The sequence below is a fragment of the Hyla sarda genome, chromosome 1 (genome assembly GCF_029499605.1).
Source record: "Hyla sarda isolate aHylSar1 chromosome 1, aHylSar1.hap1, whole genome shotgun sequence".
NCBI lineage: Eukaryota > Metazoa > Chordata > Amphibia > Anura > Hylidae > Hyla > Hyla sarda.
Genome location: NC_079189.1, coordinates 601,178,528 through 601,250,616, shown reverse-complemented (window position 1 = coordinate 601,250,616; position 72,089 = coordinate 601,178,528). Strand labels below are relative to the sequence as shown.

General features: G+C 43.5%; 2 protein-coding genes across 8 annotated transcripts in view; one reads left to right on the top strand and one right to left on the bottom strand.

Moving 5' to 3' along the window:
• Positions 1 to 24,193: 24,193 nt before the first annotated feature.
• LOC130296720 (zinc finger protein 436-like) lies at positions 24,194 to 59,262 on the bottom strand. 5 transcript variants are annotated; one of them, XM_056548602.1, is made up of 10 exons: positions 34,042 to 34,119; positions 31,972 to 32,074; positions 31,583 to 31,756; positions 28,993 to 29,082; positions 28,896 to 28,932; positions 28,688 to 28,779; positions 28,430 to 28,538; positions 28,109 to 28,221; positions 27,849 to 27,957; positions 24,194 to 26,001 (listed from the first exon to the last, which is right to left on the bottom strand). In XM_056548602.1, exons 2-10 carry the CDS (start codon positions 32,056 to 32,058, stop codon positions 24,854 to 24,856), a joined length of 1,959 nt encoding a protein of 652 aa, XP_056404577.1. In that variant the 5' UTR covers positions 32,059 to 32,074; positions 34,042 to 34,119; the 3' UTR covers positions 24,194 to 24,853. The 5 variants fall into 5 exon arrangements, with proteins under 5 accessions (XP_056404577.1, XP_056404573.1, XP_056404566.1 ...); XM_056548598.1 differs by lacking the exon at positions 34,042 to 34,119 and adding an exon at positions 59,012 to 59,262 and having other exon boundaries at positions 28,896 to 29,082; XM_056548591.1 differs by lacking the exon at positions 34,042 to 34,119 and adding an exon at positions 54,107 to 54,127 and having other exon boundaries at positions 28,896 to 29,082.
• Positions 59,263 to 61,123: 1,861 nt separating this feature from the next.
• The window catches only part of LOC130296518 (oocyte zinc finger protein XlCOF6-like), a 208,051-nt gene continuing 197,085 nt past the window's right edge, over positions 61,124 to 72,089 (top strand). Inside the window, exons 1-3 of one of the 3 annotated variants that reach the window (XM_056548136.1) lie at positions 61,124 to 61,528; positions 69,900 to 70,013; positions 70,358 to 70,498. In XM_056548136.1, the coding sequence (XP_056404111.1) occupies positions 69,936 to 70,013; positions 70,358 to 70,498 (219 nt within the window). In that variant the 5' untranslated portion in view covers positions 61,124 to 61,528; positions 69,900 to 69,935. Of the gene's footprint in view, positions 61,529 to 61,568; positions 61,801 to 69,899; positions 70,014 to 70,357; positions 70,499 to 72,089 lie in introns of those variants that run through there. The other 2 variants (XM_056548164.1, XM_056548154.1) reach the window with 2 other exon arrangements.

Here is a 72,089-nt window from a genome sequence, read left to right as displayed (position 1 = left end):
CACTTATGGGATATACTGTATATATAATGTGAGGGGTGGACTCACTTATGGGAGATACTGTATATAATGTGAGGGGTGGAGTCACTTATGGGAGATACTGTATATAATGTGAGGGGTGGACTCACTTATGGGATATACTGTATATATAATGTGAGGGGTGGACTCACTTATGGGAGATACTGTATATAATGTGAGGGGTGGAGTCACTTATGGGATATACTGTATATAATGTGAGGGGTGGAGTCACTTATGGGATATACTGTATATATAATGTGAGGGGTGGACTCACTTATGGGAGATACTGTATATAATGTGAGGGGTGGAGTCACTTATGGGATATACTGTATATAATGTGAGGGGTGGACTCACTTATGGGATATACTGTATATATAATGTGAGGGGTGGTCTCACTTATGGGATATACTGTATATATAATGTGAGGGGTGGACTCACTTATGGGATATACTGTATATAATGTGAGGAGTGGAGTCACTTATGGGATATACTGTATATAATGTGAGGGGTGGAGTCACTTATGGGAGATACTGTATATATAATGTGAGGGGTGGACTCACTTATGGGATATACTGTATATATAATGTGAGGGGTGGACTCATTTATAGGAGATACTGTATATATAATGTGAGGGGTGGAGTCACTTATGGGAGATACTGTATATAATGTGAGGTGTGGACTCATTTATAGGAGATACTGTATATATAATGTGAGGGGTGGACTCACTTATGGGAGATACTGTATATATAATGTGAGGGGTGGAGTCACTTATGGGAGATACTGTATATATAATGTGAGGGGTGGAGTCACTTATGGGAGATACTGTATATAATGTGAGGGGTGGACTCACTTATGGGAGATACTGTATATATAATGTGAGGGGTGGAGTCACTTATGGGAGATACTGTATATATAATGTGAGGGGTGGAGTCACTTATGGGAGATACTGTATATATAATGTGAGGGGTGGAGTCACTTATGGGAGATACTGTATATATAATGTGAGGGGTGGAGTCACTTATGGGAGATACTGTATATAATGTGAGGGGTGGACTCACTTATGGGATATACTGTATATATAATGTGAGGGGTGGAGTCACTTATGGGATATACTGTATATATAATGTGAGGGGTGGAGTCACTTATGGGAGATACTGTATATATAATGTGAGGGGTGGACTCACTTATGGGATATACTGTATATATAATGTGAGGGGTGGAGTCACTTATGGGATATACTGTATATATAATGTGAGAGGTGGACTCACTTATGGGAGATACTGTATATAATGTGAGGGGTGGACTCACTTATGGGATATACTGTGTATATAATGTGAGGGGTGGACTCGCTTATGGGATATACTGTGTATATAATGTGAGGGGTGGACTCACTTATGGGAGATACCATATATATATAATGTGAGGGGTGGACTCACTTATGGGATATACTGTATATATAATGTGAGGGGTGGAGTCACTTATGGTATATACTGTATATATAATGTGAGGGGTGGAGTCACTTATGGGATATACTGTATATAATGTGAGGGGTGGACTCACTTATGGGATATACTGTATATATAATGTGAGGGGTGGACTCACTTATGGGATATACTGTATATATAATGTGAGGGGTGGACTCACTTATGGGATATACTGTATATAATGTGAGGAGTGGACTCACTTATGGGATATACTGTATATAATGTGAGGGGTGGACTCTCTTATGGGAGATACTGTATATATAATGTGAGGGGTGGAGTCACTTATGGGATATACTGTATATATAATGTGAGGGGTGGACTCATTTATAGGAGATACTGTATATATAATGTGAGGGGTGGACTCATTTATAGGAGATACTGTATATATAATGTGAGGGGTGAAGTCACTTATGGGATATACTGTATATAATGTGAGGGGTGGAGTCACTTATGGGAGATACTGTATATATAATGTGAGGGGTGGAGTCACTTATGGGAGATACTGTATATAATGTGAGGGGTGGACTCACTTATGGTAGATACTGTATATATAATGTGAGGGGTGGAGTCACTTATGGGATATACTGTATATATAATGTGAGGGGTGGACTCTCTTATGGGAGATACTGTATATATAATGTGAGGGATGGACTCACTTATGGGATATACTGTATATATAATGTGAGGGGTGGACTCACTTATGGGATATACTGTATATATAATGTGAGGGGTGGAGTCACTTATGGGAGATACTGTAAATATAATGTGAGGGGTGGACTCACTTATGGGAGATACTGTATATATAATGTGAGGGGTGGACTCACTTATGGGATATACTGTATATATAATGTGAGGGGTGGAGTCACTTATGGGAGATACTGTATATATAATGTGAGGGGTGGAGTCACTTATGGGATATACTATATATATAATGTAAGGGGTGGACTCACTTATGGGATATACTATATATATAATGTGAGGGGTGGACTCACTTATGGGATATACTATATATATAATGTGAGGGGTGGAGTCACTTATGGGATATACTGTATATATAATGTGAGGAGTGGACTTACTTATGGGAGATACTGTATATATAATGTGAGGGGTGGAGTCACTTATGGGATATACTGTATATAATATGAGGGGTGGACTCACTTATGGGATATACTGTATATAATGTGAGGAGTGGACTCACTTATGGGAGATACTGTATATATAATGTGAGGGGTGGACTCACTTATGGGATATACTGTATATAATGTGAGGAGTGGACTCACTTATGGGAGATACTGTATATAATGTGAGGGGTGGAGTCACTTATGGGATATACTGTATATATAGTGTGAGGGGTGGACTCACTTATGGGAGATACTGTATATATAATGTGAGGGGTGGACTCACTTATGGAATATACTGTATATAATGTGAGGGGTGGACTCACTTATGGGAGATACTGTATATATAATGTGAGGGGTGGACTCACTTATGGGAGATACTGTATATAATGTGAGGAGTGGACTCACTTATGGGAGATACTGTATATATAATGTGAGGGGTGGACTCACTTATGGGATATACTGTATATATAATGTGAGGGGTGGAGTCACTTATGGGATATACTGTATATATAATGTGAGGGGTGGAGTCACTTATGGGATATACTGTATATAATGTGAGGGGTGGACTCACTTATGGGATATACTGTATATATAATGTGAGGGGTGGACTCACTTATGGGAGATACTGTATATATAATGTGAGGGGTGGACTCACTTATGGGAGATACTGTATATATAATGTGAGGGGTGGACTCACTTATGGGAGATACTGTATATATAATGTGAGGGGTGGAGTCACTTATGGGATATACTGTATATAATGTGAGGGGTGGACTCACTTATGGGATATACTGTATATATAATGTGAGGGGTGGACTCACTTATGGGAGATACTGTATATAATGTGAGGGGTGGACTCACTTATGGGAGATACTGTATATATAATGTGAGGGGTGGAGTCACTTATGGGAGATACTGTATATAATGTGAGGGGTGGACTCACTTATGGGAGATACTGTATATATAATGTGAGGGGTGGAGTCACTTATGGGAGATACTGTATATAATGTGAGGGGTTGACTCACTTATGGGAGATACTGTATATAATGTGGGGGTGGAGTCACTTATGGGAGATACTGTATATAATGTGAGGGGTGGACTCACTTATGGGAGATAATGTATATATTGTGAGGGGTGGACTCACTTATGGGATATACTGTATATAATGTGAGGGGTGGACTCACTTATGGGAGATACTGTATATATAATGTGAGGGGTGGAGTCACTTATAGGATATACTGTATATATAATGTGAGGGGTGGAGTCACTTATAGGATATACTGTATATAATGTGAGGGGTGGACTCACTTATGGGATATACTGTATATAATGTGAGGGGTGGACTCACTTATGGGAGATACTGTATATAATGTGAGGGGTGGACTCACTTATGGGAGATACTGTATATATAATGTGAGGGGTGGAGTCACTTATGGGATATACTGTATATATAATGTGAGGGGTGGACTCACTTATGGGAGATACTGTATATATAATGTGAGGGGTGGAGTCACTTATGGGATATACTGTATATATAATGTGAGGGGTGGAGTCACTTATGGGATATACTGTATATAATGTGAGGGGTGGACTCACTTATGGGAGATACTGTATATATAATGTGAGGGGTGGAGTCACTTATGGGATATACTGTATATAATGTGAGGGGTGGACTCACTTATGGGATATACTGTATATATAATGTGAGGGGTGGACTCACTTATGGGAGATACTGTATATATAATGTGAGGGGTGGAGTCACTTATGGGAGATACTGTATATATAATGTGAGGGGTGGACTCACTTATGGGAGATACTGTATATAATGTGGGGGTGGAGTCACTTATGGGAGATACTGTATATAATGTGAGGGGTGGAGTCACTTATGGGAGATACTGTTTATATATACAGTATATCCCATAAGTGACTCCACCCCTCACATTATATATACAGTATCTCCCATAAGTGAGTCCACCCCTCACATTATATATACAGTATCTCCCATAAGTGATTCCACCCCTCACATTATATATACAGTATCTCCCATAAGTGAGTCCACCCCTCACATTATATATACAGTATCTCCCATAAGTGAGTCCACCCCTCACACTATATATACAGTATATCCCATAAGTGACTCCACCCCTCAAATTATATATACAGTATATCCCATAAGTGAGTCCACCCCTCACATTATATACAGTATCTCCCATAAGTGACTCCACCCCTCACATTATATACAGTATCTCCCATAATTGACTCCACCCCTCAAATTATATATACAGTATATCCCATAAGAGAGTCCACCCCTCACATTATATATACAGTATATCCCATAAGTGAGTCCACCCCTCACATTATATATACAGTATCTCCCATAAGTGACTCCACCCCTCACATTATATATACAGTATATCCCATAAGTGACTCCACCCCTCACATTATATATACAGTATCTCCCATAAGTGACTCCACCCCTCACATTATATATACAGTATCTCCCATAAGTGAGTCCTCCCCTCACATTATATACAGTATATTCCATAAGTGAGTCCACCCCTCACATTATATACAGTATCTCCCATAAGTGAGTCCACCCCTCACATTATATATACAGTATATCCCATAAGTGATTCCACTCCTCACATTATATATACAGTATCTCCCATAAGTGAGTCCACCCCTCACATTATATATACAGTATCTCCCATAAGTGACTCCACCCCTCACATTATATATACAGTATATCCCATAAGTGAGTCCTCCCCTCACATTATATATACAGTATATCCCATAAGTGACTCCACCCCTCACATTATATATACAGTATCTCCCATAAGTGACTCCACCCCTCACATTATATATACAGTATATTCCATAAGTGACTCCACCCCTCACATTATATATACAGTATCTCCCATAAGTGACTCCACCCCTCACATTATATACAGTATATCCCATAAGTGAGTCCACCCCTCACATTATATATACAGTATCCCCCATAAGAGAGTCCACCCCTCACATTATATACAGTATCTCCCATAAGTGACTCCACCCCTTACATTATATATACAGTATGTCCCATAAGAGACTCCACCCCTCACATTATATATACAGTATATTCCATAAGTGAGTCCACCCCTCTCATTATATACAGTATCTCCCATAAGTGACTCCACCCCTCACATTATATATACAGTATATCCCATAAGTGACTCCACCCCTCACATTATATATACAGTATATCCCATAAGTGACTCCACCCCTCACATTATATACAGTATCTCCCATAAGTGAGTCCACCCCTCACATTATATATACAGTATCTCCCATAAGTGACTCCACCCCTCACATTATATATACAGTATCTCCCATAAGTGAGTCCACTCCTCACATTATATATACAGTATATCCCATAAGTGAGTCCACTCCTCACATTATATATACAGTATATCCCATAAGTGAGTCCACCCCTCACATTATATATACAGTATCCCCCATAAGAGAGTCCACCCCTCACATTATATACAGTATCTCCCATAAGTGACTCCACCCCTTACATTATATATACAGTATGTCCCATAAGAGACTCCACCCCTCACATTATATATACAGTATATCCCATAAGTGAGTCCACCCCTCACGTTATATACAGTATCTCTTATAAGAGAGTCCACCCCTCACATTATATATACAGTATCTCCCATAAGTGAGTCCACCCCTCACATTATATATACAGTATCTCCCATAAGTGAGTCCACCCCTCACATTATATATACAGTATCTCCCATAAGTGAGTCCACCCCTCACATTATATATACAGTATATCCCATAAGTGAGTCCACCCCTCACATTATATATACAGTATATCCCATAAGTGAGTCCACCCCTCACATTATATATACAGTATCTCCCATAAGTGACTCCACCCCTCACATTATATATACAGTATATCCCATAAGTGAGTCCACCCATCACATTAAATATACAGTATCTCCCATAAGTGAGTCCATCCCTCACATTATATATACAGTATATCCCATAAGTGAGTCCACCCCTCACATTATATATACAGTATCCCCCATAAGAGAGTCCACCCCTCACATTATATACAGTATCTCCCATAAGTGACTCCACCCCTTACATTATATACAGTATATCCCATAAGTGAGTCCACCCCTCACATTATATACAGTATCTCCCATAAGTGACTCCACCCCTTACATTATATATACAGTATGTCCCATAAGAGACTCCACCCCTCACATTATATATACAGTATATCCCATAAGTGAATCCACCCCTCACATTATATACAGTATCTCCCATAAGTGACTCCACCCCTTACATTATATATACAGTATGTCCCATAAGAGACTCCACCCCTCACATTATATATACAGTATATCCCATAAGTGACTCCACCCCTCACATTATATATACAGTATATCCCATAAGTGAGTCCACCCCCCACATTATATACAGTATCTCCCATAAGTGACTCCACCCCTCACATTATATATACAGTATCTCCCATAAGTGAGTCCACCCCTCACATTATATATACAGTATCTCCCATAAGTGAGTCCACCCCTCACATTATATATACAGTATCTCCCATAAGTGAGTCCACCCCTCACATTATATATACAGTATATCCCATAAGTGAGTCCACCCCTCACATTATATATACAGTATATCCCATAAGTGACTCCACCCCTCACATTATATATACAGTATATCCATAAGTGACTCCACCCCTCACATTATATACAGTATCTCCCATAAGTGAGTCCACCCCTCACATTATATATACAGTATCTCCCATAAGTGAGTCCACCCCTCACATTATATATACAGTATTTCCCATAAGTGAGTCCACCCCTCACATTATACATACAGTATATCCCATAATTGACTCCACCCCTCACATTATATATACAGTATATCCCATAAGTGACTCCACCCCTCACATTATATATACAGTATATCCCATAAGTGAGTCCACCCCTCACATTATATATACAGTATATCCCATAAGTGAGTCCACTCCTCACATTGTATACAGTATCTCCCATAAGTGAGCCCACCCCTAACATTATATACAGTATCTCCCATAAGTGAGTCCACCCCTCACATTATATATACAGTATCTCCCATAAGTGAGTCCACCCCTCACATTATATATACAGTATATCTCATAAGTGAGTCCACCCCTCACATTATATATACAGTATCTCCCATAAGTGAGTCCACCCCTCACATTATATATACAGTATACACCATAAGTGAGTCCACCCCTCACATTATATATACAGTACCTCCATAAGTGACTCCACCCCTCACATTATATATACAGTATATCCCATAAGTGACTCCACCCCTCACATTATATATACAGTATCTCCCATAAGTGAGTCCACCCCTCACATTATATATACAGTATATCCCATAAGTGACTCCACCCCTCACATTATATATACGGTATCTCCCATAAGTGACTCCACCACTCACATTATATACAGTATATCCCATAAGTGACTCCACCCCTCACATTATATATACAGTATCTCCCATAAGTGAGTCCACCCCTCACATTATATATACAGTATCTCCCATAAGTGAGTCCACCCCTCACATTATATACAGTATCTCCCATAAGTGAGTCCACCCCTCACATTATATATACAGTATATCCCATAAGTGAGTCCACTCCTCACATTATATACAGTATCTCCCATAAGTGAGTCCACCCCTCACATTATATACAGTATCTCCCATAAGTGAGTCCACCCCTCACATTATATATACAGTATCTCCCCTAAGAGAGTCCACCCCTCACATTATATACAGTATCTCCCATAAGTGACTCCACCCGTTACATTATATATACAGTATCTCCCATAAGAGAGTCCACCCCTCACATTATATACAGTATCTCCCATAAGTGAGTCCACCCCTCACATTATATATACAGTATATCCCATAAGTGAGTCCACCCCTCACATTATATACAGTATCTCCCATAAGTGAGTCCACCCCTCACATTATATACAGTATCTCCCATAAGTGAGTCCACCCCTTACATTATATATACAGTATCTCCCATAAGTGAGTCCACCCCTCACATTATATACAGTATCTCCCATAAGTGAGTCCACCCCTCACATTATATATACAGTATCTCCCATAAGTGAGTCCACCCCTCACATTATATATATACAGTATATCCCATAAGAGAGTCCACCCCTCACATTATATACAGTATTTCCCATAAGTGACTCCACCCCTCACATTATATATACAGTATATCCCATAAGAGAGTCCACCCCTCACATTATATATACAGTATATCCCATAAGTGAGTCCACCCCCCACATTATATACAGTATCTCCCATAAGTGACTCCACCCCTCACCTTATATATACAGTATCTCCCATAAGTGACTCCACCCCTCACATCATATACAGTATATCCCATAAGTGAGTCTACCCCTCACATTATATATACAGTATATCCCATAAGAGAGTCCACCCCTCACATTATATATACAGTATATCCCATAAGTGAGTCCACCCCCCACATTATATACAGTATCTCCCATAAGTGACTCCACCCCTCACATTATATATACAGTATCTCCCATAAGTGAGTCCACCCCTCACATCATATACAGTATCTCCCATAAGTGAGTCCACCCCTCACATTATATATACAGTATATCCCATAAGTGAGTCCACCCCTCACATTATATATATACAGTATCTCTCATAAGTGAGTCCACCCCTCACATTATATATACAGTATATCCCATAAGTGAGTCCACCCCTCACATTATATACAGTATCTCCCATAAGTGAGTCCACCCCTTACATTATATATACAGTATCTCCCATAAGTGAGTCCACCCCTCACATTATATATACAGTATATCCCATAAGTGAGTCCACCCCTCACATTATATACAGTATCTCCCATAAGTGAGTCCACCCCTCACATTATATATACAGAATCTCCCATAAGTGAGTCCACCCATCACATTATATATACACTATCTCCCATAAGTGAGTCCACCCCTCACATTATATATATAGTATATCCCATAAGTGAGTCCACCCCTCACATTATATACAGTATATCCCATAAGTGACTCCACCCCTCACATTATATATACAGTATCTCCCATAAGTGACTCCACCCCTCACATTATATATAGTATCTCCCATAAGTGAGTCCACCCCTCACATTATATACAGTATATCCCATAAGTGAGTCCACCCCTCACATTATATACACAGTATATCCCATAAGTGAGTCCACCCCTCACATTATATATACAGTATATCCCATAAGTGACTCCACCCCTCACATTATATACAGTATATCCCATAAGTGAGTCCACCCCTCACATTATATATACAGTATCTCCCATAAGTGAGTCCACCCCTCACATTATATATACAGTATATCCCATAAGTGAGTCCACCCCTCACATTATATATACAGTATATCCCATAAGTGAGTCCACCCCTCACATTATATACAGTATCTCCCATAAGAGAGTCCACCCCTCACATTATATATACAGTATCTCCCATAAGTGAGTCCACCCCTCACATTATATATACAGTATATCCCATAAGTGAGTCCACCCCTCACATTATATACAGTATCTCCCATAAGTGAGTCCACCCCTCACATTATATATACAGAATCTCCCATAAGTGAGTCCACCCATCACATTATATATACACTATCTCCCATAAGTGAGTCCACCCCTCACATTATATATATAGTATATCCCATAAGTGAGTCCACCCCTCACATTATATACAGTATATCCCATAAGTGACTCCACCCCTCACATTATATACAGTATCTCCCATAAGTGAGTCCACCCCTCACATTATATATAGTATCTCCCATAAGTGAGTCCACCCCTCACATTATATACAGTATATCCCATAAGTGAGTCCACCCCTCACATTATATACACAGTATATCCCATAAGTGAGTCCACCCCTCACATTATATACACAGTATATCCCATAAGTGAGTCCACCCCTCACATTATATATACACAGTATATCCCATAAGTGAGTCCACCCCTCACATTATATACACAGTATATCCCATAAGTGAGTCCACCCCTCACATTATATATATACAGTATATCCCATAAGTGAGTCCACCCCTCACATTATATACACAGTATATCCCATAAGTGAGTCCACCCCTCACATTATATACACAGTATATCCCATAAGTGAGTCCACCCCTCACATTATATATACAGTATCTCCCATAAGTGAGTCCACCCCTCACATTATATACAGTATCTCCCATAAGTGACTCCACCCCTCACATTATATATACAGTATATCCCATAAGTGACTCCACCCCTCACATTATATACAGTATATCCCATAAGTGAGTCCACCCCTCACATTATATATACAGTATCTCCCATAAGTGAGTCCACCCCTCACATTATATATACAGTATCTCCCATAAGTGAGTCCACCCCTCACATTATATATACAGTATATCCCATAAGTGAGTCCACCCCTCACATTATATATACAGTATATCTCATAAGTGAGTCCACTCCTCACATTATATATACAGTATCTCCCATAAGTGACTCCACCCCTCACATTATATACAGTATCTCCCATAAGAGAGTCCACCCCTCACATTATATATACAGTATCTCCCATAAGTGAGTCCACCCCTCACATCATATACAGTATATCCCATAAGTGAGTCCACCCCTCACATTATATATACAGTATCTCCCATAAGAGAGTCCACCCCTCACATTATATATACAGTATCTCCCATAAGTGAGTCCACCCCTCACATTATATATACAGTATCTCCCATAAGTGAGTCCACCCCTCACATTATATACAGTATCTCCCATAAGTGAGTCCACCCCTCACATTATATATACAGTATATCCCATAAGTGAGTCCACCCCTCACATTATATACAGTATATCCCATAAGTGACTCCACCCCTCACATTATATATACAGTATCTCCCATAAGTGAGTCCACCCCTCACATTATATACAGTATCTCCCATAAGTGAGTCCACCCCTCACATTATATATACAGTATATCCCATAAGTGAGTCCACCCCTCACATTATATACAGTATATCCCATAAGTGACTCCACCCCTCACATTATATATACAGTAACTCCCATAAGTGAGTCCACCCCTCACATTATATACAGTATATCCCATAAGTGACTCCACCCCTCACATTATATATACAGTATTTCCCATAAGTGAGTCCACCCCTCACATTATATACAGTATATCCCATAAGTGAGTCCACCCCTCACTTATGGGAGATACTGTATATAATGTGAGGGGTGGACTCACTTATGGGATATACTGTATATAATGTGAGGGGTGGACTCACTTATGGGATATACTGTATATATAATGTGAGGGGTGGACTCACTTATGGGAGATACTGTATATAATGTGAGGGGTGGACTCACTTATGGGAGATACTGTATATATAATGTGAGGGGTGGACTCTCTTATGGGAGATACTGTATATATAACGTGAGGGGTGGACTCACTTATGGGATATACTGTATATAATGTGAGGGGTGGAGTCACTTATGGGAGATACTGTATATATAATGTGAGGGGTGGACTCACTTATGGGAGATACTGTATATATAATGTGAGGGGTGGACTCACTTATGGGATATACTGTATATAATGTGAGGGGTGGACTCACTTATGGGAGATACTGTATATATAATGTGAGGGGTGGACTCACTTATGGGAGATACTGTATATAATGTGAGTCCACCCCTCACATTATATATACAGTATCTCCCATAAGTGAGTCCACCCCTCACATTATATATACAGTATCTCCCATAAGTGACTCCACCCCTCACATTATATACAGTATATCCCATAAGTGACTCCACCCCTCACATTATATATACAGTATCTTCCATAAGTGAGTCCACCCCTCACATTATATATACAGTATATCCCATAAGTGACTCCACCCCTCACATTATATATACAGTATCTCCCATAAGTGACTCCACCCCTCACATTATATATACACTATCTCCCATAAGTGAGTCCACCCCTCACATTATATATACAGTATCTCCCATAAGTGAGTCCACCCCTCACATTATATACAGTATGTCCCATAAGTGAGTCCACCCCTCAAATTATATATACAGTATATCCCATAAGAGAGTCCACCCCTCACATTATATATACAGTATATCCCATAAGTGAGTCCACCCCTCACATTATATACAGTATCTCCCATAAGTGAGTCCGCCCCTCACATTATATACAGTATCTCCCATAAATGAGTCCACCCCTCACATTATATATACAGTATCTCCCATAAGTGACTCCACCCCTCACATTATATATACAGTATCTCCCATAAGTGAGTCCACCCCTCACATTATATATACAGTATCTCCCATATGTGAGTCCACCCCCCACATTATATATACAGTATCTCCCATAAGTGACTCCACCCCTCACATTATATATACAGTATCTCCCATAAGTGAGTCCACCCCTCACATTATATACAGTATCTCCCATAAGTGACTCCACCCCTCACATTATATATACAGTATCTCCCATAAGTGACTCCACCCCTCACATTATATATACAGTATCTCCCATAAGTGACTCCACCCCTCACATTATATATACAGTATATCCCATAAGTGACTCCACCCCTCACATTATATATACAGTATCTCCCATAAGTGAGTCCACCCCTCACATTATATATACAGTATTTCCCATAAGTGACTCCACCCCTCACATTATATACAATATCTCCTATAAGTGAGTCCACCCCTCACATTATATATACAGTATCTCCCATAAGTGACTCCACCCCTCACATTATATACAATATCTCCTATAAGTGAGTCCACCTCTCACATTATATATACAGTATCTCCCATAATTGAGTCCACCTCCCACATTATATACAGTATATCCCATAAGTGAGTCCACCCCCCACATTATATACAGTATCTCCCATAAGTGAGTCCACCCCCCACATTATATACTGTATCTCCCATAAGTGAGTCCACCCCTCACATTATATATACAGTATCTCCCATAAGAGAGTCCACCCCTCACATTATATATACAGTATCTCCCATAAGAGAGTCCACCCCTCACATTATATATACAGTATCTCCCATAATTGAGTCCACCCCTCACATTATATACAGTATCTCCCATAAGTGAGTCCTCCCCTCACATTATATACACAGTATCTCCCATAAGTGAGTCCACCCCTCACATTATATACAGTATCTCTTATAAGAGAGTCCACCCCCACATTATATACAGTATCTCCCATAAGTGAGTCCACCCCTCACATTATATACACAGTATCTCCCATAAGTGAGTCCACCCCTCACATTATATACAGTATCTCCCATAAGTGAGTCCTCCCCTCACATTATATACAGTATCTCCCATAAGTGAGTCCACCCCTCACATTATATATACAGTATCTCCCATAAGTGACTCCACCCCTCACATTATATACAGTATATCCCATAAGTGACTCCACCCCTCACATTATATATACAGTATCTCCCATAAGTGAGCCCACCCCTCACATTATATATACAGTATCTCTTATAAGAGAGTCCACCCCTCACATTATATATACAGTATCTCCCATAAGTGAGTCCACCCCTCACATTATATAATGTGAGGGGTGGACTCACTTATGGGAGATACTGTATATATAATGTGAGGGGTGGACTCACTTATGGGATATACTGTATATAATGTGAGGGGTGGAGTCACTTATGGTATATACTGTATATATAATGTGAGGGGTGGACTCACTTATGGGAGATACTGTATATATAATGTGAGGGGTGGAGTCACTTATGGGAGATACTGTATATATAATGTGAGGGGTGGACTCTCTTATGGGAGATACTGTATATATGTGAGGGGTGGACTCACTTATGGGAGATACTGTATATAATGTGAGGGGTGGAGTCACTTATGGGAGATACTGTATATAATGTGAGGGGTGGACTCACTTATGGGAGATACTGTGTATATAATGTGAGGGGTGGACTCACTTATGGGATATACTGTATATATAATGTGAGGGGTGGACTCACTTATGGGATATACTGTATATATAATGTGAGGGGTGGACTCACTTATGGGATATACTGTATATAATGTGAGGGGTGGAGTCACTTATGGGATATACTGTATATATAATGTGAGGGGTGGACTCACTTATGGGAGATACTGTATATATAATGTGAGGGGTGGAGTCACTTATGGGATATACTGTATATATAATGTGAGGGGTGGACTCACTTATGGTATATACTGTATATATAATGTGAGGGGTGGAGTCACTTATGGGAGATTCTGTATATATAATGTGAGGGGTGGACTCGCTTATGGGAGATACTGTATATAATGTGAGGGGTGGACTCACTTATGGGAGATACTGTATATAATGTGAGGGGTGGAGTCACTTATGGGAGATACTGTATATATAATGTGAGAGGTGGAGTCACTTATGGGAGATACTGTATATATAATTTGAGGGGTGGAGTCACTTATGGGAGATACTGTATATATAATGTGAGGGGTGGACTCACTTATGGGATATACTGTATATATAATGTGAGGGGTGGACTCACTTACGGGATATACTGTATATATAATGTGAGGGGTGGACTCACTTATGGGATATACTGTATATATAATGTGAGGGGTGGAGTCACTTATGGGAGATACTGTATATAATGTGAGGGGTGGACTCACTTATGGGATATACTGTATATATAATGTGAGGGGTGGAATCACTTATGGGAGATACTGTATATAATGTGAGGGGTGGACTCACTTATGGGAGATACTGTATATATAATGTGAGGGGTGGAGTCACTTATGGGAGATACTGTATATATAATGTGAGGGGTGGAGTCACTTATGGGATATACTGTATATAATGTGAGGGGTGGACTCACTTATGGGAGATACTGTATATATAATGTGATGGGTGGACTCACTTATGGGAGATACTGTATATATAATGTGAGGAGTGGAGTCACTTATGGGAGATACTGTATATATAATGTGAGGGGTGGAGTCACTTATGGGAGATACTGTATATAATGTGAGGGGTGGAGTCACTTATGGGAGATACTGTATATATAATGTGATGGGTGGACTCACTTATGGGAGATACTGTATATAATGTGAGGGGTGGACTCTATTATGGGAGATACTGTATATATAATGTGAGGGGTGGACTCACTTATGGGAGATACTGTATATATAATGTGAGGGGTGGAGTCACTTATGGGATATACTGTATATATAATGTGAGGGGAGGACTCACTTATGGGAGATACTGTATATATAATGTGAGGGGTGGACTCACTTATGGGATATACTGTATATATAATGTGAGGGGTGGACTCACTTATGGGATATACTGTATATATAATGTGAGGGGTGGACTCACTTATGGGATATACTGTATATATAATGTGAGGGGTGGAGTCACTTATGGGAGATACTGTATATAATGTGAGGGGTGGACTCACTTATGGGATATACTGTATATATAATGTGAGGGGTGGAATCACTTATGGGAGATACTGTATATAATGTGAGGGGTGGACTCACTTATGGGAGATACTGTATATATAATGTGAGGGGTGGAGTCACTTATGGGAGATACTGTATATATAATGTGAGGGGTGGAGTCACTTATGGGATATACTGTATATAATGTGAGGGGTGGACTCACTTATGGGAGATACTGTATATAATGTGAGGAGTGGAGTCACTTATGGGAGATACTGTATATATAATGTGAGGGGTGGAGTCACTTATGGGATATACTGTATATATAATGTGAGGGGTGGAGTCACTTATGGGAGATACTGTATATATAATGTGAGGAGTGGACTCACTTATGAGATATACTGTATATATAATGTGAGGGGTGGACTCACTTATGAGATATACTGTATATATAATGTGAGGAGTGGACTCACTTATGGGATATACTGTATGTATAATGTGAGGGGTGGAGTCACTTATGGGAGATACTGTATATATAATGTGAGGGGTGGAGTCACTTATGGGAGATACTGTATATATAATGTGAGGGGTGGACTCACTTATGGGAGATACTGTATATAATGTGAGGGGTGGACTCTATTATGGGAGATACTGTATATATAATGTGAGGGGTGGACTCACTTATGGGAGATACTGTATATATAATGTGAGGTGTGGAGTCACTTATGGGATATACTGTATATATAATGTGAGGGGAGGACTCACTTATGGGAGATACTGTATATATAATGTGAGGGGTGGAGTCACTTATGGGATATACTGTATATATAATGTGAGGGGAGGACTCACTTATGGGAGATACTGTATATATAATGTGAGGGGTGGACTCACTTATGGGAGATACTGTATATATAATGTGAGGGGTGGACTCACTTATGGGAGATACTGTATATATAATGTGAGGGGTGGAGTCACTTATGGGAGATACTGTATATATAATGTGAGGGGTGGAGTCACTTATAGGAGAAATGATCCTGCCAGCTCAGTCGGGGTGACCGGGACCAATGTGGGGAAATCGCAGATGCAAGGAAGGTCCCTATCTTCTTCCTTGGCGTCCGATTGCCGTTTGATTCCTCCATGCCTGAAATCCAGGCTGGAGCAATTGAGCGCCGATCACACTGATCATTGCAATGCTATGGCATAACATTGATCAGTGTCTGCAATCAGACTATTACATGTTATAGTCTCCTATGGGGGCTATAACAATGTTAAAAAAAAGTTAATAAATGTGATTTAACCCTTTCCCTAATTAAATTTTTAATCACCCCCCTTTTCCCAAACTATGTAAATAAAAATAAATATAAACATATGTGGTATCGCCACGTGTGTAAATGTCCAAACTATAAAAATATATCGGTAATTAAACCGCACGGTCAATGGCGTACACATAAAAAAATGTCAAAGTCCAAAATAGCGTATTTTTGGTCACATTTTATACCATAAAAAAATGAATAAAAAGCGATCGAAAAGTCCGATCAAAACAAAAATCGTACCGCTAAAAACTTCAGATCACGGCGCAAAAAAATGAGCCCTCAAACCGCCCCTTATGCAGAAAAATTTAAAAGTTATAGGGATCAGAAGATGACAATTTTAAACATATTAATTTTCCTGCATGTAGTTATGATAGTTACCAGAAGTAAAACGAAATCAAACCTATATAAGTAGGGGATCATTGTAACCGTATGGACCTACAGAATAAAGAGAAGGTTTCATTTTACCGAAAAATGCGCTGCGTAGAAACGGAAGCCCCCAATAGTTGCAAAATGAATTTTTTTTCAATTTTCTCCCACAAAATTTTTTTTTTCAGTTTCGGCATAGATTTTGGGGTAAAATGATTTGTCTTTACAAAGTAGAATTGGTGGCGCAAAAAATAAGCCATCATATGGGTCTGAAGGTGCAAAATTTAAAGGGTTATGATTTAAGAGGTAAGAAGGAAAAATCGAAAGTGCAAAAACAGAAAAACGTTCAGTCCTTAAGGGGTTAAGAGTGGGGACAGTACGGGTAAACTGCTTCTATTGCTAGGGCCCAACAAGGTTCGGCGTATCTTGGATGACTCCTGTACTCCTGGTGCAGAGGTCACTGAGGACCCGGGAATTTCGATGTCATGCTGTCATTTTATAAGGACCCTTAAGACTTCCTGTTCTGACTTTTTATAATTAATGGTGTCCCCCGGCCTTCTTTGACCCAGGATAAGATGTCTGGCCTCTCCGTGCAGAACGCTTGGTGCCGACGGTCGTGGCAGTGATGTCATGCCCTCCTGCGCCATCATGCCACACACCCCTCCATTCATGTCTATGGGAGGGGACGTCAAGGCAGTCATGCCCCCTCCCGTAGGCATGAAACGACGGGGCGTGGCGTGAAGTCACGAACACAGCTGCCCACACTAAGTGTTCTGAACATAATGTTCAGGACGCCAGGTGCTGCATGGAGGACCCCCACGATCAGACATTTCCTTTGGATTGGGGATAAGAGGTCTGGGGCAGAGTAACCCTTTAAGGCATCAGTTAAAGAGCGCCGATTTCACCGAATCATGACGGTAGCCATAGTTACACTCATACCCTAACCTCGGAATGACTCTTTATATGCTAGTTCCCAATTTTCTACCTCTTTACTTTTGTTCTAATGTCAAATTTTTGGCACGGGCGCTCACTAATAGGGTGGGGAAGGTGATCCTCTTCTTGGTCCATGGGTATCAAAAAGGCTCTATGCCAGGGAAATCCACAGTAGACAAGATCCGTCATTATTTCCTCAACCTGTAGATGACACAGGAGGGTACAGGGGTGCAGTCCATTTTTCTACTTGACGCTGCTGAAACTTTTGACAGCACTGTTTGCACTTTCAAGCTGGTGAGTGCGGCCCGTTCTTTCTTCATGTATGCTTACATTGGATATCTCCCTCTTCCCGGGCTTGTCGCACCGCAGCAGGTGTACGGAATGTGAACCACGGTCCCCTGTTTGTTAGATTGCATATTGCTGGCTCATTGTCCGAGTGGAGCAAGATAAGGGGGTTGGAGTGCCGGCTTCTGTTTCTTTTACATACTGATCTCTCCGTTAGGTCCCTACCGATCAATTTATGTCTAAACATGAAGGACGAGTTTACACTTTCAAGAAATTGGTTCCCTCACACGGCCTCCAGACCCGACACTGACGACTTTGTTAGTACGTAAGGTGTGGAGCAAAGCCCAGTCTATCCTGGGAGTAGAGGCGTTCGCTACATTTTTGCTGTTGTGGCGCAATCCTGCCTGCCCAGATTATTATTATTTATTTTTTATCAAATAAGTTTTTATTGTTTTTCAATAAAACACATAACAAACAGTACAAGCATCAGTAATCAGCAGACGCAGCTGCCAAGGCAAAATAACAGGAAAATATAAAGTCCGTAAACAACACAAACGATATGCAAAACTGCTGATACCTAAGTGGTGAAGCCTATAAGGGGCATCATTTTGGCTAAAGACTGAATCACATGAAAATGACAGTAGAGGGAAATGGGAACAACCGGGTAAGGGGTGGGAAAGGAGGTATTGGGTGAACGGGGAGGGATGGGTAAGCTTTGCAAAATACAAGAACACTAAGAGGAGTAGATATATAGGCTGTGATTAATATTACGATAAACACGATATATATATATATATTTTTTGGGGGGGATTTTACATATTGGAGCGTAAAGAGGTTGTTTAGTAAGACCAACTGTATTTGGATGGGGATTTCAATCTTTTCTGCAATTCCAAACCAATTTCGTTGGTCCAGGGAAGATCGAGATCACTGGTTATTCTCTCTTGTCTATGTTGGAATCCGTGTTCCGATCAGTGGGCTCCCCTGGCATCATCCCCTCCTTTTACAGGGAACTACGTACTAAATATCACTTTAAAATCTACATACAGTTCATGATTTGGGAGGTTAATTTTTGGAAAACTGTGAAACTGCTTTAATGTGTATAAGTTTGCTTGTGTGGCGACCCAGTACAGAATATAGTATTCTGCCCGTCCTGTGTGGCAGATGTTGCCTTCAGTGTCCGTCTTGGGCCCACGCTACTCAGGACTCAATATAATGCAATGTCATGCTATGGTTTATGTTCTGGCAATTTCTGTGAACCTGTTGCTTTAAGCCTAATAAAACCTATTGTTAGGGGAGTGTGCATAAGGTAAACCAGGTGATCCGTCAACCCCAATGGGAATCCTCCAAATTTGCCCCATATATAGGGGGGTTAAGAGGTCAGAGTCAGTCTAGTTGTAAGCTGCGGTTCAGCCTGGAGAAAGCCTGAGCAGAGATTGTGAGGTGCTCTGAGGAGGCCTCAGTCTAACAATTCTAATCCTGCAACCACGTATCTTCTAAAGTACATCCCCCGGGCACAGGTAAATGTCAAAGCCTAGCGGTAAGCTCTTGTGGTAGCCCTTGGGGGGTGTTGGTAGTGGGGGTATTCTTTTGGTAGATGAGGGGTGAATGTTAACCCTATAGTTCGTGACGCCAGGCTGAGGGCTAGTATGCTGAGGTAATTCTCCGGCCTATCGCCGCCCTTCCCAGTAACGATAGGTGCATGTAATGAAATGACTGAAGGTCCACAAGGTACTTGAACTTGGGTAACTTTACTTAAGTGCTTGCTGTACATCCAACATACAATAACAGTCTCAGGAATACAGTCTTTATATAGCTCAATGACTGACAATTGTTGCGGACCTTGAAATTAATTAACGTCTCTGAATTTAGGGTAATTATTGCAGACCCGTCCAGATTTAGGGGATTGATAAGGTCCGGTGATCTTGCAGAGTGCGTGGGGATTGATACACTCAGAAATTAGAAGTTATCGGCCGTCGCCGCAAGGTTCAGGCCTAAACTCACTGATCTCAGCAGCGCAGATGCTTCTTGCTTGCTTGCACAGGAACAAGAGAGAGAAAAAATGGCCGCCACTCCCTTATATGGGCAGGGGGCGGGGTGAATCTGATTGGTCCGAACATCTGTCACTAACTGTTACACAGTGTGAAGGGATTAACTACGTCACAAGGACCTCCAAAGGTCGTAAAGCAGAAATACCATAGAGTTCACCTAACCACGTGACCCGCAGGTCCTGCTACACTATAGACAGGTAATTAACTATTTATAGGGCATTTATATAATATTTACATGCTTCCTAAGTAAGCTATTGGAGCAATAATTATCTGGATGAGAGGTGACTAGGGGTGAACTAGACCATGGGGACCCCGACGTCCTAGGGACTCTGGCTAAGGGGACCCATACACGCAGGTACCCGATAGGATACGGTACCGGGATACCACACTCTCAGTCCCAGGGATTCAAGTTCAGTCATTCAAGTCAGTCTTCTGCACTAAAGTCAGCGTGGGTTGCCATACAGCATGTCAGTCATATATAGCACAAACAAAGCAACTACAAGTCCCAGCAAGGCGATAAGCTTCCAAGGTTTACCCTGCACCTCCCTTTTTACCAATCTGAGTGTAATGGATTTTACCATCTATCCTGCCTTAGTAAAGTCAGTTTATCCGTAACCTTGCGTCTGAGGATTTATTGCCCCATGCCTGGCCCAGGAGAAGCTGGCTCAACCTTGGTCCGTGTTTAGATTAACCGTGCCCTTGCGTCACGAAAAGGTTAATTTGCACATTACCCTTACCAGACATAACACTCTTGATATATGAAACTCGGCAGCTTTTGCAATTGTTTTTACTCCATAGGGTATATAAAACCCTGGCCCTTCTGCATACAGTTGCCTTTTGCTCAGACCCTTCCTGTCCTAGGTGTGGACGAGAATATCTACTCTATTTCATTTGATTTGGGATTGTCCCCTTTTTAGCTGGAGGTGTTTGCATCCAGCTGTGCCTGTGTGTCCTGCTTGCAGCAGCAATCTACCGCTACGAGCAGACACAGATGTACATCTGACATAATGGCCGCTCCACCTTCTCCCTGAGCTAGGCCGAGAACCGCAGTGATATTTGGAGTGCACTGCTCATGCACGACTCGCAGCGCCATGTGTCTGCTGCGATTAGGACAAGGGCCCAGCTGGTGGCACACTCTAGGGACGGGCAGTAGCACATCCGCAGTGCCAAATACGCTGCGGATGCGCTACATGTGATCCTACCGTAAAGAAATTTACTTGTGTGGGGTCCCTGATACAGAGGATATCGCTTGGGGGGCTTCGCAGTCCAATTTTATGATACATGATCTTCTCCTCTTTCGACTCTTGTTGCTGCATCCCTATATTGGTTTTTGACTTAGCTTGGTTTAGTAGGTTAGGCTAGGTTCACACTACGTAACTGAATGCGCCCCGCGCCGACTGAATTAGTCGGTGCTAGTAGCGTGCAGACATTGAAGTCCCCATAAGCTTATTCTTTTATCGGCGGAAATTCAGCAACAGAATATCTGACATTCCGTAATGCGCACTGTGCTGGGGAATCCTATTGCCAGCAATGGGATTCTGCTGCACAGGAATTTTCGAGTGGAATTCCGCTTTGAAGTTCCATAGTGGGAACTGGGAACCTACCTAACCTTTTTGTATTGGGAAATGCCAGAATTGCATACTGATGTCCTTATATTCCTGTGTAACTGGATTTTTATCGGGGGAGGATGGGAATGTGATTGTTTTTCTAGGTTATTATGAAAAAGTTAAAAATGTTAAAGGGGTACTCCTGTGCCCCAGCCTTCTGAACATGTGGTTCAGAAGGCTTGGAGCAGCAGTCGTGATGCCACGCCCCCTCCATTGATGTCTGTGGGAGGGGGCGTGACGAATGTCACGCCTCCTCCCACAGACATCAATGGAGGGGGCGTGGTGTCACAAGGGGGCGTGTCTGTGACGTCACGACTGTGGCCGCTGCTCCAAGCCTTCTGAATTGGATGTTCAGAAGGCTGGGGCAAGGGCGTACCCCTTTAAATTGGAACTGATTTAAATAAAAAATAAAAGTCTCAAATAATCAGGTAGAACTAAGAACACCTGGCAAAACTAGACCAAAAATTTGCAAAACATGCGTAAAAAATTTAAGTTAAAGGGGTACTCCGGTGGAAAACAGTTAAAAAAAAGTTAAACAGATTTGTAAATTACTTCTATTAAAAATTTTTAATCCTTCCAGTACTTATTAGCTGCTAAATACTACAGAGGAAATTCTTTTCTTTTTGGGACACAGTGCTCTCTCTGACATCATGACCACAGTGCTCTCTGCTGACATCTCTGTCCATTTTAGGAACTGTCTAGAGCAGCATATGTTTGCTATGGGGATTTCCCTCCTACTCTGGACAGTTCTTAAAATGGACAGAGATGTCAGCAGAGAGCACTGTGCTCGTGATGTCAGCAGAGAGCACTGTGTTCCAAAAAGAAAAGCATTTCCTCTGTAGCTAATAAGTACTGGAAGGATTAAGATTTTTTAATAGAAGTAATTAACAAATCTGAAAGCATAGGAGAAGGTGGAGCCAGCACTGTGTAAAATCATTCCTTTATTGAAATCCAGGTTAAAGGGGACCTCTCATCAAATAAACTTTTGATATATTTTAGATTAATGAATGTTGAATAACTTTCCAATAGCATGTTAATGAAAAATATGCTTCTTTCTATTGTATTTTTCCCGATCAGTCCTGTCAGCAAGCATTTCTGACTCATGCTGGAGTCCTAAACACTCAGAGCTGCCAGCCTGCTTTGTTCACAGCCAAACAGGCTGTGAACAAAGCAGGCTGGCAGCTCTGAGTGTTCTCCTTTGTGAACAAAGCGGACTGGCAGCTCGTAGTGTTTAGGACTCCAGCATGAGTCTGAAATGCTTGCTGACAGGACTGGTAGGGAGACCCCTAGTGGTCATTTCTTCAAAGTGGAAAATTAAATAGAAAGAAGCAGATTTTTTAATAACATGCAATTGTAAAGTTATTCTGCATACATTAATCTATAATATATCAAAAGTTTTTTTGATGAGAGGTACCCTTTAAAAGTCCATAGACAAGCAGAAGAAAAAATTAGCACTAGGACAACAGTGCATGTGTGCAAGGTTGGAGCACCTCTAGACGCCGACGCGTTTCAGGCCGTTTGGCCCTTAGTCATGCCATGGCCTGGCCGTGCATGTGTGGAACAGGTGAGCTGAATCCCCTTTATCTTCATTTTAATTTACAAATCTGTTTAACTTTCTGGCACCAGTTGATTTAAAGAAAATTTTTTTTTTTTTTTCCACCGGAGTACCCCTTTAAATGTAACTTTTAAATACACTTCAGAGCTGAATTGGTACCTAAAAATACTGACCATAATACTAGGTGTGAACCAAGACTAAGGTTTATTTGTAACATTACAGAATACTAATCTTGATCGGACAGAACTGACACGACATACGATCACTAATATTTATCATATAAATTACAAGAAGGTAATACATAGTAATAGATCAATCATTCTTATGGGATATATAATACATATAAATCATCCAATCATACTGTAGTGTAGAGCTAAAACAGTACTAAATTATACATAATAACATTACATATTACTTACCCATTATCATGAGTTACCTATAAAGGTCACATGACCCCAGGTTTTCTGATGACCAAGACCTTATGTGGGCTTTAGCTTCTGCTTTGCCTATCTGTCTCCTGTGTGAGTTCTCTCATGTCTGGAAAGTTGCGCTCGATTTATAAAACATTTTTCACATTCTGCACATGGATGCGGCTTCGCTCTTGTGTGAATTCTTTCATGTTTAAGAAGACTAAATTTACTTTTTAAACACTTCCCACATTTTGAACATGTATATGGCTTTTCTCCTCTGTGAATTCTCTCATGATGATTAAGATTGCATTTACTTTTAAAATGTTTTCCACATTCTGAACATGAATATGGCTTCTCACCTGTGTGAGTTCTCATGTGTTTAACAAGATTGGATTTACGTTGGAAAGATTTTTCACATTCTGAACATGAATATGGCCTCTCTCCCGTGTGACCTCTCACATGTTTAATAAGATTTGAATTGTGTGCAAAGCATTTTCCACATTCTGAACATGCATATGGCTTCTCTCCTCTGTGTAGTCTCTCATGTATAACAAGACATGATTTTTGTGCAAAACACTTCCCACATTCTGAACAGGAGTATGGTTTCTCTCCGGTGTGAATTCTCTCATGTTTAACAATATCGGATTTACTTGTAAAACCTTTCCCACATTCTGAACATGAATATAAGTTCTCCCCTATGTGACGTTTCTCATGCAACACAAGATATGATTTACTTGTAAAACTTTTCCCACATTCTGAACATGAATTCTCCCCTGTGTGAAGTTTCTCATGTAACACAAGATATGATTTACTTGTAAAACATTTCCCACATTCTGAACATGAATATGGCTTCTCTCCTGTGTGAATTCTTTCATGTTTAATAAGGCTAAATTTACTTGTTAAACATTTCCCACATTCGGAACATGTATACAGCTTCTCTCCTGTGTGGATTTTTCGGTGCCTAACTAGAGCCGATTTTGATGTAAACGTTCTTCCACACACATCACAAAAAAAACTTTTACCACTTTTTGGATCTGTCTTTGCGGTAACAATCTGTGGTTGGTAAGAAGATGGTTCCTCAAGATAATAGGGATTAGGATATAATAGATCTGTACCGTAAAACCCTGGATGCACATTATGCGTAAAAAGGTTATCTCCTGAGAAGTGCGGTGTAATATCTTCATCTTCTACTTTAAAATTTGGGGATAATATAAAGTTTCCCCAGACGTTCTCAATGGGATCTTCTGTTGGGATAAAAATGTATTATGAGACTTTGGTTTCAATACAAAAAGTAAAGCGATTTTTTACAAATTTTAATATGTTGGAAACACCCACATGTGGATTTGTATAGTCCACCTGACCACAGACTACAAAAGAGGAGACGCTCTTCCGCTTATACTTTTCCTTCTTTTTGGGGTCACTCCTGGCACTGACTACAGGAAATGTTCAGAGATTTAGAAATAGGCCCCTCATGAACATAGGAAACAATAGACTGGAGGGAGCCCGGTTGACTCCTTTTCTAGATATGCTCTGTGACCTGTGCAGAGATCAAATTCTTATCACTAAGTCCAACTTCTATATCCAGAACTGAGAACTAAAATTAGAACTTATTTAGAAGTCTCAGCCTCCCCACACTATTAACCCCTTCCCTCTCGGGCCATTTTTCCACTTACGTTTTTTTCCTCCTCACCTTCTAAAAATCATAACACTTCCAATTTTCCACCTACAGACCCAAACGAGGGCTTGTTTTTTGCGCCACCAATTTTACTTTGTAATGACATCAATCATTTCACCATAAAATCTATGGCAAAACCAGACAAAAAATATTTGTGGGGGCAAACAAAAAAACACCATTTTGCATTTCTAGGCAGTGCACTTTTCAGTACAAATAACACCTTATCTTTATACTGTAGGTCCATACAGTTACAAGGATACATGCACCAAAATTAGTATGTTTAAAATTGTCCACTTTTGATCCCTATAAAAAAAAAAAAAATCCGGAAATATGGATGTATGAGGGCTCATATATTGCGCCATGATCTGAAGTTTTTATCAGGACCATTTTTATTTTGATGGCACCTTTTTGATGTGTTTTATTCATTTTTTTTCTAGTATATAAGTGACCAAAAATAAGCATTTTTGGAATTTGGAATTTTTTTACGCTTGCGCCTTTGACCATGCGGTTTAATTAACATTATATGTTAATAGTTTGGACATTTATGCATGCAGCAATACCACAGTTAGGGGGGGGGGGGGGGTTTACATTTTTTTTTTTTTTTTATTGGAAAAGGGGGTGATTAAAATTTTTATTAGGGAAGGGGTTAATGCATATTTATTTACTTTTTATTTATTTATTTTTACACTTTTTTTTTTAGTCCCCATAGAGGACTACAACATGTACTCTTTAGATTCCATACACTGATCAATGCTTCTCCATAGGAGAGCAATGATCAGTTATCGGTGTTCCATTGCTTCAGCCTGGCAAAGCTGAAGTACAGATCAGACAGCCGGGAGGAAGGAAAGACACCTCCCCCCGTCCTCTCAGCTAATAGGGATGCCGTGGTTTGACCGTGGCAGTCCCGATAAACCCTCTGAGCTAGCTGGGGACGGAATTAACCACTTTTAGACACCACAATCCTCCTTGATGGTGGCGTCTAAAGGGTTAATGCGCGACATCAGCCCGATCAGTGAAGTCCGGCATTACCAGGCATGATGCGCGCTCCCATGCTGGGCCGGCATCATACAGCGGGAGCCCATAGTGGACGCACATATACGTCCATTTGCGGAAAAGGGTTAAAGGGGTACTCCCTTGAAAACATCTTCAAAAGTATAGGGGGTAAGATGCTAACATCGTACTGTGAATAGGGGACAAGATGTTTTCAGCAGAGTACGCCTTTAAGCCTCCTACACTACAGAACTGTTCACACCTCCCCATCAGATCAGGGGCCTCAGAGATTTGCATTCAGCTCTAAGCTGAAGTCTCCCATAAAGAAACCTCTGAATTCCCTCTAAATCCATCCACATACCTGGGGTAACACCTTCTGGAATCATTACATACCTGGGGGAAACACCTTCTGGAATCATTACATACCTGGGGTAACACCTTCTGGAATTTCCTCCTTCACTTCCCTCATACAGGGGTGATGGTCCATTATCCTCTCTTCTTCATCCTCCATTTTAATATTTGTCAGATCTCCTCCCTGATGTGACATATAGAACAATTCACTACAATACAGCAGACAGGAGGAAACATCTAACACATCAACATAAGAGACCCCCCTCAAATCTATCCACACATCTATGACTGCAGGACCCCCTATAGAGAAGTGGTATAGGATCAGCCTCATCTACCTTATGGATCTCTGGGACATTTCCCTGGTGCTCTGGGACATTTCCCTCTGAACGGTCCTGGGAATACAGAGGACGGGGACACCTCTCGGGTGGATTTCTATCCATGACTCCATCTGTAGGGAACACAAAGGGACTGATTGTCTATAAGTGATGATCAGATGATGGGTGAAGGATCTAGGTGACCATCACCCCAAATCTCTCCTCTATGATCAGGACGATCTCTTCTTACCTGGTGAAGTGATGGGCTGCTGATCCTCCATCATCACCTGATCCTTGTGTCCTTCTACATACTCTACATACATAAGATCCATTATTACTTACCTGGGGTAACACTTCTTGGAATTTCCTCCTTCACTTCCCTCATACACGGGTGATCGCCCATCATCCTCTCTTCTTCATCCTCCACTTTATTATTAGTCAGATCTCCTCCCTGATGTGACATATAGAACAATTCACTACAATACAGCAGACAGGAGGAAACATCTAACACATCAATATAAGAGACCCCCCAAATCTATCCCCACATCTATGACTGCAGGACCCCCTATAGAGATGTGGTATAGGATCAGCCTCATCTACCTGATGGTTCTCTGGGACATTTCCCTCTGGACAGTCCTGGGAATACAGAGGACGGGGACACCTCTCGGGTGGATTTCTATCCATGACTCCATCTGTAGGAAACACAATGGGACTGATTGTCTATATGTGATGATCAGATGATGGGTGAAGGATCTAGGTGACCATCACCTCAAATCTCTCCTCTATGATCAGGACGATCTCTTCTTACCTGGTGATGTGAGGGGCTGCTGATCCTCCATTATGACCTGATCCTTGTACTGATCCTCCATCATCACCTGATCCTTATACTGATCCTCCATCATCACCTGATCCTTGTACTGATCCTTGTGTCCTTCTACATACTCCCACTCCTCCATGGAGAAATAGACCGCCACGTCCTGACACCTTATAGGAACCTGACACACAATGATAGTCATCACCCCGACCCCTCCAGTGGTGTTACTGTATAATGTCCCAGCATTCCCAGCAGTGTCACCTCTCCAGTCATCACCAGACCCCTCCATTACTGTATAATGTCCCAGCATTCCCAGCAGTGTCACCTCTCCAGTCATCACCAGACCCCTCCATTACTGTATAATGTCCCAGCAGTGTCACCTCTCCATTCATCACCAGACCCCTCCATTACTGTATAATGTCCCAGCATTCCCAGCAGTGTCACCTCTCCAGTCATCACCAGACCCTCCATTACTGTATAATGTCCCAGCATTCCCAGCAGTGTCACCTCTCCAGTCATCACCAGACCCCTCCATTACTATATAATGTCCCAGCATTCCCAGCAGTGTCACCTCTCCAGTCATCACCAGACCCCTCCATTACTGTATAATGTCCCAGCATTCCCAGCAGTGTCACCTCTCCAGTCATCACCAGACCCCTCCATTACTGTATAATGTCCCAGCATTCCCAGCAGTGTCACCTCTCCAGTCATCACCAGACCCCTCCATTACTGTATAATGTCCCAGCAGTGTCACCTCTCCAGTCATCACCAGACCCCTCCATTACTGTATAATGTCCCAGCATTCCCAGCAGTGTCACCTCTCCAGTCATCACCAGACCCCTCCATTACTGTATAATGTCCCAGCATTCCCAGCAGTGTCACCTCTCCAGTCATCACCAGACCCCTCCATTACTGTATAATGTCCCAGCAGTGTCACCTCTCCAGTCATCACCAGACCCCTCCATTACTGTATAATGTCCCAGCAGTGTCACCTCTCCAGTCATCACCAGACCCCTCAATTACTGTATAATGTCCCAGCAGGGTCACCTCTCCAGTCATCACCAGACCCCTCCATCACTGTATAATGTCCCAGCATTCCCAGCAGTGTCACCTCTCCAGTCATCACCAGACCCCTCCATTACTGTATAATGTCCCAGCATTCCCAGCAGTGTCACCTCTCCAGTCATCACCAGACCCCTCCATTACTGTATAATGTCCCAGCATTGTCACCTCTCCAGTCATCACCAGACCCCTCCATTACTGTATAATGTCCCAGCAGTGTCACCTCTCCAGTCATCACCAGACCCCTCCATTACTGTATAATGTCCCAGCAGTGTCACCTCTCCAGTCATCACCAGACCCCTCCATTACTGTATAATGTCCCAGCATTGTCACCTCTCCAGTCATCACCAGACCCCTCCATTACTGTATAATGTCCCAGCAGTGTCACCTCTCCAGTCATCACCAGACCCCTCCATTACTGTATAATGTCCCAGCATTGTCACCTCTCCAGTAATCACCAGACCCCTCCATTACTGTATAATGTCCCAGCATTCCCAGCAGTGTCACCTCTCCAGTCATCACCAGACCCCTCCATTACTGTATAATGTCCCAGCAGTGTCACCTCTCCAGTCATCACCAGACCCCTCCATTACTGTATAATGTCTCAGCAGTGTCACCTCTCCAGTCATCACCAGACCCCTCCATTACTGTATAATGTCCCAGCATTCCCAGCATTGTCACCTCTCCAGTCATCACCAGACTCCTCCATTACTGTATAATGTCCCAGCAGTGTCACCTCTCCAGTCATCACCAGACCCCTCCATTACTGTATAATGTCCCAGCAGTGTCACCTCTCCAGTCATCACCAGACCCCTCCATTACTGTATAATGTCCCAGCAGTGTCACCTCTCCAGTCATCACCAGACCCCTCCATTACTGTATAATGTCCCAGCAGTGTCACCTCTCCAGTCATCACCAGACCCCTCCATTACTGTATAATGTCCCAGCAGTGTCACCTCTCCAGTCATCACCAGACCCCTCCATTACTGTATAATGTCCCAGCAGTGTCACCTCTCCAGTCATCACCAGACCCCTCCATTACTGTATAATGTCCCAGCATTCCCAGCAGTGTCACCTCTCCAGTCATCACCAGACCCCTCCATTACTGTATAATGTCCCAGCATTCCCAGCAGGGTCACCTCTCCAGTCATCACCAGACCCCCCCCCCCATTACTGTATAATGTCCCAGCATTCCCAGCAGTGTCACCTCTCCAGTCATCACCAGACCCCTCCATTACTGTATAATGTCCCAGCAGTGTCACCTCTCCAGTCATCACCAGACCCCTCCATTACTGTATAATGTCCCAGCATTCCCAGCAGTGTCACCTCTCCAGTCATCACCAGACCCCTCCATTACTGTATAATGTCCCAGCAGTGTCACCTTTCCAGTCATCACCAGACCCCTCCATTACTGTATAATGTCCCAGCATTCCCAGCAGTGTCACCTCTCCAGTCATCACCAGACCCCTCCATTACTGTATAATGTCCCAGCAGTGTCACCTCTCCAGTCATCACCAGACCCCTCCATTACTGTATAATGTCCCAGCAGTGTCACCTCTCCAGTCATCACCAGACCCCTCCATTACTGTATAATGTCCCAGCATTCCCAGCAGTGTCACCTCTCCAGATAGAAGCTCTGTGATCTTGTGAATGAGTTCTAGGATCTTCTGCGCATGTATCAATGAGTGAGGTGAAGGCTCCTTGATGGGGCCCCGGCTCCATCCTCCTGGCTCATAAATATGGCTGCTGGGGGCCACACACTCATCCCATGTCTTCTTCACTATGGTGTAATCCTGTATATGGAGAGACACAATGAGGTGACTGAACCCAATATTCCTCCATCACTACAAAGAGGACATTGTATAGCGTTTTAGTGAGCACATCTGGAATACTGGGGGTCAGTTCTGGGGTCTTGCAGCTCTTATACAGGACCCTGGATTCTTCATATTATGGCTTCTCCTCTTTGTATCTGTGATAACTAATACAATAAAGATAATAGAGATGTTACCTCTCCGGTCAGCAGGTGGAGGATCTCCAAGGTGAAGTGTAATATTCTCATCTCCTTCCTGTCCTCGTCCATCCTTGGGGGGATCATTCAGGAGAAGAAGCGCCTGGAGGAGAAGAGGAGACAACGGAATCAGCTGGAGGGTTCTAGTCCTGCTAGGGCCTTTATGGGAGAAGGAGGGGTCCTAAACCATACAGGGGAGATCACACACTGATAACACACTGTAACAAACCTCCTCCTCATGTAATCTCCTTACTACTGGGATCACACACTGTAACAAACCTCCTCCTCATGTAATCTCCTTACTACTGGGGCCACACACTGATAACACACTGTAACAAACCTCCTCCTCATGTAATCTCCTTACTACTGGGATCACACACTGATAACACACTGTAACAAACCTCCTCCTCATGTAATCTCTTTACTACTGGGATCACACACTGATAACACACTGTAACAAACCTCCTCCTCATGTAATCTCTTTACTACTGGGATCACACACTGATAACACACTGTAACAAACCTCCTCCTCATGTGATCTCCTTACTACTGGGATCACACACTGATAACACACTGTAACAAACCTCCCCCTCCTGTAATCTTATTACTACTGGGGTCACACACTGATAACACACTGTAACAAACCTCCTCCCCATGTAATCTCCTTACTACTGGGATCACACACTGATAACACACTGTAACAAACCTCCTCCTCATGTAATCTCCTTACTACTGGGATCACACACTGATAACACACTGTAACAAACCTCCTCCTCATGTAATCTCCTTACTACTGGGATCACATACCGATAACACACTGTAACAATCCTCCTCCTCATGTAATCTCCTTACTACTGGGATCATACACTGATAACACTGTAACAAACCTCCTCCACATGTAATCTCCTTACTACTAGGGAGACACACTGTAACAAACCTCCTCCTCATGTAATCTCCTTACTACTGGGATCACACACTGATAACACACTGTAACAAACCTCCCCCTCCTGTAATCTTATTACTACTGGGGTCACACACTGATAACACACTGTAACAAACCTCCTCCCCATGTAATCTCCTTACTACTGGGATCACACACTGATAACACACTGTAACAAACCTCCTCCTCATGTAATCTCCTTACTACTGGGATCACATACCGATAACACACTGTAACAATCCTCCTCCTCATGTAATCTCCTTACTACTGGGATCATACACTGATAACACTGTAACAAACCTCCTCCACATGTAATCTCCTTACTACTAGGGAGACACACTGTAACAAACCTCCTCCTCATGTAATCTCCTTACTACTGGGATCACACACTGATAACACACTGTAACAAACATCCTCCTCATGTAATCTCCTTACTACTGGGATCACACACTGTTAACACACTGTAACAAACCTCCTCCTCATGTAATCTCCTTACTACTGGGGTCACACACTGATAACACTGTAACAAACCTCCTCCTCATGTAATCTCCTTACTACTGGGATCACACACTGATAACACACTGTAACAAACCTCCTCCTCATGTAATCTCCTTACTACTGGGATCACACACTGATAACACACTGTAACAAACCTCCTCCTCATGTAATCTCCTTACTACTGGGATCACACACTGATAACACACTGTAACAAACCTCCTCCTCATGTAATCTCCTTACTACTGGGGTCACACACTGATAACACACTGTAACAAACCTCCTCCTCATGTAATCTCCTTACTACTGGGATCACACACTGATAACACACTGTAACAAACCTCCTCCTCATGTAATCTCCTTACTACTGGGATCACACACTGATAACACACTGTAACAAACATCCTCCTCATGTAATCTCCTTACTACTGGGATCACACACTGATAACACACTGTAACAAACCTCCTCCTCATGTAATCTCCTTACTACTGGGATCACACACTGATAACACACTGTAACAAACCTCCTCCTCATGTAATCTCCTTACTACTGGGATCACACACTGTAACAAACCTCCTCCTCATGTAATCTCCTTACTATTGGGGTCACACACTGATAATACACTGTAACAAACCTCCTCCTCATGTAATGACAACACAACAGCAGTGACTGCTCGGCAAGGACCTGATAGGTGCTGGAGGTGTAGGACCTGTGATGATGTCATAATCATGTGACCAGTACATGGGGGCGGAGCTATGAAGGCTAGAAAAGATTGAGGACAAAGGACCTGTGGTGATGATCATGTGACAGGAGAGGGCGGAGCTCCGCAGTGGAAATAATTTATTTCCTGTCCTCACTCCTCTTGTCTCCTCCTCCTCATAGATTGTAAGCTCTTGTGATCAGGATCCTCACTCCTCTTGTCTCCTCCTCCTCATAGATTGTAAGCTCTTGTGATCAGGATCCTCACTCCTCTTGTCTCCTCCTCCTCATAGATTGTAAGCTCTTGTGATCAGGATCCTCACTCCTCTTGTCTCCTCCTCCTCATAGATTGTAAGCTCTTGTGATCAGGATCCTCACTCCTCTTGTCTCCTCCTCCTCATAGATTGTAAGCTCTTGTGATCAGGATCCTCACTCCTCTTGTCTCCTCCTCCTCATAGATTGTAAGCTCTTGTGATCAGGAGCCTCACTCCTCTTGTCTCCTCCTCCTCATAGATTGTAAGCTCTTGTGATCAGGATCCTCACTCCTCTTGTCTCCTCCTCATAGATTGTAAACTCTTGTGATCAGGATCCTCACTCCTCTTGTCTCCTCCTCCTCATAGATTGTAAGCTCTTGTGATCAGGATCCTCACTCCTCTTGTCTCCTCCTCCTCATAGATTGTAAGCTCTTGTGATCAGGATCCTCACTCCTCTTGTCTCCTCCTCCTCATAGATTGTAAGCTCTTGTGATCAGGATCCTCACTCCTTTTGTCTCCTCCTCATAGATTGTAAGCTCTTGTGATCAGGATCTTCACTCCTCTTGTCTCCTCCTCATAGATTGTAAGCTCTTGTGATCAGGATCCTCACTCCTCTTGTCTCCTCCTCATAGATTGTAAGCTCTTGTGATCAGGATCCTCACTCCTCTTGTCTCCTCCTCCTCATAGATTGTAAGCTCTTGTGATCAGGGTCCTCATTCCTCTTGTCTCCTCATAGATTGTAAGCTCTTGTGATCAGGATCCTCACTCCTCTTGTCTCCTCCTCATAGATTGTAAGCTTTTGTGATCAGGATCCTCACTCCTCTTGTCTCCTCATAGATTGTAAGCGCTTGTGATCAGGGTCCTCACTCCTCTTGTCTCCTCCTCCTCATAGATTGTAAGCTCTTGTGATCAGGATCCTCACTCCTCTTGTCTCCTCCTCCTCATAGATTGTAAGCTCTTGTGATCAGGATCCTCACTCCTCTTGTCTCCTCCTCCTCATAGATTGTAAGCTCTTGTGATCAGGATCCTCACTCCTCTTGTCTCCTCCTCCTCATAGATTGTAAGCTCTTGTGATCAGGATCCTCACTCCTCTTGTCTCCTCCTCATAGATTGTAAGCTCTTGTGATCAGGATCCTCACTCCTCTTGTCTCCTCCTCCTCTTAGATTGTAAGCTCTTGTGATCAGGATCCTCACTCCTCTTGTCTCCTCCTCCTCATAGATTGTAAGCTCTTGTGATCAGGATCCTCACTCCTCTTGTCTCCTCCTCCTCATAGATTGTAAGCTCTTGTGATCAGGATCCTCACTCCTCTTGTCTCCTCCTCATAGATTGTAAGCTCTTGTGATCAGGATCCTCACTCCTCTTGTCTCCTCCTCATAGATTGTAAGCTCTTGTGATCAGGATCCTCACTCCTCTTGTCTCCTCCTCATAGATTGTAAGCTCTTGTGATCAGGATCCTCACTCCTCTTGTCTCCTCCTCATAGATTGTAAGCTCTTGTGATCAGGATCCTCACTCCTCTTGTCTCCTCCTCATAGATTGTAAGCTCTTGTGATCAGGATCCTCACTCCTCTTGTCTCCTCCTCATAGATTGTAAACTCTTGTGATCAGGATCCTCACTCCTCTTGTCTCCTCCTCCTCATAGATTGTAAGCTCTTGTGATCAGGATCCTCACTCCTCTTGTCTCCTCCTCCTCATAGATTGTAAGCTCTTGTGATCAGGATCCTCACTCCTCTTGTCTCCTCCTCCTCATAGATTGTAAGCTCTTGTGATCAGGATCCTCACTCCTCTTGTCTCCTCCTCCTCATAGATTGTAAGCTCTTGTGATCAGGGTCCTCACTCCTCTTGTCTCCTCCTCATAGATTGTAAGCTCTTGTGATCAGGATCCTCACTCCTCTTGTCTCCTCCTCATAGATTGTAAGCTCTTGTGATCAGGATCCTCACTCCTCTTGTCTCCTCCTCATAGATTGTAAGCTCTTGTGATCAGGATCCTCACTCCTCTTGTCTCCTCCTCCTCATAGATTGTAAGCTCTTGTGATCAGGATCCTCACTCCTCTTGTCTCCTCCTCCTCATAGATTGTAAGCTCTTGTGATCAGGATCCTCACTCCTCTTGTCTCCTCCTCCTCATAGATTGTAAGCTCTTGTGATCAGGATCCTCACTCCTCTTGTCTCCTCCTCCTCATAGATTGTAAGCTCTTGTGATCAGGATCCTCACTCCTCTTGTCTCCTCCTCCTCATAGATTGTAAGCTCTTGTGATCAGGATCCTCACTCCTCTTGTCTCCTCCTCCTCATAGATTGTAAGCTCTTGTGATCAGGATCCTCACTCCTCTTGTCTCCTCCTCATAGATTGTAAACTCTTGTGATCAGGATCCTCACTCCTCTTGTCTCCTCCTCCTCATAGATTGTAAGCTCTTGTGATCAGGATCCTCACTCCTCTTGTCTCCTCCTCCTCATAGATTGTAAGCTCTTGTGATCAGGATCCTCACTCCTCTTGTCTCCTCCTCCTCATAGATTGTAAGCTCTTGTGATCAGGATCCTCACTCCTCTTGTCTCCTCCTCATAGATTGTAAGCTCTTGTGATCAGGATCTTCACTCCTCTTGTCTCCTCCTCATAGATTGTAAGCTCTTGTGATCAGGATCCTCACTCCTCTTGTCTCCTCCTCATAGATTGTAAGCTCTTGTGATCAGGATCCTCACTCCTCTTGTCTCCTCCTCATAGATTGTAAGCTTTTGTGATCAGGATCCTCACTCCTCTTGTCTCCTCATAGATTGTAAGCGCTTGTGATCAGGGTCCTCACTCCTCTTGTCTCCTCCTCATAGATTGTAAGCTCTTGTGATCAGGATCCTCACTCCTCTTGTCTCCTCCTCCTCATAGATTGTAAGCTCTTGTGATCAGGATCCTCACTCCTCTTGTCTCCTCCTCCTCATAGATTGTAAGCTCTTGTGATCAGGATCCTCACTCCTCTTGTCTCCTCCTCATAGATTGTAAGCTCTTGTGATCAGGATCCTCACTCCTCTTGTCTCCTCCTCCTCTTAGATTGTAAGCTCTTGTGATCAGGATCCTCACTCCTCTTGTCTCCTCCTCCTCATAGATTGTAAGCTCTTGTGATCAGGATCCTCACTCCTCTTGTCTCCTCCTCCTCATAGATTGTAAGCTCTTGTGATCAGGATCCTCACTCCTCTTGTCTCCTCCTCATAGATTGTAAGCTCTTGTGATCAGGATCCTCACTCCTCTTGTCTCCTCCTCCTCATAGATTGTAAGCTCTTGTGATCAGGATCCTCACTCCTCTTGTCTCCTCCTCATAGATTGTAAGCTCTTGTGATCAGGATCCTCACTCCTCTTGTCTCTTCCTCATAGATTGTAAGCTCTTGTGATCAGGATCCTCACTCCTCTTGTCTCCTCATAGATTGTAAGCTCTTGTGATCAGGATCCTCACTCCTCTTGTCTCCTCCTCCTCATAGATTGTAAGCTCTTGTGATCAGGATCCTCACTCCTCTTGTCTCCTCCTCATAGATTGTAAGCTCTTGTGATCAGGATCCTCGCTCCTCTTGTCTCCTCCTCATAGATTGTAAGCTCTTGTGATCAGGATCCTCACTCCTCTTGTCTCCTCCTCATAGATTGTAAACTCTTGTGATCAGGATCCTCACTCCTCTTGTCTCCTCCTCCTCATAGATTGTAAGCTCTTGTGATCAGGATCCTCACTCCTCTTGTCTCCTCCTCCTCATAGATTGTAAGCTCTTGTGATCAGGATCCTCACTCCTCTTGTCTCCTCCTCCTCATAGATTGTAAGCTCTTGTGATCAGGATCCTCACTCCTCTTGTCTCCTCCTCCTCATAGATTGTAAGCTCTTGTGATCAGGGTCCTCACTCCTCTTGTCTCCTCCTCATAGATTGTAAGCTCTTGTGATCAGGGTCCTCACTCCTCTTGTCTCCTCATAGATTGTAAGCTCTTGTGATCAGGATCCTCACTCCTCTTGTCTCCTCCTCATAGATTGTAAGCTCTTGTGATCAGGATCCTCACTCCTCTTGTCTCCTCCTCATAGATTGTAAGCTCTTGTGATCAGGATCCTCACTCCTCTTGTCTCCTCCTCCTCATAGATTGTAAGCTCTTGTGATCAGGATCCTCACTCCTCTTGTCTCCTCCTCCTCCTCATAGATTGTAAGCTCTTGTGATCAGGATCCTCACTCCTCTTGTCTCCTCCTCATAGATTGTAAGCTCTTGTGATCAGGATCCTCACTCCTCTTGTCTCCTCCTCATAGATTGTAAGCTCTTGTGATCAGGATCCTCACTCCTCTTGTCTCCTCCTCCTCATAGATTGTAAGCTCTTGTGATCAGGATCCTCACTCCTCTTGTCTCCTCCTCCTCATAGATTGTAAGCTCTTGTGATCAGGATCCTCACTCCTCTTGTCTCCTCCTCCTCCTCATAGATTGTAAGCTCTTGTGATCAGGATCCTCACTCCTCTTGTCTCCTCCTCATAGATTGTAAGCTCTTGTGATCAGGATCCTCACTCCTCTTGTCTCCTCCTCATAGATTGTAAGCTCTTGTGATCAGGATCCTCACTCCTCTTGTCTCCTCCTCCTCATAGATTGTAAGCTCTTGTGATCAGGATCCTCACTCCTCTTGTCTCCTCCTCATAGATTGTAAGCTCTTGTGATCAGGATCCTCACTCCTCTTGTCTCCTCATAGATTGTAAGCTCTTGTGATCAGGGTCCTCACTCCTCTTGTCTCCTCCTCATAGATTGTAAGCTCTTGTGATCAGGATCCTCACTCCTCTTGTCTCCTCCTCATAGATTGTAAACTCTTGTGATCAGGATCCTCACTCCTCTTGTCTCCTCCTCCTCATAGATTGTAAGCTCTTGTGATCAGGATCCTCACTCCTCTTGTCTCCTCCTCCTCCTCATAGATTGTAAGCTCTTGTGATCAGGATCCTCACTCCTCTTGTCTCCTCCTCCTCATAGATTGTAAGCTCTTGTGATCAGGATCCTCACTCCTCTTGTCTCCTCCTCCTCATAGATTGTAAGCTCTTGTGATCAGGATCCTCACTCCTCTTGTCTCCTCCTCATAGATTGTAAGCTCTTGTGATCAGGGTCCTCACTCCTCTTGTCTCCTCCTCCTCATAGATTGTAAGCTCTTGTGATCAGGATCCTCACTCCTCTTGTCTCCTCCTCATAGATTGTAAGCTCTTGTGATCAGGGTCCTCACTCCTCTTGTCTCCTCCTCCTCATAGATTGTAAGCTCTTGTGATCAGGATCCTCACTCCTCTTGTCTCCTCCTCATAGATTGTAAGCTCTTGTGATCAGGATCCTCACTCCTCTTGTCTCTTCCTCATAGATTGTAAGCTCTTGTGATCAGGATCCTCACTCCTCTTGTCTCCTCCTCATAGATTGTAAGCTCTTGTGATCAGGATCCTCACTCCTCTTGTCTCTTCCTCATAGATTGTAAGCTCTTGTGATCAGGATCCTCACTCCTCTTGTCTCCTCCTCCTCCTCATAGATTGTAAGCTCTTGTGATCAGGATCCTCACTCCTCTTGTCTCCTCCTCCTCATAGATTGTAAGCTCTTGTGATCAGGATCCTCACTCCTCTTGTCTCCTCCTCATAGATTGTAAGCTCTTGTGATCAGGATCCTCACTCCTCTTGTCTCCTCCTCCTCATAGATTGTAAGCTCTTGTGATCAGGATCCTCACTCCTCTTGTCTCCTCCTCATAGATTGTAAGCTCTTGTGATCAGGATCCTCACTCCTCTTGTCTCCTCCTCATAGATTGTAAGCTCTTGTGATCAGGATCCTCACTCCTCTTGTCTCCTCCTCCTCATAGATTGTAAGCTCTTGTGATCAGGATCCTCACTCCTCTTGTCTCCTCCTCCTCATAGATTGTAAGCTCTTGTGATCAGGATCCTCACTCCTCTTGTCTCCTCCTCATAGATTGTAAGCTCTTGTGATCAGGATCCTCACTCCTCTTGTCTCCTCTTCCTAGATTGTAAGCTCTTGTGATCAGGATCCTCACTCCTCTTGTCTCCTCCTCCTCATAGATTGTAAGCTCTTGTGATCAGGGTCCTCACTCCTCTTGTCTCCTCCTCATAGATTGTAAGCTCTTGTGATCAGGATCCTCACTCCTCTTGTCTCCTCCTCCTCATAGATTGTAAGCTCTTGTGATCAGGATCCTCACTCCTCTTGTCTCCTCCTCATAGATTGTAAACTCTTGTGATCAGGATCCTCACTCCTCTTGTCTCCTCCTCCTCATAGATTGTAAGCTCTTGTGATCAGGATCCTCACTCCTCTTGTCTCCTCATAGATTGTAAGCTCTTGTGATCAGGATCCTCACTCCTCTTGTCTCCTCATAGATTGTAAGCTCTTGTGATCAGGATCCTCACTCCTCTTGTCTCCTCCTCCTCATAGATTGTAAGCTCTTGTGATCAGGATCCTCACTCCTCTTGTCTCCTCCTCCTCATAGATTGTAAGCTCTTGTGATCAGGATCCTCACTCCTCTTGTCTCCTCCTCCTCATAGATTGTAAGCTCTTGTGATCAGGATCCTCACTCCTCTTGTCTCCTCCTCATAGATTGTAAGCTCTTGTGATCAGGATCCTCACTCCTCTTGTCTCCTCCTCCTCATAGATTGTAAGCTCTTGTGATCAGGGTCCTCACTCCTCTTGTCTCCTCATAGATTGTAAGCTCTTGTGATCAGGATCCTCACTCCTCTTGTCTCCTCCTCATAGATTGTAAGCTCTTGTGATCAGGATCCTCACTCCTCTTGTCTCCTCCTCATAGATTGTAAGCTCTTGTGATCAGGGTCCTCACTCCTCCTGTCTCCTCCTCATAGATTGTAAGCTCTTGTGATCAGGATCCTCATTCCTCTTGTCTCCTCCTCATAGATTGTAAGCTCTTGTGATCAGGATCCTCACTCCTCTTGTCTCCTCCTCCTCATAGATTGTAAGCTCTTGTGATCAGGGTCCTCACTCCTCTTGTCTCCTCCTCCTCATAGATTGTAAGCTCTTGTGATCAGGATCCTCACTCCTCTTGTCTCCTCCTCATAGATTGTAAGATCTTGTGATCAGGATCCTCACTCCTCTTGTCTCCTCCTCCTCATAGATTGTAAGCTCTTGTGATCAGGGTCCTCACTCCTCTTGTCTCCTCCTCATAGATTGTAAGCTCTTGTGATCAGGATCCTCACTCCTCTTGTCTCCTCCTCCTCATAGATTGTAAGCTCTTGTGATCAGGGTCCTCACTCCTCTTGTCTCCTCCTCATAGATTGTAAGCTCTTGTGATCAGGGTCCTCACTCCTCTTGTCTCCTCCTCCTCATAGATTGTAAGCTCTTGTGATCAGGATCCTCACTCCTCTTGTCTCCTCCTCATAGATTGTAAGCTCTTGTGATCAGGATCCTCACTCCTCTTGTCTCCTCCTCATAGATTGTAAGCTCTTGTGATCAGAATCCTCACTCCTCTTGTCTCCTCATAGATTGTAAGCTCTTGTGATCAGGATCCTCACTCCTCTTGTCTCCTCCTCCTCATAGATTGTAAGCTCTTGGGATCAGGATCCTCACTCCTCTTGTCTCCTCCTCCTCATAGATTGTAAGCTCTTGTGATCAGGATCCTCACTCCTCTTGTCTCCTCCTCCTCATAGATTGTAAGCTCTTGTGATCAGGATCCTCACTCCTCTTGTCTCCTCCTCATAGATTGTAAGCTCTTGTGATCAGGATCCTCACTCCTCTTGTCTCCTCCTCCTCATAGATTGTAAGCTCTTGTGATCAGGATCCTCACTCCTCTTGTCTCCTCCTCCTCATAGATTGTAAGCTCTTGTGATCAGGATCCTCACTCCTCTTGTCTCCTCCTCATAGATTGTAAGCTCTTGTGATCAGAATCCTCACTCCTCTTGTCTCCTCATAGATTGTAAGCTCTTGTGATCAGGATCCTCACTCCTCTTGTCTCCTCCTCCTCATAGATTGTAAGCTCTTGTGATCAGGATCCTCACTCCTCTTGTCTCCTCCTCCTCATAGATTGTAAGCTTTTGTGATCAGGATCCTCACTCCTCTTGTCTCCTCCTCCTCATAGATTGTAAGCTCTTGTGATCAGGATCCTCACTCCTCTTGTCTCCTCCTCATAGATTGTAAGCTCTTGTGATCAGGATCCTCACTCCTCTTGTCTCCTCCTCATAGATTGTAAGCTCTTGTGATCAGGATCCTCACTCCTCTTGTCTCCTCCTCATAGATTGTAAGCTCTTGTGATCAGGATCCTCACTCCTCTTGTCTCCTCCTCCTCATAGATTGTAAGCTCTTGTGATCAGGATCCTCACTCCTCTTGTCTCCTCATAGATTGTAAGCTCTTGTGATCAGGATCCTCACTCCTCTTGTCTCCTCCTCCTCATAGAGTGTAAGCTCTTGTGATCAGGGTCCTCACTCCTCTTGTCTCCTCCTCATAGATTGTAAGCTCTTGTGATCAGGATCCTCACTCCTCTTGTCTCCTCCTCATAGATTGTAAGCTCTTGTGATCAGGATCCTCACTCCTCTTGTCTCCTATTTCCTCATAGATTGTAAGCTCTTGTGATCAGGATCCTCACTCCTCTTGTCTCCTCCTCCTCATAGATTGTAAGCTCTTGTGATCAGGATCCTCACTCCTCTTGTCTCCTCCTCATAGATTGTAAGCTCTTGTGATCAGGATCCTCACTCCTCTTGTCTCCTCCTCATAGATTGTAAGCTCTTGTGATCAGGATCCTCACTCCTCTTGTCTCCTCCTCCTCATAGATTGTAAGCTCTTGTGATCAGGATCCTCACTCCTCTTGTCTCCTCCTCATAGATTGTAAGCTCTTGTGATCAGGATCCTCACTCCTCTTGTCTCCTCCTCATAGATTGTAAGCTCTTGTGATCAGGATCCTCACTCCTCTTGTCTCCTCCTCATAGATTGTAAGCTCTTGTGATCAGGATCCTCACTCCTCTTGTCTCCTCCTCCTCATAGATTGTAAGCTCTTGTGATCAGGGTCCTCACTCCTCTTGTCTCCTCCTCATAGATTGTAAGCTCTTGTGATCAGGATCCTCACTCCTCTTGTCTCCTCCTCATAGATTGTAAGCTCTTGTGATCAGGGTCCTCACTCCTCTTGTCTCCTCATAGATTGTAAGCTCTTGTGATCAGGATCCTCTCTCCTCTTGGCTCCTCCTCCTCATAGATTGTAAGCTCTTGTGATCAGGGTCCTCACTCCTCTTGTCTCCTCCTCCTCCTCATAGATTGTAAGCTCTTGTGATCAGGATCCTCACTCCTCTTGTCTCCTCCTCCTCATAGATTGTATGCTCTTGTGATCAGGGTCCTCACTCCTCTTGTCTCCTCCTCATAGATTGTAAGCTCTTGTGATCAGGATCCTCACTCCTCTTGTCTCCTCCTCCTCATAGATTGTAAGCTCTTGTGATCAGGGTCCTCACTCCTCTTGTCTCCTCCTCATAGATTGTAAGCTCTTGTGATCAGGATCCTCACTCCTCTTGTCTCCTCCTCCTCATAGATTGTAAGCTCTTGTGATCAGGATCCTCACTCCTCTTGTCTCCTCCTCCTCATAGATTGTAAGCTCTTGTGATCAGGATCCTCACTCCTCTTGTCTCCTCCTCCTCATAGATTGTAAGCTCTTGTGATCAGGATCCTCACTCCTCTTGTCTCCTCCTCCTCATAGATTGTAAGCTCTTGTGATCAGGATCCTCACTCCTCTTGTCTCCTCCTCCTCATAGATTGTAAGCTCTTGTGATCAGGATCCTCACTCCTCTTGTCTCCTCCTCCTCATAGATTGTAAGCTCTTGTGATCAGGATCCTCACTCCTCTTGTCTCTTCCTCCTCATAGATTGTAAGCTCTTGTGATCAGGATCCTCACTCCTCTTGTCTCCTCCTCCTCCTAGATTGTAAGCTCTTGTGATCAGGATCCTCACTCCTCTTGTCTCCTCCTCATAGATTGTAAGCTCTTGTGATCAGGATCCTCACTCCTCTTGTCTCCTCCTCATAGATTGTAAGCTCTTGTGATCAGGGTCCTCACTCTTCTTGTCTCCTCCTCATAGATTGTAAGCTCTTGTGATCAGGATCCTCACTCCTCTTGTCCTCCTCCTCATAGATTGTAAGCTCTTGTGATCAGTATCCTCACTCCTCTTGTCTCCTCCTCATAGATTGTAAGCTCTTGTGATCAGGATCCTCACTCCTCTTGTCTCCTCCTCATAGATTGTAAGCTCTTGTGATCAGGGTCCTCACTCCTCTTGTCTCCTCCTCATAGATTGTAAGCTCTTGTGATCAGGGTCCTCACTCCTCTTGTCTCCTCTTCATAGATTGTAAGCTCTTGTGATCAGGATCCTCACTCCTCTTGTCTCCTCCTCCTCATAGATTGTAAGCTCTTGTGATCAGGGTCCTCACTCCTCTTGTCTCCTCCTCATAGATTGTAAGCTCTTGTGATCAGGATCCTCACTCCTCTTGTCTCTCCTCCTCATAGATTGTAAGCTCTTGTGATCAGGATCCTCACTCCTCTTGTCTCCTCCTCATAGATTGTAAAGCTCTTGTGATCAGGATCCTCACTCCTCTTGTCTCCTCCTCCTCATAGATTGTAAGCTCTTGTGATCAGGATCCTCACTCCTCTTGTCTCCTCCTCCTCATAGATTGTAAGCTCTTGTGATCAGGATCCTCACTCCTCTTGTCTCCTCCTCATAGATTGTAAGCTCTTGTGATCAGGATCCTCACTCCTCTTGTCTCCTCTTCCTAGATTGTAAGCTCTTGTGATCAGGATCCTCACTCCTCTTGTCTCCTCCTCTCATAGATTGTAAGCTCTTGTGATCAGGGTCCTCACTCCTCTTGTCTCCTCCTCATAGATTGTAAGCTCTTGTGATCAGGATCCTCACTCCTCTTGTCTCCTCCTCCTCATAGATTGTAAGCTCTTGTGATCAGGATCCTCACTCTCTTGTCTCCTCCTCATAGATTGTAAACTCTTGTGATCAGGATCCTCACTCCTCTTGTCTCCTCCTCCTCATAGATTGTAAGCTCTTGTGATCAGGATCCTCACTCCTCTTGTCTCCTCATAGATTGTAAGCTCTTGTGATCAGGATCCTCACTCCTCTTGTCCTCCTCATAGATGTAAGCTCTTGTGATCAGGATCCTCACTCCTCTTGTCTCCTCCTCCTCATAGATTGTAAGCTCTTGTGATCAGGATCCCTCACTCCTCTTGTCTCCTCCTCCTCATAGATTGTAAGCTCTTGTGATCAGGATCCTCACTCCTCTTGTCTCCTCCTCCTCATAGATTGTAAGCTCTTGTGATCAGGATCCTCACTCCTCTTGTCTCCTCCTCATAGATTGTAAGCTCTTGTGATCAGGATCCTCACTCCTCTTGTCTCCTCCTCCTCATAGATTGTAAGCTCTTGTGATCAGGGTCCTCACTCCTCTTGTCTCCTCATAGATTGTAAGCTCTTGTGATCAGGATCCTCACTCCTCTTGTCTCCTCCTCATAGATTGTAAGCTCTTGTGATCAGGATCCTCACTCCTCTTGTCTCCTCCTCATAGATTGTAAGCTCTTGTGATCAGGGTCCTCACTCCTCCTGTCTCCTCCTCATAGATTGTAAGCTCTTGTGATCAGGATCCTCATTCCTCTTGTCTCCTCCTCATAGATTGTAAGCTCTTGTGATCAGGATCCTCACTCCTCTTGTCTCCTCCTCCTCATAGATTGTAAGCTCTTGTGATCAGGGTCCTCACTCCTCTTGTCTCCTCCTCCTCATAGATTGTAAGCTCTTGTGATCAGGATCCTCACTCCTCTTGTCTCCTCCTCATAGATTGTAAGATCTTGTGATCAGGATCCTCACTCCTCTTGTCTCCTCCTCCTCATAGATTGTAAGCTCTTGTGATCAGGGTCCTCACTCCTCTTGTCTCCTCCTCATAGATTGTAAGCTCTTGTGATCAGGATCCTCACTCCTCTTGTCTCCTCCTCCTCATAGATTGTAAGCTCTTGTGATCAGGGTCCTCACTCCTCTTGTCTCCTCCTCATAGATTGTAAGCTCTTGTGATCAGGGTCCTCACTCCTCTTGTCTCCTCCTCCTCATAGATTGTAAGCTCTTGTGATCAGGATCCTCACTCCTCTTGTCCTCCTCCTCATAGATTGTAAGCTCTTGTGATCAGGATCCTCACTCCTCTTGTCTCCTCCTCATAGATTGTAAGCTCTTGTGATCAGGATCCTCACTCCTCTTGTCTCCTCCTCCTCATAGATTGTAAGCTCTTGGGATCAGGATCCTCACTCCTCTTGTCTCCTCCTCCTCATAGATTGTAAGCTCTTGTGATCAGGATCCTCACTCCTCTTGTCTCCTCCTCATAGATTGTAAGCTCTTGTGATCAGGATCCTCACTCCTCTTGTCTCCTCCTCCTCATAGATTGTAAGCTCTTGGGATCAGGATCCTCACTCCTCTTGTCTCCTCCTCCTCATAGATTGTAAGCTCTTGTGATCAGGATCCTCACTCCTCTTGTCTCCTCCTCATAGATTGTAAGCTCTTGTGATCAGGATCCTCACTCCTCTTGTCTCCTCCTCCTCATAGATTGTAAGCTCTTGGGATCAGGATCCTCACTCCTCTTGTCTCCTCCTCCTCATAGATTGTAAGCTCTTGTGATCAGGATCCTCACTCCTCTTGTCTCCTCCTCCTCATAGATTGTAAGCTCTTGTGATCAGGATCCTCACTCCTCTTGTCTCCTCCTCATAGATTGTAAGCTCTTGTGATCAGGATCCTCACTCCTCTTGTCTCCTCCTCCTCATAGATTGTAAGCTCTTGTGATCAGGATCCTCACTCCTCTTGTCTCCTCCTCCTCATAGATTGTAAGCTCTTGTGATCAGGATCTCACTCCTCTTGTCTCCTCCTCATAGATTGTAAGCTCTTGTGATCAGAATCCTCACTCCTCTTGTCTCCTCATAGATTGTAAGCTCTTGTGATCAGGATCCTCACTCCTCTTGTCTCCTCCTCCTCATAGATTGTAAGCTCTTGTGATCAGGATCCTCACTCCTCTTGTCTCCTCCTCCTCATAGATTGTAAGCTTTTGTGATCAGGATCCTCACTCCTCTTGTCTCCTCCTCCTCATAGATTGTAAGCTCTTGTGATCAGGATCCTCACTCCTCTTGTCTCCTCCTCATAGATTGTAAGCTCTTGTGATCAGGATCCTCACTCCTCTTGTCTCCTCCTCATAGATTGTAAGCTCTTGTGATCAGGATCCTCACTCCTCTTGTCTCCTCCTCATAGATTGTAAGCTCTTGTGATCAGGATCCTCACTCCTCTTGTCTCCTCCTCCTCATAGATTGTAAGCTCTTGTGATCAGGATCCTCACTCCTCTTGTCTCCTCATAGATTGTAAGCTCTTGTGATCAGGATCCTCACTCCTCTTGTCTCCTCCTCCTCATAGAGTGTAAGCTCTTGTGATCAGGGTCCTCACTCCTCTTGTCTCCTCCTCATAGATTGTAAGCTCTTGTGATCAGGATCCTCACTCCTCTTGTCTCCTCCTCATAGATTGTAAGCTCTTGTGATCAGGATCCTCACTCCTCTTGTCTCCTATTTCCTCATAGATTGTAAGCTCTTGTGATCAGGATCCTCACTCCTCTTGTCTCCTCCTCCTCATAGATTGTAAGCTCTTGTGATCAGGATCCTCACTCCTCTTGTCTCCTCCTCATAGATTGTAAGCTCTTGTGATCAGGATCCTCACTCCTCTTGTCTCCTCCTCATAGATTGTAAGCTCTTGTGATCAGGATCCTCACTCCTCTTGTCTCCTCCTCCTCATAGATTGTAAGCTCTTGTGATCAGGATCCTCACTCCTCTTGTCTCCTCCTCATAGATTGTAAGCTCTTGTGATCAGGATCCTCACTCCTCTTGTCTCCTCCTCATAGATTGTAAGCTCTTGTGATCAGGATCCTCACTCCTCTTGTCTCCTCCTCATAGATTGTAAGCTCTTGTGATCAGGATCCTCACTCCTCTTGTCTCCTCCTCCTCATAGATTGTAAGCTCTTGTGATCAGGGTCCTCACTCCTCTTGTCTCCTCCTCATAGATTGTAAGCTCTTGTGATCAGGATCCTCACTCCTCTTGTCTCCTCCTCATAGATTGTAAGCTCTTGTGATCAGGGTCCTCACTCCTCTTGTCTCCTCATAGATTGTAAGCTCTTGTGATCAGGATCCTCTCTCCTCTTGGCTCCTCCTCCTCATAGATTGTAAGCTCTTGTGATCAGGGTCCTCACTCCTCTTGTCTCCTCCTCCTCCTCATAGATTGTAAGCTCTTGTGATCAGGATCCTCACTCCTCTTGTCTCCTCCTCCTCATAGATTGTATGCTCTTGTGATCAGGGTCCTCACTCCTCTTGTCTCCTCCTCATAGATTGTAAGCTCTTGTGATCAGGATCCTCACTCCTCTTGTCTCCTCCTCCTCATAGATTGTAAGCTCTTGTGATCAGGGTCCTCACTCCTCTTGTCTCCTCCTCATAGATTGTAAGCTCTTGTGATCAGGATCCTCACTCCTCTTGTCTCCTCCTCCTCATAGATTGTAAGCTCTTGTGATCAGGATCCTCACTCCTCTTGTCTCCTCCTCCTCATAGATTGTAAGCTCTTGTGATCAGGATCCTCACTCCTCTTGTCTCCTCCTCCTCATAGATTGTAAGCTCTTGTGATCAGGATCCTCACTCCTCTTGTCTCCTCCTCCTCATAGATTGTAAGCTCTTGTGATCAGGATCCTCACTCCTCTTGTCTCCTCCTCCTCATAGATTGTAAGCTCTTGTGATCAGGATCCTCACTCCTCTTGTCTCCTCCTCCTCATAGATTGTAAGCTCTTGTGATCAGGATCCTCACTCCTCTTGTCTCTTCCTCCTCATAGATTGTAAGCTCTTGTGATCAGGATCCTCACTCCTCTTGTCTCCTCCTCCTCCTAGATTGTAAGCTCTTGTGATCAGGATCCTCACTCCTCTTGTCTCCTCCTCATAGATTGTAAGCTCTTGTGATCAGGATCCTCACTCCTCTTGTCTCCTCCTCATAGATTGTAAGCTCTTGTGATCAGGGTCCTCACTCTTCTTGTCTCCTCCTCATAGATTGTAAGCTCTTGTGATCAGGATCCTCACTCCTCTTGTCTCCTCCTCCTCATAGATTGTAAGCTCTTGTGATCAGTATCCTCACTCCTCTTGTCTCCTCCTCATAGATTGTAAGCTCTTGTGATCAGGATCCTCACTCCTCTTGTCTCCTCCTCATAGATTGTAAGCTCTTGTGATCAGGGTCCTCACTCCTCTTGTCTCCTCCTCATAGATTGTAAGCTCTTGTGATCAGGGTCCTCACTCCTCTTGTCTCCTCTTCATAGATTGTAAGCTCTTGTGATCAGGATCCTCACTCCTCTTGTCTCCTCCTCCTCATAGATTGTAAGCTCTTGTGATCAGGGTCCTCACTCCTCTTGTCTCCTCCTCATAGATTGTAAGCTCTTGTGATCAGGATCCTCACTCCTCTTGTCTCCTCCTCATAGATTGTAAGCTCTTGTGATCAGGATCCTCACTCCTCTTGTCTCCTCCTCATAGATTGTAAGCTCTTGTGATCAGGATCCTCACTCCTCTTGTCTCCTCCTCCTCATAGATTGTAAGCTCTTGTGATCAGGATCCTCACTCCTCTTGTCTCCTCCTCCTCATAGATTGTAAGCTCTTGTGATCAGGATCCTCACTCCTCTTGTCTCCTCCTCCTCATAGATTGTAAGCTCTTGTGATCAGGATCCTCACTCCTCTTGTCTCCTCCTCCTCATAGATTGTAAGCTCTTGTGATCAGGATCCTCACTCCTCTTGTCTCCTCCTCCTCATAGATTGTAAGCTCTTGTGATCAGGATCCTCACTCCTCTTGTCTCCTCCTCCTCCTAGATTGTAAGCTCTTGTGATCAGGATCCTCACTCCTCTTGTCTCCTCCTCATAGATTGTAAGCTCTTGTGATTAGGATCCTCACTCCTCTTGTCTCCTCCTCCTCCTAGATTGTAAGCTCTTGTGATCAGGATCCTCACTCCTCTTGTCTCCTCCTCATAGATTGTAAGCTCTTGTGATCAGGATCCTCACTCCTCTTGTCTCCTCCTCCTCATAGATTGTAAGCTCTTGTGATCAGGATCCTCACTCCTCTTGTCTCCTCCTCATAGATTGTAAGCTCTTGTGATCAGGATCCTCACTCCTCTTGTCTCCTCCTCATAGATTGTAAGCTCTTGTGATCAGGATCCTCACTCCTCTTGTCTCCTCCTCATAGATTGGAAGCTCTTGTGATCAGGATCCTCACTCCTCTTGTCTCCTCCTCATAGATTGTAAGCTCTTGTGATCAGGATCCTCACTCCTCTTGTCTTCTCCTCATAGATTGTAAGATCTTGTGATCAGGATCCTCACTCCTCTTGTCTCCTCCTCATAGATTGTAAGCGCTTGTGATCAGGGTCCTCACTCCTCTTGTCTCCCCCTCATAGATTGTAAGCTCTTGTGATCAGGATCCTCACTCCTCTTGTCTCCTCCTCCTCATAGATTGTAAGCTCTTGTGATCAGGATCCTCACTCCTCTTGTCTCCTCCTCCTCATAGATTGTAAGCTCTTGTGATCAGGATCCTCACTCCTCCCATCTTTTTATTTTTTTTAATCAAAATGTCATATACAAGTTGTTAAAGAGGACCTGTGGGCAACCAACATAAAATTAAATTGTGAAAATTTAAGCCCGTTTAGGGTTCCCTGATCACACAACTTTTTTTAGTTCCTTGAGATGCTTTCCTGTTTCAGAGTTATGATGGTTTATTGTCTGACAAATCAGGGAATGGTTAGATGGGCTGGAATTTAATTTTAATAATGGGAGGGATTATGAGGTGATTGGCGGTGGTATTATATAGTTAAGGGGGGTTATATGGAATGCAAGTTCCATAATGTAAAATATTTACACCCAGTGAAGGTATTATCCCGCCAATCACTGAATAGCCAAATTAATATTAAAATATGTCCGCTGGGTGTAAACCTATTCTCTCAATTGTGACCAACTATAAACCTACGTAGCCAATTTTACCTTTTCATGTTTTTTCCTCACGTTGTAAAATCCATAACTCTTGTTTTTCCACTTACAGACACATATGATGACTTGTTATTTGTATGACTAATTGTACTTTGTAATTTCTTCTTTCCTTGTACCATAAGATCTATGTCAAAATTAAAAATTACTATTGGTGAGCAGAAATTTATAAAAAAAAAAAAAAAATCAAATTTTGCAACTTTTGCGGGGTTTGGTTTTTACACAGTGCACTTTATGGTAAAAATGATAAATTAACTTTGTTCTGTAGGTCAGCGCGATTAAAACTATGCCCAACTATCTCCTTAAGGACGCAGGGTGTACATGTATGCCCTGCCCCTCCTTCCCTTGTATGACACGCACTTAGTGCAGGACGGTACTGGCTATAAGCCACTTGGACCTGAGGCTAATGTCGGACGACACCAAGGTGGTTAAAAAAATTCTACTTCTGGTCTATCCTTCTCTGGACGGTTCCTGACGTGGGCGGGGGTGTTGGCTGGGAGCGCTGTGGTCAGGCAGGGGGAAATTTAAAAAAAGAAAATAACTTCCTCTGGAGCATACAGCAGCTGATATGTGCTGGAAGGATTAAGATTTTTAAATAAGCCATAGTACAAAAAGGACTTCGTAAAGTAAAAAAAAAATAATAATTACTTCTGGCTTCTCAGTTGGGCTCATCGGGACCACTGTGGTTTTTCCCAATCAGCTGAGAGGACAGCGGGAGGGCCCTTACCTGCTTCCTCGCAATGGAGCACATATAACACTAATCAATGCTATGCTATGGTATAGCATTGTTCAGTTTGTGCAATCTAATGATTGCATGCAATTGTCCCCAGTGGGGACTAAAAAATAGTGTAAAAAATTAAAAAGAAAAAAAGGTTAATAAATGTGAATTAACCCCTAATAAAAGTTTGAAAGTTATGTAAACAAAAATAAACATATGTGGTATTGCCGTGTAAATGTCCGAACTTTAGAAATATAATGTTAATTAAATTGCACGGACAATGGCGTATACATATAAATACCAGAATTGCATATTTTTGATCACTTTTGTATACCAGTAAAAACATTTATATAAAAAAAAAAAGGTTCAAAAAGTCCCATCAAAACAAAAATGGTACCAATTAAAACCACATACATCCCCATACACAGAAAAATAAAAATAAAGTTACAGGGGTCAGAAGTGAACAAATTTCTGTTCAAATTTCCGTTCAAAAAGTTTTTTTTAAGGAAGTAAAACCTACATAAATTAGGTATCGTTGTAATCTCATAGACCTACAGAATAAGGTGTAGGGGGGGGGGGGGGCAATGCGTACAGCTCATGAGGAAGGACATCCCTAATGTGAGCTCCTTGCTGACCGCAGACTATTAGCCTTCTTTAGCGCCATTTACTGGCTCCTCAGAGGCAGAAACCTCACCGAGACATTGGTTAGCATGCCCCAATCACAGAAGAAGAAGTCCCAGCACCTAACGCAGCCTTTATCTCAGTCAGTCCCTGATTTATTCCGGTTGGGAGCGCGTGCCAAGATGGTGACGTCACACATCAGCTCACCTGGTAAACAGTTGGAGGAGAAGGACCTGCATAAACACGAGGACCTCACTCCAACCACCATATATCGGAACATAAAACAGTTCTTCCCGACAGTACTGACTGATCTTATTTTTCAACTGCGAGACCTTGAAAATCGTTAATGGCTAGCGAAGCAGAGGCAGTAACGGATATATCTGATGCCATCTCCTCTGTTTTATGAACAGGAGTCCATTCGGTTTGATAGAATCCATAGGGCCCTAGCTAGGCCCAAGAACCCTGACCTGCCTAGAGATGTGATTCTCAAGCTACAGTAACCCAAAATGAGCGTTACGTTGCTTCAGGCGAACAGAAATGTTCCTGAATTATCGGTGGTGTCCCCTGGAAGCATCTGTACTAAAATCTGGCTCAGTTTACCTTAGCCAGACACTGAGAATTTTGCCTGGAGACCCTGGCGTTACAGCGGGTGAAGTATAGATGGGGGTTCCTGTTCACCCTTCCAGGTGAACATACACTCACACACAATATGATGACACATAGGATGCTTTAGCCCAAAAACGCATCACGTTGGTGGATCACCCCACCTTGCCCAAACGGGTTGGAAGACCGACTTGCCCCTGGACACTGGTGAATAGAGAGCGCCATTTGACCAGACAACCACGGGCTGATGCAAACCCACCTTGAGACATTGAGACATGGCATTTCTGTTCCTTATTCATCTCCGCTGGACTAGATTACTAGTTCTCGTGTCCTATGAGAAACACTTTCCAGATGGTTCATACTGTTCGGGTCAATTTCCCCGATCATTATTTTGCTGTAGAGAAGATGATGACTCGTTACTGCATTCAGGATCCCTTTTTTCACTCTCTTTCCTTATCTGTCTTTCTACCCCTGCTTTTATGCCTCTTACACAATTATCCTTCCTCTTTTCCCCACTGATTTCTCGCTCTTTTTCTTTAATTTCGCTTGTTCCTTTCAGCTTGGCCAATGCTCTCGTCTCTTGTTTCTTTTAATTTGGCATTGCTCCTCTTACATCTTCAAGTGGCCAAATGAGGTTGGCTGCATCTCTGCAGCTGTAGGATGGTTCATGGTTCAAACTACTGTCCTCCACAATCCCCAGATAGGGGCAGGGCTGTGGAGTCGGTAGATAAATGTTCCGACTCCACAGTTTTTTGTACTTCCGACTCCTCTGTATTAATATGCAAATGTATTTATAAACACTTACAGTTGAATCCAAGAAGCTGTTCCACCAAGTTCTTCTAAGCTCTTCTAGCAGAGAGAGGTAGTTGGGCAGAAGCTGCCGCCTTCTCCTTTTTGTCTGCTGATCTGCTGCTGAAGATAGGGCAGTGTTTTATTATAAAACATGATTTCCCTAGTAGAATCCCATAGTCATGTTTAAAGGGGTACTCCGCCCCTAGACATCTTATCCCCTATCCAAAGGATAGGGGATAAGATGTCAGATCGCCGGGGTCCCCCGGGATCGCCGCTGTGGCACCCCGCTATCATTATTGCACAGAGCGAGTTCGCTCTGTGCGTACTGATGGGCGATACAGGGGATGGAGCAGCGTGACATCATGGCCCGCCCCGTTAATGCAAGTCTATGGCAGGGGGCGTGATGAGAGCCACGCCCCCTCCCATAGACTTGTATTGAGGGGACGGAGCCGTGACTTAATGATGCTCTAGCCCCTGTATTGCCCGTCTTTATGCGCAGAGCGAACTCGCTCTGTGCAGTAATGATAGCGCGGTGCCGCAGCGGCGATCCCGGGGGTCCCCAGCAGCGGGACCCCAGTGATCTGACATCTTATCCCCTATCCTTTGGACAGGGGATAAGATGTCTAGGGGTGGAGTACCCCTTTAAGCTAACAGAGCAGAGTTTACAAGTTTTTATAGCTTTAGCTGAATGGCAGCAGTTTTTCCAATTGTTTACAGCTTCAGTCTTGAACTATTGACCCTCTATTCCCTTCACTTATACAAGTGTCTCTAGTCCTGCAAAAAACATATTTACTTAACCCCTTATCAGTGAGAGGCTAGGTTACCCATGGGTTCCCTGTAACAGCAAAACACAACACTATGGAAAGTAGAAGTATTGCCGCTCCTAATTGTGCATTGCGTGCCATATAGTGAAGCACATGAAAAGCTTCTTCACGGTCACTTAACGTGTTTGTTTTGCGGTTATGTGAGGCACTGCATGCATTGATCTTTATTCTTACAGTAGAGAAGTCATTAATTATAACTTTTTGTGAATTGGGACATTTAAACTTGCTTTTTTTTTTTTTTTATTCCAATCTAAATTTAGTAGGAGTCGATGCATTGTTTGCCGACTCCAGGTACCCAAAATTTAGTCCGACTCCGACTCCACAGCCCTGGATAGGGGGCAAGGAAGAAGGATAGGTCACCTTGTGGTGCAACCTGTCTTTCCTGTGCTACAGACAAGTTTGTATTTTGTTTTGTATGTTTTTTTTGTTACTTTATGTTCTATGTTTGTGCCAGTATGACAGCATTATGCTACAGTAATGGTTTTCAAGATCCTATTATTAAAGGGGTACTCCACTGCTCTGTTTGGAACAAACTGTTCGGAGCACTGGAGCTGGTGCCGGGAGCTCGTAACGTCATAGCCCCACCCCCTCAATGCAAGTATATGGGAGGGGGGCGTGACGGCTGTCACGCCCCCTTCCATAGACTCGCATTGAGGGGGTGGGGCGTGATGAGGGGCGTGGCTATGTTGTCACGAGCTCATGGCGCTGGCTCCTGCGTTCGGAACAGTTTGTTCCAAACGCTGAGCAGCCGAGTACCCCTTTAATAATAACACCTGTCCTCACTTGGGGACAGGTGTTATTATTATTGTTTTTCACTAATCTCACATAATGTGCAAGGTTTTAACTCTTCTTCAAAAAAGGAGAAAGGCTTTTTGTGATTATGCCAAATTTTGCTTGGATATATTGGGGGAGATTTATCAAAACCGGTCCAGAGGAAAAGTTGCTGAGTCGCCCATAGCAACCAATCATATTGCTTCTTTCATTTTTTAAAAAAGGCCTCTGAAAAATGAAAGAAGCGATCTCATTGGTTGCTATGGGCAACTCAGCAACTTTTCCTCTGGCCAGGCTTTGGTAAATCTCCCATATTGTGTTTACAAGAAACACATTTCTCTAAGGAGTCGAACCCTTCCAAGGAAATCTGTCACCAGTGTCGGTACAGACAGGTAGTGCAGGTGACAATGATGACAACGGTACTCACCTTGTCCCGGTCAGTGACAGGATCTCCTATAATCTTCTCCGGTATCTTCGCTCGGGGCACGGGCGGAGCTTAATGCTGTAACCGCTGCTGCCCGGGAGACTGCAGTAAGCAGCTGCTTGGGGCATGGGCAGAGCTTAGTGACGTCACCGCTGCTGAGTCCCAGGTCCTGGGAACATCAGTGGTTACCTCATTAAGCCCCGACCGTGCCCCAAGCCAGTCCCCGGAGTGAAGATACCGTCGAACAGGCCCGGACTGGCCTACCGGGATCTCGGGAAATTTCCCGGTGGGCTGCCGGCCCTGGGGCTGCTTTGAGATGTGGCTGCGTGCATTTTTTTTCCCCTCCAGCGGCCGCCAGGGTCGGATCATCATTGGCGTTCATGGAGCGCCTGCTCTGGACCCCGTGCCCGCAGGGGGCCCCCGTCACATTAGGGGCATCCCTGTGTCCCGAAAAATCTTTTCGGGACACAAGGATGCTCCGGTTACCTCTCTGCGGCCACAGGCCCTGCGTTAACTTTAAATACGCAGGGCCGCCGGGAGGTAGTGCACGCAGGGACGTTACTGACGTCCCGTGCGTGCGCCCATAGTAACAGAGCGGAGCGAAGCGGTGAGGAGGACGCATGCACATGGTAAATGACCAGCGGCATGTCATCTTCAGTATTCCGACCACCGCTCCGGGGTCACGATCTACTGCTATGGCCTATGGGCCATAGCTGTAGGCTACTGCTATGGCCCATAGGCCATAGCAGTAGATCGTGACCCCGGAGCGGTGGTCGGAATACTGAAGTGGGGCAGCAAACAGGCATGCAGCTTCCAGCCATACACTGTATATGGTCGAAGGCTGTATGTCTGTGGGGGAACTGTACTGCACCTAATGTGGGGGAACTATACTGCACCTAATGTGGGGGAACTGTACTGCACCTACTGTGGGGGAACTATATTTTACCTTTTATGAACAAGAAAATGACGACGTGCTGGTATAATTACGCAACACTATGGGGCTGGTATGTAATTTTTCCAGGGCTGGTTTTCACACCCAGTGAAAAAGATTGCAGGAGATCCCCGCCACGGACCGGGACATTAGTTAATACTTATGCACCCACTGATTCACCTCTCTTTTTCTTCAATGGTAAGATAGACCAGTCAAACACAGCCCCGTTAAGCTGTTGTCAGTAAACGTCTAAACGGATGTTTGGCGCGAGCATAATGGGACGGCCAGAGGCTACTCCTTTTATTCCCTGGCCCATTGTCATTACATCAGATTTGACTGGATTTTGTCTAACACATCAACGTTGCTATTACTACTTTACGCTTGTCATGTACCGTCCACTTGGTCAGATAACGATTTGGTTCGTGCTGCCTTTAAGTTTATGGACCCTCTTGCCTTCCCGTTTCGTTGGCGCCTTAATGAGTCACTACTGACGATGCCAAGGGTAAAGCAAAGCAAAGGGTAAAGCTATTTAGCCTCATATTTCTCAATTAACGCTGGTTCGGATATGGCCCCGGGTGGGTATGGCTAGCACATAAGTCCTATATGCTGGGGCGTATAATTTCTTTGGCCACTAGGATCAAACATGATCGAACCAAAACACAAGAAGTCTTAGAGTCTAACTTACATAGGCTTACATATGCGCACCAACAAGATCCTTCTCCCTATAGCTATAAAGCTATGAGGGATGTCAGGACGCATTGGATTCTCTTCTTTCTATTGTAGTAAAGAAGGCAGTGAGATAGACGAAAGCTACGTATTATAAATTTGCTAATAAGGCAGATCATTTACAAGCAGCTATGCTTACAAAAACCACTTCTTTTAATAGGGTACATAGCCTGCAGCTGTGTCCTGGCCTCCTAGCAGCATTCCTTTCCTACTGTTTTCAGTTGTACTCTGAACCCTCTCGACCCCCTCAATAGTAATTCACGTTGAAAAATTTACGGGCGGAAAAAATAATTTTTTTTGAGCGGAATTGCGCACAGAAATGGGCCAGAAAGAAGTGAAGGGTTTTTCAGCCATTTCCGCGTGAATTCCTCGCAAATTGCACGCGAATTCCGCGCGAAAACGATGTTGGCTGGATTTTTTTTTACCATTGACTTTTAGTGATTTCTGCTAGCGGAATCCTCTTGAAGAATGAACATGCTCATTCTTCAAGTGGAACGGAATTCACCGTCGGAATTCCGCTAGCAGAGTTTCCGCAGTGTGAACAGGACAGCGGAAAAAACATTAAGGTCAAGGGGCAGAGGAGATGGGCATTAATTTGGAGCAGAGTATTCAAGAGGAATTACTCGAGTAAATTCCTCTTGAATTACTCCGTGTGAACGCACCCTAACATTTCTGATTCTCATTCTACATTTCTTGCCTCTGTTCATCTTCCTGAACTGTCCCCTGATGCCAGGGAGACATTGAACGCTCCCATCACACCTGTTGAGGTATCGGTAGCCATTGCCCGCCTTAAGTTGGGAAAATCACCAGGGCCGGATGGGCTGACGGCCGGACATTATAAAACCTCATCTCACGGATTTCTTTAACACGCTTAGGTCAGATGCACACTTACCCCTGGAGTTCCTTGACACCCTGGTAACTATACTCCCTAAACCTAACTGGGACCTTCACACGGCACACATCGCCCAATCTCACTTGGATCAGGTTGGATTTGTTTAATTTAAGAGCCGAGGTACGTGCTCTCAATTCACCCAAGTGCAAGTAAAAAGTACAAGTGTTCACACAAAAAAACGTGCAGGAGGATGCACGTTTAAATATTTCCAAAAGTTTTTTAAAAAAAAAGTCAAAATTATTTAACCTCTAAAAAAAAAATAATCATCACATTTGGTGACACATTGCCTTTTATGCAGTGGAGGCAGGGTTGTGCTGTGCTGGGAAGGGGTAGTTGGCAGGAATACTTACGGGAACAGCTCTCAAGCTGTTACATAGGGTGTATATGTCCCCTCTAGACTTCATGCGATATACCCAACTGTCTCGCCTCTGTTTCCATTGTTGTGTTCCATGTATGGCGGAGTTGTCGAACGGTGACTGGGTCCTGGATGTAAGTTATAGATCTTCTCAAAGCTCCTTTGCCGTATGACATTCCAAGAACACCGGCTTTTTGTTTATTGGGATATAAACCAAGCAGAATGCCTTTACGTGTGTTTTGTCTCTTTCAGATTATCCGGCTAGCGACCCGAATCGATGTAGCTTCGCAATAGAATAAATATTGATTAACATAATAAGATTTATCCTATATGCTATTAGGAACGATACAGTAGATCAGTTTGAAGCAGTATGGGAACCATGGCTCTCCTCTCCACATTGTCCTAAATTCCAACATTGTATGGTGTTAGATTGGAGGAACGGGGGTTTACTTTATTTTCTGGAGGGATGTGACTAACTTTTTCTTAACCCGTCACGGACGCAGGGCGTACAGGTACATCCTTGCACCTGAGTCCTTAAGGAAGCAGGGTGAACAGGTACGCCCTGGTCCCTTTACAGGCATTTAAAACAAGCTCACGAGCTTGTGTTAAACGTGCTATCAGCAGCCAGGACCCAGGGTTAGTGACGGGCATCACAGATCAGGCCGATGCCCGGCCTTAACCCTATAGGCGCCACGATTAAAGTTGATTTCGGTGTCTAAAATAGAAGTGTAAGCATCCCGGCATCTCAGCAGAGCTGATCGGGACCATCGTGATGTAATTGTGATGTCCCAATCAGCTGAGAGGATGGCCCTTACCTGCCTCCTCGCCGTACGATCTGTCTTGCAGGCTGGAGCGGCAGAGCACCCATAACACTGGTCAACGCTATGCTATAGAATAGCATTGATCAGTGTATGCAATCAAAAGATTTCATGGTATAGCCCCCTATGGGGACAAAAAAAAAAGTAAAAAGTGTAAAAAACAAACAAAACAAAGTTAATGTGAATAATCCCCTCCCCTAATAAAAGTTTGAATCACCCCCCTTTTCCTGTTTTTGAAAAAAAAAAAAATAAAAATAATCATATGTGGTACTGCCGCGTGCGTAATTGTCCGACCTATTAAAATATAAGGATAGCTAAACCGCACGGTCGATGGTGTACATGTAAAAAATTGTGCATTTTTGCTCACTTCATATACCATAAATTTTTTTTTTATAAAAAGCAATAAAAAAAAAAAAGTCCCATCAAAACAAAAAAGGTACCAATAAAAACTACAGATTATGGCGCAAAAAAAAATTTGCCCTTATATAGCCCCATATACGCAAAAAAATATAAAGTTATAGGGGTCAGAAGACGACAATTTTAAACATACAAATTTTGGTGCATGTAGTTATACTTTTTTAAAGTCGTAAAATAAAACCTACATATGTTTGGTATCCATATGGACCTATAGAATATAGAGAAGGTGTCATCTTTACCAAAAATTGTACGCCGTAGAAATGGAGGCCCTAAAAATTTGCAAAATACCATTTTAATTTTACCCCACAAATAATTTATTTTTATTTTTTTTGTTTCGCCGCAGATTATGTTATAACATAAGTGAAAACATTACAAAGTACAATTGGCTATGCAAAAAATAAACCCTCATATATGGGTCTACAGGTGAAAAATTGAAAGTGTTATGATTTTTTATAGGTGAGGAGGAAAAACAGAATACAAAAATGAGTGAGGACCCTGATCACAAGAGTTTACAATCTATGAGGAGGAGACAAGAGGAGTGAGGATCCTGATCACAAGAGCTTACAATCTATGAGGAGGAGACAAGAGGAGTGAGGATCCTGATCACAAGAGCTTACAATCTATGAGGAGGAGACAAGAGGAGTGAGGATCCTGATCACAAGAGCTTACAATCTATGAGGAGGAGGAGACAAGAGGAGTGAGGATCCTGATCACAAGAGCTTACAATCTATGAGGAGGAGGAGACAAGAGGAGTGAGGATCCTGATCACAAGAGCTTACAATCTATGAGGAGGAGGAGACAAGAGGAGTGAGGATCCTGATCACAAGAGCTTACAATCTAAGAGGAGGAGGAGGAGACAAGAGGAGTGAGGATCCTGATCACAAGAGCTTACAATCTATGAGGAGGAGACAAGAGGAGTGAGGATCCTGATCACAAGAGCTTACAATCTATGAGGAGGAGACAAGAGGAGTGAGGATCCTGATCACAAGAGCTTACAATCTATGAGGAGGAGACAAGAGGAGTGAGGATCCTGATCACAAGAGATTACAATCTATGAGGAGGAGGAGACAAGAGGAGTGAGGATCCTGATCACAAGAGCTTACAATCTATGAGGAGGAGACAAGAGGAGTGAAGATCATGATCACAAGAGCTTACAATCTATGAGGAGGAGGAGACAAGAGGAGTGAGGATCCTGATCACAAGAGCTTACAATCTATGAGGAGGAGACAAGAGGAGTGAGGATCCTGATCACAAGAGCTTACAATCTATAGAGACAGGTATTTATATTCTCTGCACTGTTAAACTCCGCCCACTTGTCTCACATGATCATTATCACAGGTCCTTTAGCCACAAGCTCCAAGAGAAGCCTGGCTGCAGACTGGAGCTTTACGCTAGACAGGAAACATGTGACCTCCACTCAAAGCCCATGATCATGTGACTGATCACATGACTGTGACATCATGGCAGCTGGTGTAAGCACAGGGTAAGTACACGGCTCTGTTCACACCGGGAGCGCTGGAGGAGGAGATATTGGTGTTAACCCCTTCAGGTACGAACTGTATTCAGCCTATAATTTCGTCATTGCCTCGTTTTATGTTTGTTTATTGTTTATATCTTTCTTGATGACATTTGTTGATGTGGGACAAGTTGTATTTTAGGGGCAGGGTCATGTGTAGCGTATACACAGCATAATTCAGGCTGCGCAAAACCCATTCCGTAGTGGAGAATACGATGCGTATCCCCCCCCCCCCCCCCCCCCCATGACCGGGTAGCCCTGTGTGTCTGCATATAGGAGAATACACAGCGTATACACTAATGTGACCCTACACTTAAAGGGGTACTCCGGCCCTAAGACATCGTATCCCCTATCCAAAGGATAGGGGTAAGATATCTGACCGCGGGGGTCCACCGCAATCTTACATTCGGCATCCCCCTCTTTGAGCCGCGCTGCCATCTCACAAACTGCCGGGTGCCGACCACGGGGGCTGGAGTATGGTGACGTCACGACTCCACCCCTGTGTGATGTCACGCCCCGCCTCCGCTATGCAAGTCTATGGGAGGGGGCGTGATGGCCATCACGCCCCCTCCCATAGACTTGCATAGCGGGGGTGGGGCATGACGTCACAATACTCCGGCTCCATGGTCGGCACCTGGCAGTTTGTGAGCTGGCACCACGGCGTGCAGCTCAAAAGAGGTGGGTGCCGAATGCAAGATTGCGGGGATCCCCTGCGGCAGGACCCCCGCGGTCAGACATCTTATCCCCTATTCTTTGGATAGGCCGGAGTACCCCTTTAAAGTGAATCAGACAGCGGGTTCACCAGCATTAAAAGGAGAAATCTAGCAAAAATGTACTTATCCCCCTATCCACAGGACAGGGGACAAGTAGCTGATCATGGGGGTCCGATTGCTGGAAATCCCTGCGATCTCATGGAACAGGACCCCGTGCTCCCATAAAAATAAATGGAGCGTGTGCTATCTACCAGTAAATGACACGTGCTCCTTCACTGAGAGAGTTGGGGGGGGGGGGGGGGGGATAGTGGATAAGATAGTTTTCACTGGAGTTTGCCTTTAAAGGGGTACTCTGCCCCTATCCAGAAGATAGGGGAAACGATGTCTGATTGTGGGGTCCGGAGCAGGAGTGGTTTGCTATGGGGATTTGTTCCTACTCTGGACAGTTCCTGACATGGACAGAGGTGTCAGCAGAGAGCACTGTGGCCAAATAAAAAAGAACTACACAACTTCCTGTGGAGCATACAGCAGCTGATAAGTACTGGAAGTAATAAGATTTTGTAATAGAAGTAATTTACAAATCTGTATAACTTTCTGGCACCAGTTGATTAGAAACATTTTTTGTTTCCACCGGAGTACCCCTTTTTAAAGGAGTAGGCTCATGGGGAAAAAAGTATGTTAGGGGATATGTTTTAGCTTGTGGGGGATCCAACCGCTGTGACTCGCCGCTATCTCCTGTATGGAGCCATAGTTCTCCCCTGGAGCTGTATGTCACGACCCCGGCCCGCAGCATGGGCCGCCATGCCCCCTCTATGTGTTTCTATAGGAGAACCGAAGATAGACGAACAGCTCTCCCATAGAGATATGTGGAGGGGTAAGGTGGCCCCCACTTCGGGCGGGGGTCGTGGCAGGGGAGAGCCCGGGCTCTATTCAGGAGATAGTGGGGGGTCCCAGCGCTTGAATCCCCCGTGATCGTAAACTTATCTCCTATCCTAGGGTATAAGTTTTTTTTCATGAGATATCTTCTTAAAAGGGGTATTCCATCCGTAGACATCTTACAGCGGTGAATGAATGAAGTCTCCATGTGGGACATGTTGGCTTCATTCATTCACCGCCGCCGCCGGTTCCCAACATGTCCCGCTGCTGCCCTGCTCCGAGAAGATGAGGAGAAATAAGGACGCTGGGTAGGGATAAGGATAAGCACACTGGGGCCAATGAGTTATTATAAACACACTGGGGCCAATGAGTTATTATAAATACACTAGGGCCAATGAATTATTATAAACACACTGGGGCCAATGAGTTATTATAAACACACTGGGGCCAATGAGTTATTATAAACACACTGGGGCCAATGAGTTATTATAAACACACTGGGGCCAATGAGTTATTATAAATACACTAGGGCCAATGAATTATTATAAACACACTGGGGCCAATGAATTATTATAAACACACTGGGGCCAATGAATTATTATAAACACACTGGGGGCCAATGAATTATTATAAACACACTGGGGCCAATGAATTATTATAAACACACTAGGGCCAATGAGTTATTATAAACACACTGGGGGCCAATGAATTATTATAAACACACTGGGGCCAATGAATTATTATAAACACACTGGGGGCCAATGAATTATTATAAACACACTGGGGGCCAATGAATTATTATAAACACACTGGGGCCAATGAATTATTATAAACAGACTGGGGCCAATGAGTTATTATAAACAGACTGGGGCCAATGAGTTATTATAAACAGACTGGGGCCAATGAATTATTATAAACACACTAGGGCCAATGAGTTATTATAAATACACTGGGGCCAATGAATTATTATAAACACTGGGGCCAATGAATTATTATAAACACACTGGGGCCAATGAATTATTATAAACACACTGGGGCCAATGAATTATTATAAACACACTGGGGCCAATGAATTATTCTAAACACACTGGGGCCAATGAATTATTATAAACACACTGGGGCCAATGAATTATTATAAACACACTGGGGCCAATGAATTATTATAAACACACTGGGGCCAATGAATTATTATAAACACACTGGGACCAATGAATTATTATAAACACACTGGGGCCAATGAATTATTATAAACACCGGGGCCAATGAATTATTATAAACACACTGGGGCCAATGAATTATTATAAACACACTGGGGCCAATGAATTATTATAAACACACTGGGGCCAATGAATTATTATAAATACACTGGAGCCAATGAATTATTATAAACACACTGGGGCCAATGAATTATTATAAACACACTGGGGCCAATGAATTAGTGTAAACACTGGGGCCAATGAATTATTCTAAACACTGGGGCCAATGAATTATTCTAAACACACTGGGGCCAATGAATTATTCTAAACACACTGGGGCCAATGAATTATTCTAAACACACTGGGGCCAATGAATTATTCTAAACACACTGGGGCCAATGAGCTATTATAAACACACTGGGGGCCAATGAATTATTCTAAACACACTGGGGCCAATGAATTATTCTAAACACACTGGGGCCAATGAATTATTCTAAACACACTGGGGCCAATGAATTATTCTAAACACACTGGGGCCAATGAATTATTCTAAACACACTGGGGCCAATGAATTATTCTAAACACACTGGGGCCAATGAGCTATTATAAACACACTGGGGGCCAATGAATTATTATAAACACACTGGGGGCCAATGAATTATTATAAACACACTGGGGCCAATGAATTATTATAAACACACTGGGGCCAATGAATTATTATAAACACACTGGGGGCCAATGAATTATTATAAACACACTGGGGCCAATGAATTATTATAAACACACTGGGGCCAATGAGCTATTATAAACACACTGGGGGCCAATGAATTATTATAAACACACTGGGGCCAATGAGCTATTATAAACACACTGGGGGCCAATGAATTATTCTAAACACACTGGGGCCAATGAATTATTCTAAACACACTGGGGCCAATGAATTATTATAAACAGACTGGGGCCAATGAATTATTCTAAACACACTGGGGCCAATGAATTATTCTAAACACACTGGGGCCAATGAATTATTCTAAACACACTGGGGCCAATGAATTATTCTAAACACACTGGGGCCAATGAATTATTCTAAACACACTGGGGCCAATGAATTATTCTAAACACACTGGGGCCAATGAATTATTCTAAACACACTGGGGCCAATGAGCTATTATAAACACACTGGGGGCCAATGAATTATTATAAACACACTGGGGCCAATGAATTATTATAAACACACTGGGGCCAATGAATTATTATAAACACACTGGGGCCAATGAGCTATTATAAACACACTGGGGGCCAATGAATTATTATAAACACACTGGGGCCAATGAGCTATTATAAACACACTGGGGGCCAATGAATTATTATAAACACACTGGGGCCAATGAATTATTCTAAACACTGGGGCCAATGAATTATTATAAACACACTGGGGCCAATGAATTATTATAAACACACTGGGGCCAATTAGTTATTCTAAACACACTGGGGCCAATGAATTCTTATAAACACACTGGGGCCAATGAGTTATTATAAACACACTGGGGCCAATGAGTTATTATAAACACACTGGGGCCAATGAATTATTATAAACACACTGGGACCAATGAATTATTATAAACACACTGGGGCCAATGAATTATTATAAACACACTGGGGCCAATGAATTATTATACACACACTGGGGCCAATGAGCTATTATAAACACACTGGGGCCAATGAGCTATTATAAACACACTGGGGGCCAATGAATTATTATAAACACACTGGGGCCAATGAATTATTATAAATACACTGGGGCCAATGAATTATTATAAACACACTGGGGCCAATGAATTATTATAAACACACTGGGGGCCAATGAATTATTATAAACACACTGGGGCCAATGAATTATTATAAACACTGGGGCCAATGAATTATTATAAACACACTGGGGCCAATGAATTATTATAAACACACTGGGGCCAATGAGTTATTATAAACACACTGGGGCCAATGAATTATTATAAACACACTGGGGCCAATGAATTATTATACACACACTGGGGCCAATGAATTATTATACACACACTGGGGCCAATGTATTATTATACACACACTGGGGCCAATTAATTATTATACACACACTGGGGCCAATTAATTATTATAAACACACTGGGGCCAATGAATTATTATAAACACACTGGGGCCAATGAATTATTATAAACACACTGGGGCCAATGTATTATTATACACACACTGGGGCCAATGTATTATTATACACACACTGGGGCCAATGAATTATTATAAACACACTGGGGCCAATGAATTATTATAAACACACTGGGGACAATGAATTATTATAAACACACTGGGGCCAATGTATTATTATAAACACACTGGGGCCAATGAATTATTATAAACACACTGGGGCCAATTAATTATTATAAACACACTGGGGCCAATGAATTATTATACACACACACTTGGGCCAATGAGTTATTATAAACACACTGGGGCCAATGAGTTATTATAAACACTGGGGCCAATGAATTATTATACACACACACTGGGGCCAATGAGTTATTATAAACACACTGGGGCCAAGTAATTATTCTAAACACTGGGGCCAATGAATTATTATAAACACACTGGGGCCAAGTAATTATTCTAAACACACTGGGGCCAAGTAATTATTCTAAACACACTGGGGGCCAATGTATTATTATAAACACACTGGGGGCCAATGTATTATTATAAACACACTGGGGGCCAATGTATTATTATACACACACTGGGGCCAATGTATTATTATACACACACTGGGGCCAATTAATTATTATAAACACACTGGGGGTCAATGTATTATTATAAACACACTGGGGCCAATGTATTATTATAAACACACTGGGGGCCAATGTATTATTATAAACACACTGGGGCCAAGTAATTATTCTAAACACTGGGGCCAATGAATTATTATAAACACACTGGGGCCAAGTAATTATTCTAAACACACTGGGGCCAAGTAATTATTCTAAACACACTGGGGGCCAATGTATTATTATAAACACACTGGGGGCCAATGTATTATTATAAACACACTGGGGGCCAATGTATTATTATACACACACTGGGGCCAATGTATTATTATACACACACTGGGGCCAATTAATTATTATAAACACACTGGGGGCCAATGTATTATTATAAACACACTGGGGCCAATGTATTATTATAAACACACTGGGGGCCAATGTATTATTATAAACACACTGGGGGCCAATGTATTATTATAAACACACTGGAGCCAATGAATTATTCTAAGGACACTGGGGCCAATGAGTTATTATAAACACACTGGGGCCAATGAATTATTCTAAACACACTGGGGGCCAATGAATTATTCTAAACACACTGGGGGCCAATGAATTATTCTAAACACACTGGGGGCCAATGAATTATTCTAAACACACTGGGGCCAATGAATTCTTATAAACACACTGGGGCCAATGAATTCTTATAAACACACTGGGGCCAATGAATTCTTATAAACACACTGGGGCCAATGAATTCTTATAAACACTGGGGCCAATGAATTATTATAAACACACTGGGGCCAATGAATTATTATAAACACACTGGGGCCAATGAATTATTATAAACACACTGGGGCCAATGAATTATTATAAACACACTGGGGCCAATGAATTATTATAAACACACTGGGGCCAATGAGTTATTATAAACACACTGGGGCTAATGAGTTATTATAAACACACTGGGGCCAATGAGTTATTATAAACACACTGGGGCCAATGAATTATTATAAACACACTGGGGCCAATGAATTATTCTAAACACACTGGGGGCCAATGAGTTATTATAAACACACTGGGGCCAATGAGTTATTATAAACACACTGGGGGCCAATGAATTATTATAAACACACTGGGGCCAATGAATTATTATAAACACACTGGGGCCAATGAATTATTATAAACACACTGGGGCCAATGAATTATTCTAAATACACTGGGGCCAATGAATTATTATAAACACACTGGGGCCAATGAGTTATTATAAACACACTGGGGCCAAGTAATTATTCTAAACACACTGGGGGCCAATGTATTATTATAAACACACTGGGGGCCAATGTATTATTATAAACACACTGGGGCCAATGAATTATTATAAACACACTGGGGGCCAATGTATTATTATAAACACACTGGGGGCCAATGTATTATTATAAACACACTGGGGGCCAATGTATTATTATAAACACACTGGAGCCAATGAATTATTCTAAGGACACTGGAGCCAATGAATTATTCTAAGGACACTGGGGCCAATGAATTATTATAAACACACTGGGGCCAATGAATTATTCTAAACACACTGGGGCCAATGAATTATTATAAACACACTGGGGCCAATGAATTATTATAAACACACTGGGGCCAATGAATTATTATAAACACACTGGGGCCAATGAGTTATTATAAACACACTGGGGCCAATGAGTTATTATAAACACACTGGGGCCAATGAGTTATTATAAACACACTGGGGCCAATGAATTATTATATACACACTGGGGCCAATGAGTTATTATAAACACACTGGGGCCAATGAATTATTATACACACACACTGGGGCCAAAGTGTCGGTTGCAGCACCCCGGGGCGGAGTACCCCTTTAAAGGTCTATTCACATGTACAGTATTCTGTGCAGATTTGTTCAAGCTGTGTTCAGTCATTCAGTTTACATTGAAATGTGCAGCAGAAAAACCTGCGCATCAAATCTGCGCAGAATACTGTACGTGTGAATAGACTTTAAAGGGGTACTCCAGCCCTAAAACGTCCAGCCCTAAAACGTCGGATAAGATGTCTGATCACGGGGGTCCCACCGCTGGGGACACCCACAATCTGTCATTCCGCACCCACCTGTGTGAGCTCTCCGCAGCACTGGAGGCACAGAGTCTGAAGCCTCGGAACCACGGGGTCTGAGTCTCGTGACGTCATGACTCCGCCCCCTTGTGACGTCACATCCCGCCCCCTCAATGCAAGTCTATGGGAGGGGACGTGACGGCCAACCACTGAGCTACCGGACGCTTTTTTCTGTTTTTTTATTTTTTATTTTAGACGCCGCAATAAATTTTATGCGCTTTAATGTTTTTTTTACGTCTTTTATTAATAAGATGTTTTGGTTCATTATGATTCAAGGGATTGTAGAGATTATATGTATGCAGCTTTTTATGTTTTATTACATCAGCATTCCATAATTATAATTATTATTTTTTGTTTGTTTTTCTTTAAAAGGTGTTCACCACTGACCACTGTACAATCTTCTACAGGTATATGAGAGAATCCTCCCGACTGATTGAATAACAATGAAGAGAGACAGAAACAAGATGGCCGACAGGATCATAAACCTCACTCTACAGATTCTCTTCCGGCTTACTGGAGAGGTGAGGGATTCTGGGAGTGATGTCACATGACCTCATTCTTATCTATGTAATAGATGGATATGACTGGAGAGGTGAGGGATTCTGGGAGTGATGTCACATGACCTCATTCTTATCTATGTAATAACAGATGGATATGACTGGAGAGGTGAGGGATTCTGGGAGTGATGTCACATGACCTCATTCTTATCTATGTAATAACAGATGGATATGACTGGAGAGGTGAGGGATTCTGGGAGTGATGTCACATGACCTCATTCTTATCTATGTAATAGATGGATATGACTGGAGAGGTGAGGGATTCTGGGTAAGTATGTGGTAATATTAATGTTTCTCTCTATACACAGGATTACACATTGGTGAAGAACGCCTCTAGTGGGCACTGTCAGGCCCCGGGGCCCCCACCTCATTCCCTGATACATGAAGAAATGGATGAACAGATAATCCTGGAATTCACAAACAAGATGATAGAGCTGCTGACTGGAGAGGTGACCCTGCTGGGACATTATACAGTAATGGAGGGGTCTGGTGATGACTGGAGAGGTGACACTGCTGGGACATTATACAGTAATGGAGGGGTCTGGTGATGACTGGAGAGGTGACACTGCTGGGACATTATACAGTAATGGAGGGGTCTGGTGATGACTGGAGAGGTGACACTGCTGGGACATTATACAGTAATGGAGGGGTCTGGTGATGACTGGAGAGGTGACACTGCTGGGAATGCTGGGACATTATACAGTAATGGAAGGTCTGGTGATGACTGGAGAGGTGACACTGCTGGGAATGCTGGGACATTATACAGTAATGGAGGGGTCTGGTGATGACTGGAGAGGTGACCCTGCTGGGAATGCTGGGACATTATACAGTAATGGAGGGGTCTGGTGATGACTGGAGAGGTGACACTGCTGGGACATTATACAGTAATGGAGGGGTCTGGTGATGACTGGAGAGGTGACACTGCTGGGACATTATACAGTAATGGAGGGGTCTGGTGATGACTGGAGAGGTGACACTGCTGGGACATTATACAGTAATGGAGGGGTCTGGTGATGACTGGAGAGGTGACACTGCTGGGACATTATACAGTAATGGAGGGGTCTGGTGATGACTGGAGAGGTGACACTGCTGGGAATGCTGGGACATTATACAGTAATGGGGGGTCTGGTGATGACTGGAGAGGTGACACTGCTGGGAATGCTGGGACATTATACAGTAATGGAAGGTCTGGTGATGACTGGAGAGGTGACACTGCTGGGAATGCTGGGACATTATACAGTAATGGAGGGGTCTGGTGATGACTGGAGAGGTGACCCTGCTGGGAATGCTGGGACATTATACAGTAATGGAGGGGTCTGGTGATGACTGGAGAGGTGACACTGCTGGGACATTATACAGTAATGGAGGGGTCTGGTGATGACTGGAGAGGTGACACTGCTGGGACATTATACAGTAATGGAGGGGTCTGGTGATGACTGGAGAGGTGACACTGCTGGGACATTATACAGTAATGGAGGGGTCTGGTGATGACTGGAGAGGTGACACTGCTGGGACATTATACAGTAATGGAGGGGTCTGGTGATGACTGGAGAGGTGACACTGCTGGGAATGCTGGGACATTATACAGTAATGGAGGGGTCTGGTGATGACTGGAGAGGTGACACTGCTGGGACATTATACAGTAATGGAGGGGTCTGGTGATGACTGGAGAGGTGACCCTGCTGGGAATGCTGGGACATTATACAGTAATGGAGGGGTCTGGTGATGACTGGAGAGGTGACACTGCTGGGAATGCTGGGACATTATACAGTAATGGAGGGGTCTGGTGATGACTGGAGAGGTGACACTGCTGGGAATGCTGGGACATTATACAGTAATGGAGGGGTCTGGTGATGACTGGAGAGGTGACACTGCTGGGACATTATACAGTAATGGAGGGGTCTGGTGATGACTGGAGAGGTGACACTGCTGGGAATGCTGGGACATTATACAGTAATGGAGGGGTCTGGTGATGACTGGAGAGGTGACACTGCTGGGAATGCTGGGACATTATACAGTAATGGAGGGGTCTGGTGATGA

Bases quoted from the DNA above. Each gene is read 5' to 3' on its own strand.
- LOC130296720 (XM_056548598.1), bottom strand. From the start codon at position 32,058: ATGATCCCCCCAAGGATGGACGAGGACAGGAAGGAGATGAGAATATTA. The intron at 29,083-31,582 runs GTGACACTGCTG...ATTGTGTGTCAG, and splicing joins CAGAGCTTCTATCTGGAGAG to GTTCCTATAAGGTGTCAGGA. The intron at 28,222-28,429 runs GTAAGTAATAAT...TGTTCCCTACAG, and splicing joins TCCAAGAAGTGTTACCCCAG to ATGGAGTCATGGATAGAAAT.